General features: G+C 43.4%; 4 long non-coding RNA genes across 4 annotated transcripts; all 4 read right to left on the minus strand.

Moving 5' to 3' along the window:
- Nucleotides 1-858: 858 nt before the first annotated feature.
- Nucleotides 859-4,068, minus strand: LOC310666234. The gene is made up of 2 exons (XR_014505790.1): nt 3,636-4,068; nt 859-1,468 (listed from the first exon to the last, which is right to left on the minus strand). It is a non-coding gene; the product is annotated as an uncharacterized lncRNA (long non-coding RNA).
- Nucleotides 4,069-12,797: 8,729 nt separating this feature from the next.
- Nucleotides 12,798-15,253, minus strand: LOC310665923. The gene is made up of 2 exons (XR_014505716.1): nt 15,210-15,253; nt 12,798-13,908 (listed from the first exon to the last, which is right to left on the minus strand). It is a non-coding gene; the product is annotated as an uncharacterized lncRNA (long non-coding RNA).
- A 20,525-nt stretch (nt 15,254-35,778) lies between these two features.
- On the minus strand, nt 35,779-37,741 carry LOC310665945. Its single transcript, XR_014505727.1, has 2 exons — nt 37,501-37,741; nt 35,779-36,507 (listed from the first exon to the last, which is right to left on the minus strand). It is a non-coding gene; the product is annotated as an uncharacterized lncRNA (long non-coding RNA).
- Nucleotides 37,742-43,140: 5,399 nt separating this feature from the next.
- Nucleotides 43,141-44,835, minus strand: LOC310665915. The gene is made up of 2 exons (XR_014505712.1): nt 44,700-44,835; nt 43,141-43,739 (listed from the first exon to the last, which is right to left on the minus strand). It is a non-coding gene; the product is annotated as an uncharacterized lncRNA (long non-coding RNA).
- Nucleotides 44,836-72,089: the final 27,254 nt, after the last annotated feature.

The raw sequence follows: 72,089 nt of genomic DNA on the forward strand, positions 1-72,089 counted from the left end.
CATCAGAAGAGCTGCTGGATCAAGTTAGTGGACAGTCTCTAGACCAACATCATGTTCCCACAGCTGCCAACTAGGTGTCTCCATGGGAACGCCATAAGCTGGAGCTGAGCACAACACAATGCTCTCCACCCATGGTTACCAACAGCTGGTATTACAGATGTTAACAGCCTCTGACAATAGAGTTACAACAAACAAATCAGAGCTAGTAATATTGTGTTTTCAGGTTGTAAACCACTTTGTGATATGTTATAGAAAACTGTGGTTTGTAAATATTTAACTCTCTAAAATAAAATATATAGAACCATACTGGAAATGCTTGTTGAAGGACAGCATAAAATCTATTTTTAAAAGTGGATTATGTATTCTGTTGTTGAACTTGATTTTATATATATATAAACTACAGAGCCTAGAGCTTGCCGATCGGAAGGTCGGAGGTTCGAATCCCCACGACAGGGTGAGCTCCTGTTGTTTGGTCCCTGTTCCTGCCAACCTAGCAGTTTGAAAGCACATCAAAGTGCAAGTAGATAAATAGGTATCGCTCCGGCGGGAAGGTAAATGATGTTTCCGTGCGCTGCTCTGGTTCGCCAGAAGCGGCTTAGTCATGCTGGCCACATGACCCAGAAGCTGTATGCTGGCTCCCTCAGCCAATAAAGCGAGATGAGCGCTTTTGCTTCTTTAAAAATGAGCTGATGACTCTATGAAATCCACTTATCGTAGAGAATGAGGGCTCCAAGGTATCATGAAGCCAGATGTGGCTGTAGCTGTGTTGAAACTAAGTTGGTACAGTGCCTGGACAGGAATCAACAAAGGAGGCCCACACTTCAGTTCAACCATAGAAGGAAGAGAGGAGATAAGTGATTTTGGATGCAATTCAAATTTTAATATGAAAGCAAATAGGAATAACCCGGTCAGAAGTGCAAATACGATGTGAAACGAAGTACTGGATGCACACAATTCTCAACCTGTTGCTAAGATCAAGTTGTCAGCAGACAGTAAGAGCAGTACACAAGGATTTTAAATACAACTGCAATAGGCAAAACAGATATAGACCTAAGGGATAACATCAATGCACTGTGGATGTTCAACATTTCAGGTGGGAGTTGTGGAAGCTGATCTAGCTCTTCTTGTTTTCTCCATCGTTCTTCCTCGGATCTTTCACTTTGGTCTTGATTTAAAGCCAGCAGTTACCACTGTTACACGTGTTGCTTGGCAGGGCCTGGGTATAGAACGAGGACATGTTGGAACCACCACTGGCATACAGAGAAGATCTGCCGCCACCATATCCGTAAGCACATGGGTTGTACTGCTCGATGCGAAAAGCCTGGTCAGGGCAACAGAGAGCTGGCCCTGGGATGGTCAGGACAAAAGGTGGTGGCCGGATGGTCACTGTTGATGGGGGGCACTGGGCATAGCATTGATTATTCCATCCACCACGGCCAGCAGACATCTTTGAGGTTCAGAGGTGGACCTGAAAGAACATGGAGTCAGCATCATGCAGAGTTCCCAGTGGAGAGCACAAGTTTGATATTAACAATAGTTAAGAACTCAATAAGACGACAGAAGACCCTCTAGTTCCATACCTTGGGATATATATATCCATGGAGTCAATAGAGGGGTGTTTTTTTTCATTCTCCCCCTTCCATAGTAAAAAAACCCCAAAACATTTGCTGTCATTCAATGAAGCTGAACTGCAGAAGATTCAGTACAGAGAAAAAGGAAGTTCTCTGTCACACAACATATTGTTAGGCTGTGGAATCCATTTCCACAAGATGCAAGGATTGATCACCAACATTACAGGCTTTACAGGTGGTTTATATCCAGGCACATGCAAAACTGCCCTATACCAAATCAGACCAATGTTCCATCCAGCTTGGCTTTGTGCTCATTGACTGCCAGTGGCTCTCCAGGAGTTCAGACAGGGGTCTCTCCTACCCAGAGATACCAGGGACTGAAACAGAGACCTTCTGCAAGCATGGCAGATGTTCTCCCACTGAGCTATAGCCTTTCCCCCAAATCAACTGTGGATAAAGCTATCAAAGCCTACAATGGTTGTATACTACCTCATTTTCTCTAAGCTAAAGTCTCAAATACTGTGGTGTTTCCCCGTAGGGTAGTGATTCCATGGAGCTGAAGAGTTTAGGGAGTCTTGGTTTTGCTGGGTGAGACCATCAGAATAAGAACATGAGAACAGAAGAACAGAAGAACATAAGAAGAGCCTGCTGTATCATGATAATGTCGCATCTGGTCCATCATCCTGTTCTCACAGAGGCCACCCAGATGCCCCCATGGGAAGCCCTCAAGCAGCAACTGAGCACATACCACTCTTGCCTTCTGTGGTTTCCAGCAACAGATATTTAGAAGCATTACTGCCCCTGACATTTGAAACAGAACATGGTCATTGTGGCTTGTAGTCACTGACAGCCTTATCTGCCATGAATTTTAAAGCCATCTGGATGGGTGGCCAACATTGCTTCCTGTGGGTTAGAATACCATAACCACCTCTAGTTAAATTGGATATCAGCTGATTTTGAAAAGTCATCAACCTGAGACCTTGGAGAACACTGGGCTAAAGGAAGAGCTTCCCCAAGAGATAGCTGTCCAGCTTATGGGAGAGGAGGAAATGCAAAGCTAGGCTTACTCAGAGTAGGCCCATTGAAGTTAACAAACATGGCCAAGTTAGATTCATTAATTTCCATGGGTATGTAATGAGCTGGACTTCATTGAATAAAACCCTCTAACTCTAATGAGGGAGAAACTCTAGGTTCCATTACTGGCATAAGCAGAAGGGTAGTGGAAGGGTTCTTCCACTCTAGAGGTCTTCAAGCATACACTTATCAAGATCTGGATTTTCCTCATTGAGCAGAATGTTGGTCTTGAAAATCTACATGGCTTCCTCCAACTCTACAATTTAGATGAGCCAGTCTTCTGGCTCAATATAAGCAATTCCAATAACCAAATGAGAAAGCACAGAAGGTCCCAGGTCTAAATAGTGGTGGTATCAGTTTAAAGGACCTATCATAGAAAGAATAGGAAATACTTCAGCCTGACACCAGGAAACCTGACACATTTTAGGATGGATAGTCCAAGGGCCTGGTAGTTTCCTTTTGGTGGGACTCACAGCTTCATGGTAGAGCTATGTAGAAGGCAACAACTGCTACCACTACTGCTCCTGTTACTGCAAAGCTTGTGAGTTCCAGCAAAAAGGAAGTTATCATTCATTTGGACCATCTATCCCAATGATAAACTTCAATCAAGTATCTCATCTAAGAATATAAATCAGTGGTTAGGAGTCTGTAGTCCTCCAGAAGTTTCTGGATTGGTGCTCCCATCATCCTTGACCATTGTACCTGTTGGTGATGTTGGAGTGCTGGAGTCCATAGGTTCCTCACCTTTACTGTAAACCCCAGAGAAGTTTTCCCCACCAAAGTGCTCCATCCCAGCATAATGCAGACACACACACACTCAATTCAAGTGCACTTGCTTGAAAACCTCACATAGCAGTGCAATCTACCCTTGAAAATTAGCAACAACTGACATTCACCTGCATAACCTTTGTAAACCTAGAAAATGTGCATCTTAGAAAATTTGTACATTCAGAAAATGTGCCCGCTTTCCCAGAACCCAAGTGGACTTACCTAGTTCTCTAAGAAGCAGGAATGCAGAGAAGTGTTTGGAAGCAGCCTAGAGGATGGGCTTTTTATACTGTATCTCTGGTAGCCTGGAACATACTTAAGACTCCCCCTTTTTAAGGGGTGTATGATGACAAGTTGATAATTTGTCATAGGGAACTCCCCAGATTCCTGTAAAGAGTTGACACCCTTTCCTTAATAATCAGAATACTCACCTCACTGAATACTCACCTCACTGTTGTCATAGGGTTCTCCCAAACTCAGTATCAAAACATTACAAATCTTTCAACATACCGATTGCTGTAGGGACAGTGTGCCAAATCAGCATTTCCTCTTCACAAATTTGCTCTCCTAACTGGTACATCACAATAAACAAGTTGTAATGGGACATAGCTAATGTTAGTTGCAATCAGAATGGAGTCACTGCTGGTGCCCTCAAACTGGTAAGGTGCCCACTAAGTTAACCCACCATAAAAGACCCCTGAGAATTTGGGAGTCTGGAAAAAGTGTCAAATAAGGCAACAATAATGCAGCTTCCTGCGGGGACGTGGGTGGCGCTGTGGGTAAAACCTCAGCTCCTAGGACTTGCTGATCGCATAGTCGGCGGTTCGAATCCCCACAACGGGGTGCGCTCCCGTTGCTCGGTCCCAGCACCTGCCAACCTAGCAGTTCGAAAGCACCCCCGGGTGCAAGTAGATAAATAGGGACCGCTTACTAGCGGGAAAGTAAACGGCGTTTCTGTGTGCTGCGCTGGTGCTGGCTCGCCAGCTGCAGCTTCGTCACGCTGGCCATGTGACCCGGAAGTGTCTGCGGACAGCGCTGGCTCCCGGCCTCTAGAGTGAGATGAGCACACAACCATAGAGTCTGTCAAGACTGGCCCGTACGGGCAGGGGTACCTTTACCTTTACTTTAATGCAGCTTCCTATATTCCAGTGTTCCTAATTAAATAGTGTCTCACCCCCTTATAGACGTAACTGGCCACCCTACATTGCCAGGGATGGTATCTTGTAGATACCAACTCATCAGGAGGTCTATTTCATGCAGTGTTGGGATCAGGCCCTTGGATGCATTGCATATCAAGACAAGTGATGTCTCTTATTGCCTTATTGATGCCTGTTAGTGCAAAATCTGTCTCCCAACTTCTCTACACTTCAAACGCCTGGTACAACGGCTTATTTCCTAAGTTAGATGGGTTCCAGGCAAAGTTTTTCCCCAGTCCTTACTACAGGTTCCAAATTGTGTCCCAAATCCAATCTTATTTCTGGAAACAGGTGAATGCCCACTTTCCACCAAAGCTTGTTGGGCTGCCTTGAAATACTGGCTTAAGATCTCAGTATTTGGCTTGGGGAAGGGATTACTTGTACATCTAACCAATGAGGAGTTTATCAGTCTATGGCTGTCACCATCCCTTTTGTATCAACTGGGCTACAATACCACTCTTGTATCCCTGAGGTGAAGGCTTTGGGACATCTCACATAGCAACCTGCGATCCAGATCCAATGTAATCTATCGCCCGATTGCAGCTGGAATCCAATACGGGCACGACTTTCAGTTAGCCTCATATCTTAGGAATTTGTCCATACCCACCTATTGACATTTATTTACCAAAGCTAGATTAAATGCATTTCCATCAGAACTTCTAAATGGTAGACTGAGAGGCATCCCCCTATCAGAATAGGCTTTGTTTATGTTCTCAGGACGTCGATTGCATGAACCATATCCTACTGCATTGTGGCAAGTATGAGCAAGCAAGGGATCAAATGATCAAAGCCTTACTAGCAAATCTGAAGCCTTCCATATTAAATACCTTCTGGTGGATAGGTCAAATGGTATTGCACTGACTGTGGCGAAGTTTCTTACAGAGGTCACAAGAAACAAAGACCATCACGCTCTAGACATAACAAAATGACTACCTCGGTTTCTTTTGCCTGTTGTTTGGTTGTCTTAACTGTATCTTGTTTTGAAACTGTTTTGTGGGTCTATGGATGGCAATATATACATATATATATATGCAGGTTTTGGTGTCCTCGGGTGTCTTCCCGTGTAAAAGTTGGGGTGTCTAGGCGACGTTTCGACGAGGTCTCACTCGTCATCTTCAGGCTGGTGCTTTCGGCTTCTTGTTACTGGAACAGAGCAGGATCTCAGTGTTTGAGTTCCTATAAATACTGTTGAGGAGGTGTGGTGTATAGCCTCCAATGTTCTGGGCAGAGAGGAGGTTCCCAGGCTAGTGTGCCTTTTCTTCTTTTGTTCCTTAATTACTTGAGGGATATCTTGAGTGATTTCTTGAGTGATTTCCTGAATCCCACTTAGGTGGGTCATTAGGTGTGGATTAGTTGCTAAAGCCTTCGTGTCTTGAACTCTTGAACTTTGTGAAGAGTTTTTCTGAGAAGATGGCTGTACTGCACTTGGTTGTGCTCTGGCTTGGCTTCGTGTATAGGGGCGAGCTGTGGTTTTGTGGCCTGTGCCAGCCAAATCTGTGTAGGGATTGCAGGGGGGTGCAGCATCCGGAGGTGCCACCCTGGTTTGGCTACTGGATGGTGTCTGTAATTTATCTGTGGAGAGGGTCTGGGTTTGGGTCTGGTGTGGTTGATTGGTGATGGCGTTCTGTGTGCCTCTGGATCTGGTGTCAGATTTTGTGGGGAGGGCTAATTTCCAGATGTCTGGCAAGCGGGATGTGTCGTCACGCTTGTTCATGTTGTGAGGGTGTTTCTCTATCTCGATGGCTTCCATGATTATTCTCTTGTGGTGATGTTCCATGTTAAAGAGCAATTTGGAATCTGCAAAATTAATTTCGTGTCCTGTTTCTTTCATGTGTTGGAAAAGAGAGGAAGTTTTTTCTTCTTTTTTGACGGCATTCTTGTGTTCTGCGATACGTGCATTTATTCGTCTGTTTGTTTGTCCAATGTACGTGGCTGGGCAGACTTTGCAGGGTATTTCATAGACCCCTTGGTTTTCCAACTGAATTTTATCCTTGGGGTTTCTGAGGATATTGGCTATTTTTTGGTTGGTGCAAAAGGCTGTTTTGATATTGTGTTTATGGAGGATTTTGCTAATTTTATCTGTAGTGCCCTTGATATAAGGAAGGAGGGCTATGCCATTGTTTTCTTCTGTGTCTTGGTTTCCTCAGAAACCCCAAGGATAAAATTCAGTTGGAAAACCAAGGGGTCTATGAAATACCCTGCAAAGTCTGCCCAGCCACGTACATTGGACAAACAAACAGACGAATAAATGCACGTATCGCAGAACACAAGAATGCCGTCAAAAAAGAAGAAAAAACTTCCTCTCTTTTCCAACACATGAAAGAAACAGGACACGAAATTAATTTTGCAGATTCCAAATTGCTCTTTAACATGGAACATCACCACAAGAGAATAATCATGGAAGCCATCGAGATAGAGAAACACCCTCACAACATGAACAAGCGTGACGACACATCCCGCTTGCCAGACATCTGGAAATTAGCCCTCCCCACAAAATCTGACACCAGATCCAGAGGCACACAGAACGCCATCACCAATCAACCACACCAGACCCAAACCCAGACCCTCTCCACAGATAAATTACAGACACCATCCAGTAGCCAAACCAGGGTGGCACCTCCGGATGCTGCACCCCCCTGCAATCCCTACACAGATTTGGCTGGCACAGGCCACAAAACCACAGCTCGCCCCTATACACGAAGCCAAGCCAGAGCACAACCAAGTGCAGTACAGCCATCTTCTCAGAAAAACTCTTCACAAAGTTCAAGAGTTCAAGACACGAAGGCTTTAGCAACTAATCCACACCTAATGACCCACCTAAGTGGGATTCAGGAAATCACTCAAGAAATCACTCAAGATATCCCTCAAGTAATTAAGGAACAAAAGAAGAAAAGGCACACTAGCCTGGGAACCTCCTCTCTGCCCAGAACATTGGAGGCTATACACCACACCTCCTCAACAGTATTTATAGGAACTCAAACACTGAGATCCTGCTCTGTTCCAGTAACAAGAAGCCGAAAGCACCAGCCTGAAGATGACGAGTGAGACCTCGTCGAAACGTCGCCTAGACACCCCAACTTTTACACGGGAAGACACCCGAGGACACCAAAACCTGCATTCCTGTACCCGTGAAAATCTACGAAAGCATATATATATATATATATATATATATATATATATATATATATGCCTACTGAAGGCTTTCCTTTCCCAACAACCTTTTTATGGATTAAAAAAAAAGCTCTGATCTGATTCTATAATAAATTTGAAAATGTTTTTAGTAAAATGTTTTTATTATCAATTCCTTTGGGATGTTTCTAGCAAGTGAATCATAATTGATTTTTTCTTTGTATTGATTTCTCTTTCTCAGCTCATTTAAATGATGCTTTATTGAGCTTATTGTCATTTTGTATGGTGTATTTTTATGAAAACTGTGATCTATAAGGGTTGTATCCCATGCTGCTCTTCCTCAGAGTAGACCCAGTGAAATTGATGGACATAACTAGCTTAGGTCAATGGAACTTAGCTTCTGAGAACCCTAAAATTTAGGGCCTAGTTATTAGATCAAGTTGGGGACCCTCTGCTCTCCAGGTGTTACAGCTTCCATCAGCACCAGAAAGCATCGCCTGATGGCCAGGAATATAGGATTTGCAGTTCATCTATATTTGAAGGCCCAAGGGTTCCTCACACCTGTATTAGATAATAGAACATGCAGAGGTGATGCTCTGGGGGGTGCTCCTGGAGGGTTTATGGTCCATGTTTTCCTCCAGAAGACAAGCAAACACAACCCAGAACTGATTCTGCCCTAGGGGAGAAATGTACCTTCAGGGGAACTGGAAGTTTGTACCAGGCCATTTAAGGGAAACAGCAAAGGTAGGTCAGAAACTGCAGGCTATACTTTGGGTGATTGTTAGTAGATCAATGAATGACTGTGATTCCAATCAGTTTAACAAAAGCCAGATAAATTTGCAAGTGTATGTGTTTGTACGCCTGCTTTTTGGGAGGAAAGCAATGACAAACCTAGACAGCATTTTAAAAAGTAGAGACATCACCTTGCCAACAAAGGTCCGTATAGTAAAAGCTATGGTTTTCCCAGTAGTGATGTATGGAAGTGAAAGCTGGACCATAAAGAAGGCTGATCGCCAAAGAATTGATGCTTTTGAATTATGGTGCTGGAGGAAACTCTTGATAGTCCCATGGACTGCAAGAAGATCAAACGCATCCATTCTTAAGGAAATCAGCCCTGAGTGCTCACTGGAAGGACAGATTGTGAAGCTGAGACTCCAATACTTTGGCCACCTCATGAGAAGAGAAGACTCCCTGGAAAAGACCCTGATGCTGGGAAAGATGGAGGGCACAAGGAGAAGGGGACGACAGAGGACGAGATGGTTAGACAGTGTTCTCGAAGCTACAAACATGAGTCTGACCAAACTGCAGGTGGCAGTGGAAGACAGGAGTGCCTGGCGTGCTCTGGTCCATGGGGTCACGAAGAGTCGGACACGACTGAACTACTAAACAACAACAACATGTGTTTGTGGTAAATGCTAGGAGAAACTGCCTAATTGTTGAGATATGTTTGATGGTGGAGCAATCAGCCTCTGGGCAGCCTTTGGTTAGGGATGCTGTACTCGCGAGATCCCTGCATTGAACGAGGTGGTGGACGACTGGATACTCTTGAGAGTCTCTCTAAAGCACTATAATTGTAGAAGTTAGTTTTCTAGTATTCCTTTTCTAGACATCAGTACTACGAGCCTGGGAACACTGAAGTTTAGTTAAAAGAAGAAGAAGGGCTGTGAGAAAAGACTTCAGATACTGGCATTGATGTTGCATGATGCATCTTCAGGATGAGTTACTTCACAGGGCTCTGCCTCCCAGCTGAGTGTTTTCCATGTGGCAAGAACTTCAAATTACAGTAAGTAATTGCCTGTTCTGTTTATGAGTTTCTTGCAAACCTCAGAGCAATAGAGCACCCAAGTTACACCCTACAGGTTCTTTTCCTCATAGCACGCCAAAGCCACATTCTTATATGAGATATAATCTCACATTTCCTGGAATTTGCTCAATTGGGATCAGGAGAATCATTATCAAAATGATCACTGCATTGCTGTCTTTAAACCACCCAAAAACCAGGACTGATGGCCACAAGCTTGCCACATCTGGGTGTTTCCACTGAAACATGCTACTTCTGGTGAGCCATGGTAAACAAGAAAGCCAGAAGGTGCTACTTCAGAGGTAGCCAACAATGTCTTTCTTCTGAGAACCACATTTCCTTAAGGACGATCTGATAGTTTTCTCGTGGCTACCCTGAAATTCTAATTACGTTTCCGAGCACAATTCAAAGTGTTGGTGCTGACCTTTAAAGCCCTAAATGGCCTCGGTCCTGTATACCTGAAGGAGCATCTCCACCACCATCGTTCAGCCCGGACACTGAGATCCAGCACCGAGGGCCTTCTGGCGGTTCCCTCATTGCGAGAAGTGAGGTTACAGGGAACCAGACAGAAGGCCTTCTCGGTAGTGGCACCCGCCCTGTGGAATTATTTCTTTCTGTGAAATAAATAAGCAGCTATCTTCTTTTTAAAAGACATCTGAAGGCAGCCCTGTTTAGGGAAGTTTTTAATATTTAAGGCTGTATTGTTTTTAACACTTGATTGGAAGCCACCCAGAGTAGCTGGGGAAACTCAGCCAGATGGGCGGGGTATAAATAAATTATTATTATTATTATTATTATTATTATTATTATTATTATTATTAAATACAGAACAATAATGTTTTAATACTTGAAGAAATGAAAACCTCAAAGGTATTTATGTATGTGACTACAGCAACAATGATTCTGTACACTCAGTACTTAGCCAGCACTTAGCTGACACTCATGATGCACAGAGTTTCTTTAAAGTCACAAAGACCATCTATGGCCAATAAATCATGGTATACTCCCCCTATGCTCAACAGACGGTACCACACTTCTAAAAGATAAAAAACTATTGTGGTGTGCTGAAAAGAACAGTAACAGCGTCTCCTTAACTGCAACTCCCCCATAGCTGCTGAGGTCCTGTCACAAATTCTGCAAAACCAAGTGAGAGATGAGCTTGCAGTATCTCCAAATCTGGGAGAGTTGTGTATAGCTATTAAACAAATGAAAAACAACAAAGCCAGCAGACCTGATGGGATACCTACTGAAGTCTTAAAAGTGGGCAGAATTGAACTTACACAACAACTTCACAGGTTCATTGAAAAAATCTGGGAGAGGAGATCCCAGGAAACTTTAGGGATGCCAAAATTATCATTTTTTTTAAAAAAGGTGATAAAATAGATTGCAGAAACTATTGAGACATCTCTTTATCAGCTACTACCTGCAAAGTTATTGCAAGGGTCTTAGCAAACCATCTCCTAACAATATCTGAGGCTAATCTTCCTGAATCCCTAAATTGTTTGAGACCTTCTAGGACAGTGGACATGATTTTCACCACCCGAAAGCTTCAAGAAAAATGCAGAGAGCAAAACCAACCCCTGTATATCGTGTTTATTGACCTGACTAAGGCCTTTGACACTGTAAATGGTAATGCCCTGTGGACTGTCCTTCTGAAAATTGACTGCCCAGATAAATTTGTGAACATCCTGCAGCTCCTCCATGATAATATGACAGCAACAATCACAGATAACAATGGCTCTCAAAGTGAACCATTCATGGTGGGATCAGGTGTCAAAGAGGGGTTGTATTATCGCCCCAACTCTATTTATTATTTTCATTCTCATGATTCTACACATTGTCGAAGACAAATTCCCCATCGGAGTAGAAATCATATACCGGTATTTATTTCCTTGACATCTGATGGGAGGGTGTTCCACAGGGCGGAAGCCACTACCGTGAAGGCCCTCTGCCTGGTTCCCTGTAACTTCGCTTCATGCAGTGAGGGAACCACCAGAAGGCCCTCGGAGCTGGACTTCAGTGTCTGGGCTGAACAATGGAGGTGAAGATGCTCCTTCAGGTATACTGGGCTGAGGCAATTTAGGGCTTTAAAAGTCAGCACCAACACTTTGAATTGTTTTTGGTAACGTACTGGGAGACAATGTAGGTCTTTCAAGACTGGTGTTATGTGGTCTCGGCGGCCGCTCCCAGTCCCCAGTCTCGCTGCCTCATTCTGGATAATTTTTAACATTAAGGGTTAAGGAATGGTATTAATGACTTAGATGGACACATGACACCCTACTTTTAATAGCACATTATGAATGTTAATGTGCTGCAGAGCAACCAGCAGAAGGGAAACAACATTTTGATGGAGGAAACAAAGGGAAGAAACACTTTTAATTTATAAGTATGCCCTGTGACATTTTAGAACAGTATATCAAATATCATTCTAAGAATGTTAAACTGGTCGGTGTAGATCGAGCCATGGCCTTAATGGTTTGACCTTCACCGTGGTGCACATGCCTGACCTTCAGGGCAAGTTGACAAGGGAATGTTTATACTCAAAATGCTTTGGGAATTTTACCCCAAGGACCTCTAATGTTGCTTTCCCCTCCAGATTAAACCCATGAACAAAAAGCCACTTCAAGCAATGACTCCCTACAGTTTGAAGTAGGTGAAAAAAAGCAGTCCCATGCCAGTTCTGGGTTTTCTTCCAAATTCCACTTTTGGGGTGTTGACTTGTGGCAAATCTACCCTGACCCTAGAGTGGGAGCAAAATTATTCAGACAGTGCTTTCAAACTTTATATTCTTTGTGAACTAACTTCCACCAATGTATTTGATAGTTTTGAAACTTTTCTCTGTAATATTGTGATTTTAAGTGTTATACCACCTTGTGATATCTTCTACGAAGTTGCAATTTGTAAGCATTTTAATCACGAAAGTGAGATATATGGAATTATGCTAGGAATGGTTGTTGAAGGACAGCATAAAATCTATAAAATGAAGTGAACTGCATTGATGTTATATGTTCTAGTGTTTGAGTCGATTTAGTTTAGGTTCTTTGTTTTTGTTCTTTTTAAAAAATGAACAGGTACTTTGAAGACCATTTCTCATTTTGAATGAGGACCCCAAGGTACTATGATGGTAGATGCTGCTGCAACTGTGCTGAAGCTGAGTTGGTCAAGATCAGCTCAGTGCCTCAACAGGAGGCAATGAGAGAACCCTACCGAATTCCACACTTCAATTCAACCATACAAAAAAGAGAGAGGAGATCAATGTTTTTGGATGCAAATAGAAGTTTAATATGAAACCAGAGAGGTATGCATAGCCCAAAGAGAAGTGCAAACAGAATGCAGAAAGAAATACAATATGTTTCATAATACTTTGTTTCCATAAATTACAAGGCCGATAGAACATGGTGGAATAAGACTGCAAAACAGATGGTACCCAATGCATGTTCAGAAATGGGATAATTGGCAATCAGGGGTCCTTTTTGCTTTTCTTCTTTGCTCTTTTGAAAGGGAGGGATCCGCTTCATACAATTCACTAGGAAATTGAGAAAAGGATCCCGGGGAAGGTGTCGTATATATAACCCACTCTGGCTATCATTCCCAATTCAGAGTAAAAATTCAGAATGGATAATACTCCCTCAGTCCCCATCCCATAATATTACTTCCTCAGAATGACTTGAATGTGCAATTCCTATAGAAATGGCTTGGTGCACCCACAGTCCTAATTCTGGTGCTCAGATCAAGTGGCCTGCAGATGGTGAAGCATTATTCAAGGATTTTAAATTCAACCACCTGAGGCAAAACAGATATAATGCAGAGAATTAGAATGTAGGCTTAATCAGTGTGCGATAAGCATAAGGAAAGCTTGCATGCATCTTATTTCAAGAAGGGCTCAGATGCCACAGGTCACGCCTTGTGCCAATTGTGATGTTCAATATTTCAGGAGGGAGTGGTGGGAACTGGTCCACCTCTCCTGTTTTTCTCTTGCTTTGTTTTGGTTGCCGTCCTTCTTCCATGCATATTCTTCTTTGGCCTTGATTTAGAACTTGCAGGTGGTGTGGCTGCTATTGTGGCATGAGCTGCTTGTATTGTGGCTGGAGCTAGTGTGGCTGCTATTGTGGCAGCCTGAGCTGCTTGGCAGGGCATGACAGCCACCACTGGCATGCCCAGAAGATCTGCCCAGAGGGTATTTAACACATGGGTTGTGCTGATCAATGACAAGAGGCTCCTCAGGGCAGTAGAGCTCTGGCCCTGGGATGGTCAGGACAAAAGCTGGCGGCTGGATGGTCACTGTTGAAGGAGGACATTGGGCATGGCAAGAATCACGCCAGATACCAGAACGACGACCAGCAGACATCTTTGAGGTTTAGAGGTGGATCTGAAAGAAAATAAGAGTCAGCATTACGTCGAGCTTGAGGTGCTGGTTAAGAACCTTAGGAGAGCCTGCTGGATCATAGAATCATAGAGTTGGAAGAGACCACAAGGGCCATCGAGTCCAACCCCCTGCCAAGCAGGAAACACCATCAGAGCACTCCTGACATATGGTTGTCAAGCCTCTGCTTAAAGACCTCCAAAGAAGGAGACTCCACCACACTCCTTGGCAGCAAATTCCACTGTCGAACAGCTCTTACTGTCAGGAAGTTCTTCCTAATGTTTAGGTGGAATCTTCTTTCTTGTAGTTTGGATCCATTGCTCCGTGTCCGCTTCTCTGGAGCAGCAGGAAACAACCTTTCTCCCTCCTCTATGTGACATCCTTTTATATATTTGAACATGGCTATCATATCACCCCTTAACCTCCTCTTCAAACCAAAGGGCCATCTAGGGTAGAGGTTTATCGATTGAAGGTTTTATTCCTTCACAATTCTAGAACATGGGTCCATCTAGTGAAGCTTTCTAGTTGACTGGCTCAGTCTATTTAAATCCCATAGCCCCTTGATAAAGCACACATGTCATGAACATGAGGCCTCAGGTCCCAATAGGAGCTAAGGACCTAAGGCAGAAAGGCTGGGAAGGACGTCCACTGCACACCAGGAAATCTGATGCATTAGCATCCATAGTCCAATGACCTGACAGCTTCTTATACATGGTAGCCTCAGCTTCCTAATGGAGCTACATATGTAGAAGGCAATAGTTGCCATCCACACCTCCAGCCCAAAGGTTTTGAGTTCCACTGAAAAGGGAGCTAACTACCTTTGGGCTTTCAACCCCAATGTCAATCTCCAACAGAGTCTCATCTGTGCCTGCACTCCAGGACTACCTATCCCAACATCAAACTTCAGCAAAGTAACTCATTGATTTCAAGGGCTTCTTTTGAACCTGGAACTCAGTTACAGAACCTCTCAGGTGGGCACCATTGTCATCATAAGAGAACAAGGGAGGTGTTCAAGGTGAGTTCTGGCACCTCTTTTTCTAGAAAAATAGCACTGGCCGTGACCATAAATCAGTGGTGAGGAATCTATGGAGCTGCAGAGGTTACTGAATGGTGGCTCCTAACCAAGTCTAATGCATCCACATCCAAAGAAAGAGAAGCAATGCAAGTAAGTTAGCTTGAGAACCTCACACAAAGGAGCAAATCCCTGAGCCAACTTATCTATCCTGCAGATGGACACCTGTGTAACCTCTGCATATCTAAAAGATCCAGAAGCTGTGCCCATTGTCCCAGAACCCAAGTAGACTTACCTAGTTCTCTGAGAATCAGAAGCGAAGTGTTTGGAAGAAGCCTAACACATGGGCTTTTTATACTGCTTGGTAGCAGGAAGTTTATTTAAGACTTCCCTGTTTTTGTTTTGGGGGGTGGAATGGATATAATGAAGAGCTGACATATTGCTATAGGGAACACCACAGATTTTTTAATAGAGGTGACACCCTTTCCTTGATAATCTAATATTCATTTATGGTCACCGCTTTGGCATGTTATGTTTCACCCAAACTCAGTATTAAAGCACCACACATATTTTAACATAGGCCAATGTGACGATAATCAGCACTTGATCTTCACAAAGTTGTTATTGAAACTGGCACATCATGATCCGCACGTGGTTCCAGGACATAGCCAGTGTTTGTGGCAATCAGGATAGAGACATTGCTGGTACCCTGATACCACTAAATTTCTACTAAGGTCTCTCTTTGTGGAAGACCTCTGAGAAGATGGGGATCTGGAAGACTCAGGATAGACCAGGGGAAGGAAATAATATGGGGAAGTTACACTATTAGCACATCTTGAATTTTTCAGCTTTCAAATTCCAAAGATAAGGGGCCCTAAAAGTGTTGAGAATTCAAAAGATTCAGAAGGTAAAATTCCCCGTCCCTTTCTCCCTGGTTTCTTCCCCCAAATGGCAAAAAACAAACAAACAAACAAGTTAGGAGGTGTGCAAACTCTGAAGAAGAAGAAGAAGAAGAAGAGTTTGGATTTGATATCCCGCCTTTCACTCCCTTTAAGGAGTCTCAAAGCGGCTAACATTCTCCTTTCCCTTCCTCCCCCACAACAAACACTCTGTGAGGTGAGTGGGGCTGAGAGACTTCAGAGAAGTGTGACTGGCCCAAGGTCACCCAGCAGCTGCATGTGGAGGAGCGGAGACGCGAACCCGGTTCCCCAGGTTACAAGACTACCGCTCTCAACCACTACACCACTACACCACACTGGCTCACTGACTGAATCAACCAAGAATGTAATGAGGAAACCAAATAATTTGAAGTTTACCTTCTGAAAATGTCAAGTAATGCTAAACAAGTAAATAATAATAATAACATATAGCTGCAAGTACTTGGCAATCATTTTTTTATGATCTCTATGAAATCTTACGGGACGCACGTGGTGCTGTAGCGTAAACCACTGAGCCTCTTGGGCTTGCCTATCAGAAGGTTGGTGGTTCGAATCCCCGTGACAGGGTGAGCTCCTGTTGCTCTGTCCCAGCTCCTGCCAACCTAGAAGTTCGAAAGCACGTCAAGTGCAAGTAGACCGCTCCGGCGAGAAGGTAAACGGCGTTTATGTGTGCTGCCCTGGTTTCTCAAGCAGTGGCTTAGTAATGCTGGCCACATGACCCAGAAGCTGTACTCCGGCTTCCTCGGCCAATAAAACGAGATGAGAGCCGCAGCACCAAAGTCATTCGCGACTGGACTTAACTGTCAGGGGTACCTTTACCATTTTTTAATGAACTCTTACAGACTTTTTAATTACAAAACAGAATTAAATCATATTGATTCAACCAAAATATCTTTGAATTCTCAACTTTTTTAGCACCGCTTATCTTTGGAATTTGAAAGCTGAAAAATTCAAGATGTGCTAATAGTGTAACTTCCCCATATTATGTCCTCCCCCTTGTCTATCCTGATTCTTCCAGATCCCCATCTTCTCAGAGGTCTTCCACAAAGAGAGACCTTAGTAGAAACTTAGTGGTATCAGGGTACCAACAATGTCTCTATCCTGATTGCCACAAACACTGGCTATGTCCTGGAACCACGTGCTGATCATGATGTGCCAGTTTCAATAACAACTTTGTGAAGATCAAGTGCTGATTATCGTCACATTGGCCTATGTTAAAATATGTGTGGTGCTTTAATACTGAGTTTGGGTGAAACATAACATGCCAAAGCGGTGACCATAAATGAATATTAGATTATCAAGGAAAGGGTGTCACCTCTTTATTAAAAAATCTGTGGTGTTCCCTATGGCAATATGTCAGCTCTTCATTATATCCATTCCACCCCCCAAAAACAAAAACAGGGAAGTCTTAAATAAACTTCCTGCTACCAAACAGTATAAAAAGCCCATGCGATAGGCTTCTTCCAAACACTTCGCTTCTGATTCTCAGAGAACTAGGTAAGTCTACTTGGGTTCTGGGACAACGGGCACAGCTTCTGGATCTTCTAGATATGCAGAGGTTACACAGGAGTCCATCTGCAGGATAGATAAGTTGGCTCAGGGATTTGCTCCTTTGAGTGAGGTTCTCAAACTAACTTACTTGCATTGCTTCTCTTTCTTTGGATGTGGATGCATTATACTTGGTTAGGAGCCGCCATTCAGTAACCTCTGCAGCTCCATAGATTCCTCACCACTGATTTATGGGCACGGCCAGTGCTATTTTTCTAGAAAAAGAAGTGCCAGAACTCACCATGAACTCACCTCCCTTGTTCTCTTATGATGACAATGGTGCCCACCTGAGAGGTTCTGGAACTGAGTTCCTGGTGAAAAGAAGCCCTGGGAATCAATGAGATACTTTGCTGAAGTTTGATGTTGGGATAGGTAGTCCTGGAGTGCAGGCACAGATGAGACTCTGTTGGAGATTTACATTGGGGTTGAAAGCCCAAAGGTAGTTAGCTCCCTTTTCAGTGGAACTCAAAACCTTTGGGCTGGAGGTGTGGATGGCAACTGTTGCCTTCTACATACGGAGCTCCATCAGGAAGCTGAGGCTATCATGTATAAGAAGTTGCCAGGCCATTGGACTATGGATGCTAATGCATCAGATTTCCTGGTGACCAGTGGACATCCTTCCCAGCCTTTCTGCCTTAGGTCCTTAAAGCAGAACTTGCTCCTATTTGGACCTGAGGCCTCGTGTGCTTAACATGTGTGCCTTAACCTGGGGCTATGGGACTTAAATAGATTGAGCCAGGCAACTAGAAAGCTTCACTGGATGGACCCATGTTCTAGAATTGTGAAGGAATAAAACCTTCAATCGATAAACCTCTACCCTAGATGGCCCTTAGGTTTGATCCAGCAGGGCTCTCCTTAGGTTCTTAACCAGCACCTCAAGCTCTACAGAATGCTGACTCCTCTTATCTTCTTTCAGATCCACCTCTAAACCTCAAAGATGCCATCCGGTCGTCGTTCTGGTATCTGGCGCGATTCTTGCCATGCCCAATGTCCTCCTTCAACAGTGACCATCCAGCCCCCAGCTTTTGTCCTGACCATCCCAGGGCCAGAGCTCTACTGCCCTGAGCAGCCTCTTGTCATTGATCAGCACAACCCATGTGTTAAACCTCTGGCACAACCTCTGGGCACACCTTCTCGGCATGCCAGTGGTGGCTGCCATGCCCTGCCAAGCAGCTCAGGCAGCCACAGGAGCAGCTACAGTACCTGCAAGTTCTAAATCAAGGCCAAAGAAGGATATGCATGGAAGAAGGACGGCAACCAAAATAAAGCAAGAGAAAAACAGGAGAGGTGGACCAGTTCCCGCCACTCCCTCCTGAAATATTGAAGATCACAATTGGCACAAGGCGTGACCTGTGGCATCTGAGCCCTTCTTGAAATAAGATGCATGCAAGCTTTCCTTATGCTTATCGCATACTGATTATGCCTACCTTCTAATTCTCTGCATTATATCTGTTTTGCCTCAGGTGGTTGAATTTAAAATCCTTGAATAATGCTTCACCATCTGCAGGCCACTTGATCTGAGCACCAGAATTAGGACTGTGGGTGCATCCAGCCATTTTTACAAGGAATTGCACATTCAAGTCATTCTGGGGAAGAAGTATTATGGAATGGAGACTGAAGGAGTATTATCCATTCTGAATTTTTACTCTGAATTGGGAACTACAGCCAGAGTGGATTAGATATATGACACCTTCCCCCGGGATCGTTTCCTCAATTCCCCAGTGAATTGTATGAAGCAGATCCCTCCCTTTCAAAAAAGCAAAGAAGAAAAGCAAAAAGGACCCCTGATTGTCAATTATTCCATTTCTGAACATGCATTGGGTGCCATCTGGTTTCCAGTCTTATTCCACCATGTTCTATCAGCCTTGTATTTTATGGAAACAAAGTATTATGAAACATAATGTATTTCTTTCTGCATTCTGTTTGCACTTCTCTTTGGGCTATGCATACCTCTCTGGGTTCATATTAAACTTCTATTTGCATCCAAAAACATTGATCTCCTCTCTCTTTTTTCTATGGTTGAATTGAAGTGTGGAATTCGGTAGGGTTCTCTCATTGCCTCCTGTCAAGGCACTGAGCTGATCTTGACCAACTCAGCTTCAGCACAGTTGCAGCAGCATCTACCATCATGGTACCTTGGGGTCCTCATTCAAAATGAGAAATGGTCTTCAAAGTACCCTTGACTCAATCTGTTCACTTTTTTTAAAGAACAAAAACAAAGAAGCCAAACTAAATTGACTCAAACACCAGAACATATAACATCTATGCAGTTCACTTCATTTTATAGATTTTATGCTGTCCTTCAACAACCATTCCTAGCATAATTCATTCAAATTGCCCCCCCCTTATGTTTTTACGTTAATTTTTACTGGTGTTGGCTGCCCAGAGCCCGGCTCTGGCCGGGGAGAGTGGGGTATAAATAAAAAATATTATTATTATTATTACTATTATTATTATTATTATTATTAATTTCACTTTCTTAATTTAAATGCTTACAAATTGCACCTTCATATAAGACATCACAACACTTAAAAAGACGGTATTAAAGAGAAAAGTTTCAAACCTATCAAATACATTGGTGGAAGTTAGTTCACAAAGAATATAAAGTTTGAAACCACTGTCTGAATAATTTTGCTCCCACTCTAGGGCCGGAGTATATTTGCCACAAGTCAACACCCCAAAAGTGGAATTTGGAAGAAAACCCAGAACTGGCATGGGACTGCTTTTTTTCACCTACTTCAAACTGTACGGAGTCATTGCTTGAAGTGGCTTTTTGTTCATGGGTTTAATCTGGCCTCTAATCTGGGGAGGAAAGCAACATTAGAGGTCCTTGGGGTAAAATTCCCAAAGCATTTTGAGTATGAACATTCCCTTGTTAACTTACACTGAAGGACGGGCATGTGCACCACAGTGAAGGTCAAACCATTAAGGCCATGGCTTGATCTACACCGACCAGTTTAACATTCTTAGAACAATATTTGATATACTGTTCTAAAATGTCACAGGGCATACTTATAAGTTACAAGTGTTTCTTCCCTTTGTTTCCCCCATCAAAATGTTGTTTGCCTAGTGCTGGTTGCTGGTTGCTCTGCAGCGCATTAACATTCATAATGTGTTATTAAAAGTAGGGTGTCATGTGTCCATCTAAGTTATGAAAACCATTCCTTAACCCTTTCTTAATTTAAAAAATCATCCAGAATGTGGCAGCGAGACTGGGGATTGGGAGCGGCCACCAAGACCACATAATACCTGTCTTGAAAGACCTACATTGGGTCCCAGTACGTTTCTGAGAACAATTCAAAGTGTTGGTGCTGATCTTTTAAGCCCCAAATGGCCTCAGCTCAGTGCTGGGAGCCAGTGTAGGTCTTTCAGGACTGGTGTTATGTCGTCTCGGCAACCACTCCCAGTCACCATTCTAGCTGCCACATTCGGGATTAGTTGTAGTTTCCAGGTCACCTTCACCTTCTCCCCATGGAGAGCGCATTGCAGTAGTCCAAGCAGGAGATAACCAGAGCATGCACCACTTTGGTGAGTAGACCTCAAACCTTTGTGGTAGAGTGGGGGTGGCAGTTGTCTCCTTCTGCATAGCTCTACTAGGAAACTGACGCTTGTACAAAGAGGAAGTTTGCAAGTTGTTGAACTATGTACCTTAACATGTCAGGTTTGCTAGCGTCAGGCAAAGGTATTTCCCATACTTTCCATCTTGGGCCCTTTACAGAGACGTTGCCAGTGTTAGGAGCAGGGGCTTCCTGCTCACAACACAGGTTCTTTATTATTTGGTTATGGGTCTTACATTGATTGAGCCAGACAACTGGCCCAACTAGAATTGTAGAGTTCATCTACGCTGAATCTTCTGCTAATCAGATTCATTGTGTGGTCTCAGATTGTAGTATTATGGCAGGGGGGGAAGGAAGGAAGGAAGGAAGGAAGGAAGGAAGGAAGGAAGGAAGGAAGGAAGGAAGGAACTATTGAGTTCATAACCAGTATATGTCTTGAAGAACTTATCTTTATTGGAAACTCTGCATAATGCTGATTCCATCTTCCTTCAGAGCCACCTCTGAACCTCAAAGATGTCTGCTGGCCGTCGTTCTGGTATGTGGCAGGATCCTTGCTATGCCCAGTGTCCTCCTTCAACAGTGACCAGCCAGCCACCACCTTTTGTCCTGACCATCCCAGAGCCAGCTATCTGTTGCCCTGACCAGCCTTTGTGCATCAAGCAGTACAACCCATGTGCTTATGGATATGGCGGCGGCAGATCTTCTAGGTATGCCAGTGGTGGCTCCAACATGTCCGGATTCTACTCTCATGCCATGCCAAGCAGCTCATGCAGCTATGATAGTTGCAAGTTCTAAATCAAGTCCAAAGAAGGATATATATGGAAGAAGGGTGGTACAAACAAAAAGAAAGTAAGAGAAGGAAAGAAGAGCTGGACCGGTTCTCACCACTCCCACCTGAAATATTGAACACCCAGTATCAGAACCTGGACAAGTCATGACCTGTGGCACCTGAGCACTTCTTGAAATAAGATGCATGCAAGCTTTCCTTATGCTTATCGCATACTGATTATGCCTACATTCTAATTCTCAGCATCCTATCTGTTTTGGCTATTGTGGTTGAATTTAAAATCCTTGTATAATGTTTCACCATCTGCAGGCCACTTGATCTGAGCACCAGATTTAGAACTGTGGGTGCACCCAGCCATTTCTACAAGGAATTGCACATTCAAGTCATTCTGGGGAAGCAATATTATAGGATGGGGACTGATTGAAAGTTATCCATGCATTCCCTCAACGCATGGTAGTAAGAAGATCTTTCTCTGCTAAAAAAAGATAAAGAATGCCCCCATTTCTGTGAATGCTCCCATTTCTGAATATGCATTGTATAGCATTTGATTTGTGGTTTTCTTCCACCATGTTCTACCACCCTTGTGCTTCATGGAAGCAAGCTATTTTGGAACATGCTGTCTTTCATTCTGCATTCTAGTTCCACTTTTGATTTCACTATTTGTACCTCTTTGCTTTCATATTAAAATTTCAATTGCATCCCAAAACACCTATCTCCTCTCTTTCTTTTATGGCTGAATTGAAGTGTGGCACTGGGTGGAGTTATCTCATTGCTCCCTTTCCAGGCACTGAGGTGATCTTGAGTAGCTTAGCTTCAGCACAGCTACATCAGCATCTACCTTCATCATACCTTGGGATCTTCATTCTAATTGAGAAATGGCTCTCAAAGTACCTTTCAATCAATCCGTTCGCTTTTTCAAGAACGGAAACAAAGAACCTAAAATAAATAGAGTCAAACAACAAAGCAGATGACATTAATGCAAACTACTTTAGTTGGTAGATTTTATGCAGTCCTTTAAGATTTCTAGCACAGCCTGATATATTTATTTAATTAATTTGTTTAAATAGTAGCAAATTGTGTTTTGTATAAATACAACAGGTCAGGTTGGTTTGCAACATAAAAACACAATATGAAGGTAAAAACATTGAAAAAGTCAGTAGAAATTGGTTGGCAAAGAACCTCAAGTTAGAAAGGCCATCTGAGTACTACAGCTGTTCCAAACATTTTCGCAGAAGCTAGATGAAATTGCAAGAGTGTGTTTGTTTACGGTGAATGTTAGAAGAACATGTCTAATTGTTAAGAGCTGGAGCATTCCCGGTATCACCGCTGTTGTTTATTCTGGTCCTGGAAGTACATGCAAGAAATATAAGAGTAGATAAAGAGATCACATGGATAAAAAATGGAAAAAGTGAATTTAAATTGAAAGCATATGGTGATGATTTAGTAATTACAGTGGAGGATCTAAAAAATTCTCTTCCTAGAGTGATAGAAAAGATTCAAGAATTTGGGGAAGTGGCAGGATTTAAATTAAATAGAAAGAAAACTAAGTTATTAGTAAAAAAAAATGAAGGAAGAAGAGAAAAAAGAGTTGATGCAAAGTACTGAGATAGACGTTCATAAAAAAGTAAAATACTTAGGGATAGGGTTAACAGCAAAAAATATAAATGTCTACAAAGACAATTATGAAAAAGTGGGGTCTGAGATAAAAAGGAATTTAGAAATATGGAGTAGAATGAACTTTTCCCTACTAGGAAAAATAGCAGCGATAAAAATGAATGTATTACCAAAAATGCTCTTTCTTTTTCAGACAGTCTCAGTAATGGTGAAAGATGATTGCCTCAAAAAATGGCAGAAGGATATTTCTAAGTTTGTCGGGGGGAGGCAAAAGGCCAAGGATTAAACACAAGATACTTACAGATATAAAAGAAAGAGGCTGTTTTGCCCTCCCACACCTCAAATTGTATTACGAAGCTGCATGTTTTATGTGGATTAGGGACTGGATAAAACTGGAAAAGGAAAAAGCATTAGATCTGGAAGGTCTGATAACAGATTTGGATGGCATGCATACTTATGGTATGGGAAAAGGAAAGTGCACAAAGGATTTTACACTCATATAATCAGGAGATCACTAATGAGGGTGTGGGAGAGATATAAATATCCAATAGAAGCAAAAACAACCTGGTGGTTATCACCAATTGAAGCTTCATTACTCAAACCGCTTGGCAAAAAGGGGAAGTGGCCTACATATAGAGATTTGCTGAAGGATCAGGAAGGGAAATGAAAATTCAAAGATTACAAGGAAATTAAAGATCATTTTCAGAGTTGGTTGCACTATAGACAACTACATAAGATGTACAAGGAAGATAATAAAAAAGGATTTAGCTATACAACTTCCAAATTTCAAAAGGAAGTTATAGAAGAATAACGGAAGTTGTTGAAGAAAGCATATACCGTATTTTTCGCCCTATAGGACACACCGTCCCATAAGGCGCACCTAGTTTTTTGGGGGGGAAATAAAGGAAAAAAATTATTTCCCCCCCAGGCGCGGGGTTGGGGAAGCCCGAGCTTCCCCCGACCCCAGCCCCCAAACAGGCAGCTCTCTGCAAGCCGTGGGAGCCCAGTGCTGGCTCCCGCTGCTAGCGGAGAGGTCCGCGAAGCCTGGACGCGCTGAGCTCAGCGCGCGCAGGCTTCCGCATGCAGGCACCTCTCCGCCAGCAGCGGGAGCGCTCCCGCTGCTAGCGGAGAGGTCCGCGAAGCCTGGACGCGCTGAGCTCAGCGCGCGCAGGCTTCGGCATGCAGGCACCTCCCCGCCAGCAGCGGGAGCGCTCCCGCTGCTAGCGGAGAGGTCCGCGAAGCCTGGACGCGCTGAGCTCAGCGCGCGCAGGCTTCGGCATGCAGGCACCTCTCCGCCAGCAGCGGGAGCGCTCCCGCTGCTAGCGGAGAGGTCCGCGAAGCCTGCATTCACCCCATAGGACGCACCCAGATTTCCCCTTCATTTTTGGAGGGGAAAAAGTGCGTCCTATAGGGCGAAAAATACGGTAGTATTCTGCTAGAATGGGAAACAAAAGAGGAGGAGGTCAAATCGGTCAGATCAAATGGGCACAAGATAAAGGACACAATATACAATTCGAGGACTGGGTAAAATTGTGGAAAGTAAATTTGAAATTTACAGACTGTTCTCTTTTGAAAGAAAATTATATGAAAATGATGTATGATGGTATATCACACCAGTACAGATAGCAAAAATGTATAAAACTGGGTCAAACATATTTTGGAAATGTAAAGAAAAAGAAGTGACTTTTTATCATATGTGGTGGGAATGCAGAGAAGTTAAAAAAAAATGGGAAATGATATACAATGAACTGAAAAAAAATGTTTAAAATGACATTTGTAAAAAAAACAGAAGCAGTTTTGTTAGGGATTGTAGGACAAGATCTGCCAAGAAAAACAAAGAATATATTTATGTATGCCACAACAGCGGCAAGAGTCTTGATAGCACAAGGACGGAAGAATGAGGAAATCCCAACAAAAGAACAGTGGCAAGAGAAATTGATGAACTATGCAGAGTTAGCTAAATTGACATACAAACTGTGGGACAAGGACAACAGTGACTTTAAGGAAGAATGGGAGCTTTTTACAAGTTATCTAAAAAGACAACAAAATGAACTGGACTCGTTGGCAGGTTTTGAATAAACATACACAAATTTATTGGTTGATAACATGGTAGACAGATAATGTAAGGATACATATATAGCATGCAGAGAATAATAAGAGTAGAGAAATCAGAAAGAGGATCTGAGGGAATTCCCTAGTGGGAAGAGGGAGGGAGGGAGGGAGGGAAGGTGGGTAGGGAAAAAAGGGGGTAAATAATGTATGTGATTATATGGTTTGATAATTTGTTGAAATTGCTTAATAAAAATATGTAATAATAATAAAAAAGAGCTGGAACATTCAGCCTCTTGGCAGCCATCTTTCAAGAACGTTGTAGTTGCAGAATTCCTGCACTGAGCAAGTGGGTGGTGGATTGGATTATCTTGATGGCCCATCTTTACTCTAGACTAGAGTGTCACAGCTCACTGGAAGGACAGATCATGAAGCTGAGGCTCCAATACTTTGGCCACCTCATGAGAAGAGAAGACTCCCTTGAAAAGCCCCTGATGTTGGGAAAGATGGCGGGCACAAGGAGAAGGGGACGACAGAGGACGAGATGGTGGGACAGTGTTCTCGATGCGACCAGCATGAGTTTGACCAAACTGCGGGAGGCAGTGGGATACAGGAGTGCCTGGTGTTCTCTGGTCCAGGGGGTCACGAAGAGTCGGACACGACTAAATGACTAAACAACAACAGAGTGCCACAAGGCAGTTTTTCTGTTCTCCTTTTCTAGTCATCAGGACTAAGCAACAGGCAATACTGAAGTTTTGCTAAAACAGGAAGAGCTATGCAGAATGACTTCAAATGCTGGAATCAGGCATCGCATGATGCAGCCTTAGAAGGAGCGACTTCACAGGGACCTGCCTCCCAGCCGAGAGTTTTCCATGTGGGAAACACCTCAAATTACAGCAATTAATTGTCCATTCTTGTAACACGCACATGTTTCTCACAAACCTCAGGGTAGTAAGTCACACAAGTTACACCCTACAGCTTCCTTTCCTGACGAAACAATAAACCACATTCACATATATGACATATAATCTTGTATTTCCTTGGCTCAATTGGCACCAGAAAGATCATTATCAAAATGATCGCTACATCCTTCATTTCCCTCAAAGATCATCTGACCGGGTCCTCATGCTTTTGGTGGGTCCAGCCAGAGACAAGAAAAAGTGTCTTCAAAGAAAGGAAGGAAGGAAGGAAGGAAGGAAGGAAGGAAGGAAGGAAGGAAGAAAGAAAGAAAGAGTAATTTATGGGCTTTCAGCCTCATAAAACCCCTCTCTCTCCTCCCACCCTCCATATTTGCTATGGAGTCATCCCCCCCCCAACTTTCAGAATCAAATTTTAATGTCTTGAAGGGGTGGGAAGCCATGATATAGAAAGGAGAAGGATGTATAAAACTAAGTCCTATTTAGTATTGTTATTTGTTCATGGAAACAAATTTAGGTAAAGGTAAAGGGACCCCTGACCATTAGGTCCAGTCGTGACTGACTCTGGGGTTGCGGCACTCATCTCGCTTTATTGGCCGAGGGAGCTGGCGTTTGGCCGCAGACAGCTTCCGGGTCATGTGGCCAGCATGACTAAGCCGCTTCTGGCGAACCAGAGCAGCGCACGGAAACGCCGTTTACCTTCCCGCCGGAGTGGTACCTATTTATCTACTTGCACTTTGATGTGCTTTCGAACTGCTAGGTTGGCAGGAGCAGGGACCGAGCAACGGGAGCTCACTCCGTCACAGGGATTCGAACCGCTGACCTGCTGATTGGCAAGTCCTAGGCTCTGTGGTTTAACCCACAGCGCCGCCCACGTCCTGGAAACAAATTTATATACCATTAAATTATATTAATGTCTAAATGGTTTACAAAGATACAACACAACAAAATCAGTTGAAGCTATAAAATGAAGCATTAATTAAAATTGCTGCTGGATCATTATTATTATTAAGTGTCAGTTCAGATGTTCAGTAGAAAGGGGGCTTGTCTGAAAGAAAGTCCCAATTAGTCATGGCTATGGATTCAAATGGGTCTACTCTGAGGAGGACTTAGTTGTACACCCTCCCCTCAATATATTTCCTGATTTATTTATTTTTACACAGCTTTCTTTTAAACAGTACTGGAAACTTTTCATGACATCCCATATAAATCTAACTTGGCACTCCCCTTACATTCTCCAATGGGCTTTCAACAAGTATGCTACTGTGATCGGAAGGCGCATTTCAAAACAGGTGTCAAACATGACTTGCAATCGCTCACTGTGGAATGTATTTCTTTTATCTGTCCCGCTGCCAGTGGGGAATGCCAAAGTCAGTCATCCATAATTGCTGTCAAGTTTTGGCTTGACTTCTGTTGAAGTAATTTCATTGGAGACTTCCCACCCAGTCACAGCAAAAACAGCTTCAGCTGGATGAGAAATACCAACAAGTCATTATGAGGGTGGTTTTTGCTGAGGCTTCCTTCCTGAAGTGTTTTCCCCGTGCCTGTCTGCCTCATTGTATTTGTCCCATGTGGCTTATCTGTTACCTATTTCCATATTCTCCTCACAGAGTTACAATTCTAAGAGTTGACTGGGAAGAAGGGTTGATTGTTAAACCTCTCTGGAAATTGCAGCTGTGTTAGGAAAACAGTTGGTCTCCTAACCGGTCTCAGAACCCTTAACAAACTACTTTCCTCAGGATTGTTTGGGGGAAGCCACGACTGTTTAAAGTGGAATCACAACTGCATGCAAAAGATGTGTCTTTTAGGAGGAACCTGCACCTATCTGCTCTATAATGCTGATGAGTTTTCATGAGCCATTTTCATTTAGTTATGGACATTGCAAATATCTGGGAAAATGTGGAGAACTGAATTGAAGACAGGGAAAAATGAGAAACCGGGAGAATGTGAACCTGACAGATTTGGCCAACCCAACTGAAGTAGCCATATTGAAATTAATAGGCCTCGTTTAGGTATGTCCATTCATTTCTATTGGCCTGCTCTGAGCAGGAAGTACAGTGGTGCCCCGCAAGACGAATGCCTCACAAGACGGAAAACCCGCTAGACGAAAGGGTTTTCCGTTTTGGAGGTGCTTCACAGGACGAATTTGCTATGGGCTTGCTTTGCAAGACGAAAATGTCTTGCGATTCCTGGGGTTTTTTTTCACTCCCCACCCCCTTTTTCTAAGGCACTAAGCTGCTAATAGCCTTTTAGCAGCTAATCCACTAATCCCTTAAGCCTTTAATAGCCGCTAATAGCCGCTAAACCGCTAATAGCGCTAATCCGCTAATCTGCTAATGGGCTTGCTTCGCAAGACGAAAAAACCGCTAGACGAAGAGACTCACGGAACGGATTCTTTTCGTCTTGCGAGGCACCACTGTATTTTGGATACAATGCAATGCATTATGTGGGCTGTGATCTTACTGGCTTTCATTGCTCCAGGCTCCCAGAATCAATCCCCATATCTGTAGAATGGGATGCAGAAGGTCTTGAGTTCAATCCCTGGCATCTCCAGAGAGGTCTGAGAACATACGTCTGAATGAAATGCTGAGTTGTTGCCCATCAGTGTAAACAGCACTGAGCTAGGTGGACCAATGGTGTGATGTAGCGGAAGACCGATTCCTATGAACTCAGTATGAACCAGACCTTCATTCAGAACCATGCAGACTGGAATCCTATTTTTAAAAAAATAAAATAATTTTTTAATTAATTTTCTTTTCTCAAAACAAGTATCCAATATCATTGCTAAACATACATTTTCCAATTTCCCCCCTCCTTGTTGACTTCCCTCTCATTTATTACATCAGATGGTGCATTCTGCTGTTTATATACAATATTGTGATATCACATTGTTGTACTTCTTGTTCTCTGTAAATAAAATTGTGTTTATTTAAATCCTGCCAGCGAGACCATTTCTTTCAGTTGTTTCTGCAAATATATTGTAAAGGGTTCCCATTCTTTTTCAAAGTCACTATTGTTCTTTTCATGCAGTTTGTCCATTAACTTGGCTTAACTCTGCATAGTTCGTCAACTTTTCTAGCCCTTGTGTTTTTGGTGATACTTCTCAGGTCTTCCAATTTTGAGTTATTAATCGCTCATAATAGCTCAGATTGGAATCCTATAGCCATATTTCACTGCATCCATTCTGGCTTTAAAATTAGCCTTGAGCACCCTTTCACTCTGTGCTGCTCTTAGTTGAGTCGCTGGCCTGATATTTTAATTGAATGATTTCATTATCTCAATTGCTGGTGGCTTTAAATCAGTGTCTCACAACCTGAGGGTTGCGATCCACAAGTGGGTCACAGGCCTGTGCAAAGGGATCACTGGCTTTATAAGTAAACCCAAAATTGTTATTGCTTTTAATCATGCTGGCGTGATGAAATCACTTAACAGGTTTTTGTTTCATTGGCATGCTATAATGCTGTGCTGGCACTTCTAACTGAATGCCGAAAAAGCTCAAGTCTTATATGGCAACACTTCGGAGCAACTCTCTGGGTGCTGGTGACAGAGAAGAAATAAGGTTCAAAATTCACGTGACAATAAATTGATTGGTCAACATACCAAGTAAATTTGGACCTAGGGGTCACCATACCCAGAAGGTTGGGAGCCACTGGTTTAAATTCTTCTATTCCACACACACACACACACACACCTCAATTGTATTTATTGTGTTTTATTGGAATGTGGTAGCCTGGGACTTTTAGGGTTGTGTCCAAAGGTAGTCCTACTCAGAGTAGCCTCTGTAAAATTTATGGACACCAGTGATTTAGGCCATATCCACATCATACATTTAAAGCAGTGTGATTCCACTTTAAGCAGTCATGGTTTCCTCCAAAGGATTCTGGGAGCTGTAGTTTGTTAATGGTACTAAGAGGGGTTGGGAGACTCCCTATTCCACTCAGAGTTGCATAGTATTGTGTTTTGTTTTGTAAGTTGCCTTGGGGGAACCTGTGCCCTGGAAAGGTGACATAGAGATATTTAAAATAAAGAAATAAAGGAAATCCCAGAATGCTGCCTGGAGAAATTGCTGCCTCATCTACATCCCTCCCAGAAAACCTAGCCCCAAACATTCTCTATGGTCATGTCCTAACAAGCTGACAACATGGCGTTACCACATTGTCAACACCCCAAATTACCGTAATTAATTAGCTGCTTCTCCATAAGTATTAAATAGGCCTTCACCTGTCTCCAGAGCATATTATTATGCGCACATCGTTATAGCTGCAGATTTTTATCACCAGAGAGAGGCCGAAAGGCTGAATCACAGAAATCTGGGCTTCTGCTATGCCACTCCTTCCAAAGGCTGAGGAGAGAAGCTTGCCTTTTGGGAAAGCGACTGCAAATAAAAGAATATCTTTCTAGATCTCATGGTGGCTGGAAGTCACCTTGTCTAGGAACATATATATGGGACGGGCAAATGGGACACGATCTTTGGAAGGGAATATGAAACAGGGAGACTTTCTTTTTTAATGTTTAATGGAGAGATGGCACAAAATGTTTATTTTTTTAAAATGTTCAGTAGTGGGAGCAAACAAGCTAGTGTAGTGTAGCATTTAGAGTGTCAGACCTGGACCTGGGAAAGACCAGGGTTCAAATCTCTACTTGACCATGAAGCCCACTGGGTGACCTTGGGTCAGCTACTGCCTGCCACCCCAACCTACCTCACTGGCTTGTTGTGGGGATCAAATGGGGAGGGGTAGCATCAAATACACCACTTTGAGCTCCTTGGAGAAAAACTTGAAATAGAGATGCAATAAATAACACAACATAATGTAGTTCATGAAAATGAAATGTGATCCTAGACATTTAAATCTTGCATTGCATTGTTCATAAACAATCGGAATGCATAAGAAGGGCATCTGGAGCAGTGATGGCATTGTAGGGGTTGGTTCAGTGCTAGTTGCACTCAGAGTAGACCCATTGCCATTAATAGCTATGACTAACTTAGGTCCATTAATTTCATTGGGTCTACTGTGAGTATAATGTAGCTGGGTACGGCCCATTATACCAGTATACATAATGTTCCAGATCATAGCCAATCATTGTAATTATCTCACGGTATGTTCTTCAAAGTCTTGTTTTTCAAATATCCACAAAAGCACATAATGTTCAATGATTCTCAGGAAGTTTGGCTTCTTTTGCAGCCTGGTGCTTTCCAGATGTTTTGAATGACAAACTCCAGCCATCAATGAAAGTGCCACGTTGGCAGAGGCTGCCCTAGAAGAACATCTTTGCATCCCAGAGCTGTTTCACAATTATAGCAAGGAAGCACCAGGAAGTAAGGAAGCTAATTAGGGATGGGCTGAGCAGCTAATTCCATCCCATCCCATTTTTGCTGGTCCTCTCTGACCTTCTTGCATCCCACTCTGTCCTGTTAAAAGCATTTTAAACACATTTTGTGCCCCCTCTCCATTTTTTAATACAAAAGGATGGAGTGGTTTTGATTTATTTTATTTTTTTGGAACTCTTCATAAAAAAGGTGTACAACATGTGCCTGAAATGGACATATTTCATAAATTAATTGTGTAAAAACTTGTTAGGGTTTTATTGTTGTTTAAAAAATAGTTTGTCTATATGACAGTGTTTACATGACCATGATCAAAATAATTAATTAAGGGAAAAGACAATAGAAATTACAAATATGTGTGAACAAAAGGATTAGATAGCAAGAGCACTCTGTTGCGATGTTTCCTCTTACCAGGAGTTCACTGCAAAGCTGTGGGATTGGACTTATGGAATTTGCTGCCATGCTGCCCCAGTTACGTAAAATGTGTTGAATTGTAGATGGTTGAATGATCTTCATTGGGTCTGGCTCCCCCATCTGTTCCCTTGCAAGCTGTGCAGGGATATTCTGAAAGAGTTTAAGAGGTGTATGAGGTGAGGTGATGCAGTACCATCAGTGGACATTGGTAACCATTGCGAGCAGTAGGATGAAAGGCAGGGAGGTTGACAGTAGGTGGAGCCAGAGCTGAGGGCAGCTGGAGCCAAAGAATTATAGTTTTGTCCACATCCTCCTCCTCTTTGTTGAGTTTGACAAGAGGCAACACAAAGACTAAGGAGAAGAAGAATTTGGATTTGATATCCCGCTTTATCACTACCCGAAGAAGTCTCAAAGCGCCTAACATTCTCCTTTCCCTTCCTCCCCCACAACAAACACTTTGTGAGGTGAGTAAGGCTGAGAGACTTCAGAGAAGTGTGACTAGCCTAAGGTCACCCAGTAGCTGCATGTGGAGGAGCGGGGAAGCGAACCCGGTTCACCAGATTATGAGACTATCGCTCTTAACACCACACTGGCTCCCAGGAGGAGGAATCTGATTGATTACCCCCTGACTGGTTGTACTGAAGAAGGCAGGGCAGTTGAGAGGTGGCTACAGGCTGAGTGAGAGCTCTATTTCAGGTAATGTGTACAATCCTCTCATTAGGTAAGATTTGCAGAGACACCACACACACCCAAATAACATTGGAGGGTCTTATCAATCTACTTTTGATTCTTCAGTTGTTGGAGCCTGCTGACAAGAATTGTCTTTGAGTTTTGCCTTGACAGCCTACAGTTGTGAAAGGCACTGAAATTTTGGTGTGTCAACATCATGCAACTACTTACAACTTTCCATAGGCCATGGGACTCTTTGTCACACTTTGACACAATGCAATAACCTGCTATGAATTCCGAGTAGGTTTTTTTTAAAAAAAAAATGAGTTTCATTATCCATTATGTCGTAGATGAGGCAAAAAATATGCCTTAGATAACCACAAACTTCCCCTCGGGCAACCTGCCTGTGCTATTTTTCATTTGTATCTAATATCTCAAGCTGACCCACTAGGACGGTGCCTTCATGTCTCATGTGGCTGTAGGGTATGCTGTGAAGGGACGCAATGCTGTGAAGGGACCTTCCTGAAACTAAGCAGGTCTGGGTTTGATCAGTGCCGAAATGGGTGGCCATTCTCTCTCAACCAATGAAGAGGGATAGAACTGTGCATGTCACCTCAAGCTCTTTGAAGGAAAGGTGAGCTATACATGTAATTCATATCAAATCAGGGATGGGGAACCTGTGGCCCTCCAGATGTTGCTGAATGGCTACTCTTATCATCTCTGACTACTGAGCATGCTAGCTGGGGCTGATGGGAAATGGAGTCCAACACCCTCTGCAAGAAAATTGGCTCCACGTCCATGTTAGCATGTTCTCCTTCATGGAGAGCACGTGTTGCGGTGGGGGCCGACAGGACACTCCAAAGTTGTGGGGTGGGCTAATTGATCTTTGGCCACTGTTGTGATTGGGCTTAATGTTGCCATTTGTTGATTGACAGCCAGAAATGCTAAAACTCCCTGCATGAGGCGTAGAGCTTCCTCTTTTCGCTCTGTGCATCGGATTGCCCGTCCCCCCCCCCCTATATTTAGGGTTGTTCGCTTTGACCTTGCTATGCCTGTCATGGGGTCGTCTGCTTTTGGGGCAGGGGCTCGGTAGGAATTTTGTCCATCTGGCTGATTGGCTAGTGCCATTCGCCTACTGCGTAGCAAATCGTCACAACTTGTAAGGTTGTGGTTAGGCATTGGTTTATGGTTTGGTTGGTTGAGGGGCATGGATTGGCTGTGCCTGCCCCTCTAATGCTGCTGCTGCAAGGGATTCCGTTAAAGGAATACAGGGGCTCACTATTGCTTTTGTCCACCCTGTCAAGGGGCTCGGGCCATGCAAGAGCCCCTGGCTGCATTTGGGGAGGGCTGAGGGCAGGTTCCCTGCTCCGTCGCTACCCCCAAGTGTATTCCCCTTTTCTGACTTTCGCAGGTGTGTGGAATGTCAGTCTGTCCCCCATGGGGGGCAGATAGTTGCAACCAATGCCTAAGCAACCACTCACATTTTTGTATTTTAATAAAGTTGTGGCCAAAATTATGCCAAAAACCTTAAACAAAATTTCTGTGTGATGTGTGAGTTATTTCGGGTGGCCTGGGGACCTCGACACACAATTACCTCCCCATAAAGGCATTTAATAAGTGATCCCTGATAGGTTGGGATATGCCTGCTACTTTGGTTTTCATGATGAAAGAAAGGTAGGTCATAAATGTGATGGAATAAATAAATGCATCAAGCTACCATAAACATTGTGCATTAGCCCTAATGGCTGTCATTGACAGGAAATGTAGTCCAGACAATTTAGAGGGCACTAGTTTAGGGCTCCATTGATTTTCCGATATCATTCCAATAACAGCCTTATTATAACAATGCCAATTTTATCCAATTAATACTGGCTACCTCAAACTTGGCCCTCCAGATGTTTTTGGCCTACAACTCCCATGATCCCTAGCTAGCAGGACCAGTGGTCAGGGATGATGGGAATTGTAGTCTCAAGACATCTGGAGGGCCGAGGTTGAGGAAGCCTGAATTAATACAATTATTAAAAACAAAAAATTATACTGAATTATACATTTTAGTTAAAGTGGCCTCCTCGTGTGCTAGATTTGATGGCTTCCTCTTTGGTTTTTTATTTTATTTTCTGCATTCCAAAATCTTGGAGAAGAAAGCTTTAAGGGACTCTTATCTGGCCTATGGAAACGCTGGCCTAAATTATCTACCTCCAACTTATTTAAAAATTTAAAAAGAGTACAAAGCCCTACTGGCTATGAAAAAAAGGCAGTTTGAACAAAACTCCTGGTCCCTGTTACTGAACGCTTCACTAAATAATGATGTTAAACTCTTCTGGCATTATCTGTATTCTGTCAAATGTTATAGCCAAATAACCAGAAAAAGGTTATTTAGAGAGCCATTTAGGTGTTATCTTGTTTTGCCAATGCTGGCTCATAACACCACTTTTTCTTTTTTCTTCTTTGAGTAATTCCATAAAATTATATATCACTGCAAAGATAATTTAATGAAGAATGTAATGCAATAACTTTAATGAAGGATTATTTATTACAACATAAATAAGGAGGACATTTGTCAGTGTGTGATGTGATTGCTATCAAGTTGGCTGGGTTTTTTGTTTTGCTTTTTGTTCTTTCATTTAGTGAGCTTGTAAAGAGTAATAAAATTAAAGAAATGGCACAAAGAGTTGACTGGTCAACCAGAAAGGGGTGTAAGATAGTACTGTTAAGTGAACAAGGCTACAGCTATGAAGAAATTAGAAGATAATTTTATGGTATTACTCCTAAAAAGAGTGGTGTTATGAGCCATCAAACCTTGGAAATACACTTTCTCCACAGTTTTGGCTGCTAGTGTAGTAGATCTGAGAGGTCAGCACACATAACAAGCCACAGCTTCCAGATTCTTTTTGGGATGTCATTGCTGTTAAAGTGGTATGACAGTGCTTTCAATGTGTGCTGAAGTTGTGACCAGAGTCCAATGTGTGCTATAAAAGCCCTTCCTCCACCTGCACCCATCATTATGGTTGTTTTGCTAGCTGTGAATCGAAAGGAGCCGAGATGTTGTTGACATGCAATATTAATAATATTTTATTATGAACAAAGACAAGAAGGAGCACATTCTACAAAGGCACATTTGCAAAACAAACTGCATTCCTGGTGACAAACAGTTTTCCCCATGAAACCCTCTGACATCAAAATTAAAGGCTGTTAGCAAATGGCAGATCCCAGACAGCAAATAAGGATCAAATATTAGGTGAATATATTACATACTTCACGCAAAATGACCTGAGCACTGTTGACTTGTCGACATACACATAGAAGTAGACAGAAGTGCAACATCAGATAGGCATGTTGAGTGTCCTCATTTTAGGCCTTAAGATATATATATGGCTACTGTGAAAGATCAACCAATTGGTAAACAATGACATTTCTGGATCACTGGAACATATTCTTGCTTTGTTCTCATTCTAGCCGAGTGTGTTAATAGCGATAGCTGCTGTAGCTGTAGGTGCTGCTTGGCAGGGCCCGAGAGGAGAAGTTGGAGAAGTCGCTAGCATACAGAGCGCTGGCACCACCACCATAGCCACCTCCTCGGGCACAGGGGTTGTACTGCTCAATGGCTAGAGGCTGGTCTGGGCAGTAGATGGCAGGTCCTGGGATGGTCAGGACGAAAGGTGGTGGCTGGATAGTCACTGTAGATGCAGGACACTGGGCATAGCACTGGTCGTATCTACCACCACTGGACATTTTTGCAGGATTGGAGGGTAATCTGAAACAACAGGATTGGATCTAGAATTAAAGCAATGTATTAAGCCCTTTGCAGATTTCAGTGTCCTGTGGGCCAGATGAGGAGGCTTCACTGATTGCATCCAAGCTGTGAGTCAACAGTTCCCCACCCATATTACAAGAGTAGAAAGTAGGAGTAGAAAATGAGGTGTCCTCCAGCTGTTGCTGAAACACAACTCCCACCATCTTTGACTATTGCTCATGCTGGCTGGGGTGGATAGGAACTGGAGTCCAGCCACAACTAGATAGTCATATGGTAGAAAACACATGGTAGAAAACTGAGATAGTAGAGTAGAGCCACCACTTCAGCTGGAGATACAATTAGTGCATCATGGGTAAAGTTTGTAGAGCTTCTTTCTCCCTGTAGTGCTAGTCTTCTTCATATTGGGTGCTGTATAGCGGAACACTGAAAAAAATACGACCCCCGACTTGCACCCTGAAATGGTACTGTCCATTATTTGACCTTGTTGTCCTTACCTCATTCTGAAACCATAGCTCAAAACCCTCTAAAGTGGCTTGTGAATGAAATGGAAATAATGAAAGGCTGCTTCATAGGGGAAGAACATTTGATCCCCTACTCGCACCCTATGTTTTCAAACTCCTACTTGCCCAGCTCATTCCACAGCCATAGAGATGGTTCCTTCCAGATGTTTTGGACTCCAGTTCCAACTAGCCCTAGCCTCTATAGCTAATGGAGAGGGAATATGGCAGTTGGGTCTGCAACATCTGGAGGGAATATCTGTAAGAAACCCTTTGGGAAATCGGATTTGATTTTTCAGCTCAGCGCTCTCTTACAATCATATTACCTGCATCTCCATCAACACTTTACTAAGAAACAAAGGAGTCACATGCTCAACGTTCAACTTTTTTTGTATTTTTAACCATGCATGGATGCAAAACAAAGAAGTCCCTCTCCAATCATATGAAATGCCTCCATTCTTAAGATTCGTAGTGCTCCTCTACGATGCCCTCCCATAGAAAGCCCCTAGTACTCACCAGTTCGCACAGGGACAAGCAGAGGATTGATCTGATAGATTACCTAAAGGATGAGCTTTTTATACTGTTGGCTCCATAGCCTGGAGGAGCTGACACACACCCATAGAGAGTTTCCTAATCCGTTGTCATATGGAAGATGCCTCAACTGATTGTAGATAGTTACCCCTCCCTGTTGGTGATTACAGGTCGGCGAGTAAGGCGAGAAAAGAAGACCCTCCCAGGTAGTGACAGATTCTACTTGGGTCAATGTGGTGTGGTTGCTATATACGTTACGCCCTATAGATTGTTTAAATATTATGTCTCTATAGGGATAAATCAATGAACAATGTTTCCAGTTGACACACCAATGAAACACTTGCTGTTGGGTCATCGCGACAGCATGACATTCTGGTGCATAGTGGAATGAATGAATTGCCTCTTGCTCAGTCCTTTGCAGAGCAGATCGATGAAAATAAATCAAATTATGCTAGGCATGGTTATTGATTTCAGCGGGCCTACTCCTACTCTGGGGACGCGGGTGGCGCTGTGGGTTAAACCACAGAGCCTAGGACTTGCCGATCAGAAGGTCAGCAGTTTGAATCCCTGCAATGGGGTGAGCTCCTGTTGCTTGGTCCCAGCTTCTGCCCACCTAGAAGTTCGAAAGCACATCAAAGTGCAAGTAGATAAATAGGTACCACTCCGGCGGGAAGGTAAACGGCATTTCTGTGTGCTGCTCTTGTTCGCCAGAAGCGGCTTAGTCATGCTGGCCACATGACCCAGAAGCTGTATGCTGGCTCCTTCAGCCAATAAAGCGAGATGAGTGCCGCAACCCCAGAGTCGGCCACAACTGGACCTAATGGTCAGCGGTCCCTTTACTCCTACTCTGAGGACGTTTTTGGAGACAACCATCATATCATTTATTTCTCACCTTTTTCTCCAAGGTGCTTAAAGTGGCACAAATGGTTCTCTGCCTCCTTATTTAACCCCCACAACAACCCTGCGAGGTAGGTAAGGCTGAAAGGCTCAAGGAGAGTTTCATGGCTGAGTGACAATTTAAACATGGGTCTCACAGGTCCTTGTCAGACACTCTTAACCACTGTACTGCACTGGCGCTCAATTTTTCTGTATTTCCAGGTTTGCTTATTAACCCCCGAATACTGGAACAACATAGTGAGTCTTCAAGGCCTGTTTGAAATTAACAAGCAAGGGGCCTCCTCTAATCACAGCTGAGATGGACCTCCATAGGTTCTCTTGTGAGGTGCCCCCACAGATAAGACCCTATTCCATGTAACTGCCTATATGATTTAATTTACAGGTGGACATCCAAACAGTAGCTCTAAAGTAGATCTTATGGCAAACTTTTCTGAACTTGGTGCATACTTTATGCCAGTTGTATAATTTTATCTTATTTGCCCCCAAGACATTGGTACATATGGAGAATGGATGAATGGAGGTGGGGAAGTGAAATGATTTTTTGACACAGCATTAATTTTCATGGGCAGTGATGAAAAATCAAAGCCAACAAATTCCTTTTCCAGTGCAGGTGAAATTATTAGCAGGTCAGTGAATAGTTTTGGGTGGACTCAACACAATCATACCCTTTTGGAATCATACCCTTTTTGAAAGTCACAAAAGGAAATTGAGGGCAATGGAAATGGTGATTATTTTTCAAGCAGTGTTGATAAATATTTGGAAATGGAGATGTAAGCTCTGCTGAAAATGTTCACACAAAACTGTGAATAGTCTTGGCTTGGCTCTATGCAATAATGACTTTTAATTTTAAAAAAAGTTCAGACAAAATGTACACAGAATATATTGTGATCTTGTTTATATTTAACCTTGGCAGAAGACTAAAAAGAATGCAGAAATCTTTTTCTTCAGATAGATCAAAAGACTGCAGTCCATTAGATCATTGTTGTTACCCCACTCCCCTCACCCCTCAAAACACCCAGATCCATCTTGAAATGAAAGGTGGGGGTGATATTTGGAGAAATTATCCCTTTACCATACCCTTCCAAAATGTAGCAGAACAAGTTCCCATGTTTATTGGCAGCTTTCCTATGCAAGTTAGTTAAGCATCACTTTAGAAAGAATTAAGGATGCCGGATTATCTTCAAAAGGGAGGAAGATGGATTCAGGAAGATGGGTGATGCCCTAAAAGTGAATAGGAAAGAATTGGGACAATTGGGTTAGGTCATATTTGTGTGAGGTGGGGGGGGGGTAGACCTTTTTCTTCAGCCCATATGCAGGGATGAAGAAAGTGTTAGGTTATAGTTCCATTCCACCTTAAACGGGTACAGGCATGACTGTTGTGTGTCACACGCCTGTTTACTTCCTGCACAGATCTGCTGGGAACTTCCGTTTGTATATAGCTTTTGTGTTACTGCTGTTTTACTGGAGACGAAGGGAAGCAGACATGTTTTCCTCTGTTCCTGAACTATGCTGAATAAATTGCTGTACATTATGCTTACACATTTCTCTGTCCACCTCTTCTGCTGCGAGAAGATTTACACACTCTGCTGATAGATCGTGCAAGGGTCTCTAAACGTATCTGAGGCTCATGTCACTGATTGATGCTGTTTCCAAGGGAGACCGGTGATCGTCCAGCAGCCGGCCGGTGGCTGGAGCCAGCTGGGGGCCTGCCTGATGCCCCCGTCTCCCTGGCAGTATCCCAACACAAAGACCCTATGAACAGTTAGGACACTTCAACGGGGCACTTCAGTCAATAGCAGCAAGAACATGAGGAACCTTAGCATGGAGCTTCTGTGTGGGACATGTCAATAGGACCTGGAGCCAATGGCAGCCTTAAAAGTCCTGTCGAACCTCATACCTCTGAAGGCTGTTTTTCCTCTGAAACTCACCTTTTAACATTCCTCAGGTGAAAAGAGGGATATTTGTCACTGCAATGCGCTCTATGTGGGGTACCTTTGAAGGTGACCCGGAAACTACAACTAATCCAGAATGCGGCAGCTAGACTGGTGACTGGGAGCAGCCGCCAAGACCATATAACACTGGTCCTGAGAGACCTACATTGGCTCCCAGTACGTTTCCAAGCACAATTCAAAGTGTTGGTGCTGACCTTTAAAGCCCTAAATGGCCTCGGTCCAGTATACCTGAAGGAGCGTCTCCACCCCCATCGTTCTGCCCAGATACTGAGGTCCAGCTCTGAGGGCCTTCTGGCAGTTCCCTTGCTGCAAGAAGCCAAGTTACAGGGAACCAGGCAGAGGGCCTTCTTAGTAGTGGCACCCGCCCTGTGGAATGCCCTCCCATCAGATGTCAAAGAGAAAAACAACTACCAGACTTTTAGGAGACATCTGAAGGCAGCCCTGTTTAGGGAAGATTTTAATGATTAATAGGTTATTGTATTTTAATATTTTGTTGGAAGCCGCCCAGAGTGGCTGAGGAAACCCAGCCAGATGGGCAGGGTATAAATAATGAATTATTATTATTATTATTATTGTTGTTGTTGTTGTTGTTGTTATCACTTCCCCCTGCAACTGACCCTCCTCGACCCCCACATTTCTGTCCCCTGTACCATTTCATATTAGAAGAAGGGCAAGTGTCATAATCGCTACACCAATAGCACACGCACCCGCCACAGTCCTGGGAAAACTCATTAATCCTGATTTCATTTTATTCTTTGGTAGATTTATAAAAAAGAAAAAATACACGCTAATAAAGAAATTTTAGAAACGGACATATGTGGATGCGCAAAGCATTATTATTGTTATTATTTAAAAAAATAAAGATTTCTTGCTCCATTCTCCCTTTCTTCCCATCCAGAATGGCCCTGCCCTCTGCCTGCCCCTCAGAGCTGCCGCATCATGCAAGGCTGGACCTCAGTTATGGTAGACTCTCTTCCTCCTTACTTGCTCTCCAGCAGCAGCTGTGAGCTGCCCAAAGAGGAAGACCAGCAGCGGTGGCCATAGAGAAGCCACAGGGTGCTCCCTTGCGACGGCCACTATTACCGTCGCTCAAGACAAGCACCAGCTCATCCTCCTCCCTGAGCTCAGCTGCTGAGGCTCTGGCGGGGGAAATAGGGACATTCCTGGATCAAATCAGAAGCTGGTATGGCTTTTGTAATTCCAGGACTGTCCCTGGAAAATTGGGACACTTGGAGGGTATGCTTTTACTAGAATTTACAGCGTGGGGTTAGCTAGTCAGCAATCTGGGGATATGTAGGAACTGTTTTGCAGCATCTCATAGCTAGGTTGGTCATGGTTATTGTATTGTGGTCTTTCTTGGTGGTTATCATGGCCATTTGACCGACCATGTTTAGTGTGGTTAAGAATGAAGCAGAGGTTACCTTCTGAGGCTTCTTTATAGTGTTTGTCCAACCAACGTCTCACAACCATTTGATACAAGGGACTACAGAAGGGAAGCTACCCTTAGGAATGTGGGAAGCAAGCTTAAATCCTTGTCACAGCATAGGTCCATCTAACATGGAATCTATACTGACTGTCAGTGGCTCTCCAGGACTTCAGATAGGATCCTTTATCAGTCCTACCTGGTCACCTTCAGCATGCTAAGCAAGCAAACCACAACTGAGCTGTGGAATTTCTCAAATAAGAACATAGGAAGCTGTCTACACAGTTAAAGGTTGCAGCTTCAAAGGACCTTTCAAGAAGGAAATGCAGGGAAAGACGTTTGCTTGAGACCTTGGAGATCCTCTCATTGTCAGAGTAGAACATGGCACAGATCTAGTAGCCCTCCCAGCACTGAAGGACTACAACTCCCCTCATCCTTGACCATTGTCCTTGCTGGCTGGAGTTAAATGGACTTGGAATCCAAGAACATTGATGAATTGCAACTCACTGTCTGAGATTCTTCGTGGTGTGCAATATGTCTCTATGAATGGAAAGATGCATCTCTGCTCCATGTTCCAAGGGAAGGATATAGATCAGTGGTAGATAATTACAAATTACCACAAAGTACAATTCAGGGGATCCCCAGATAAGACTGGGATAAGACCTGGAGACCCTAAACTGTCAGAGTAGAACAAAGTCAAGGAACAAGTAGACCTACAGATATTGCTGTAATACATCTCTTCTCCTCCCCACCATTGACCTGTATTGGCTGAAGATGATGGGATCTGAAATCAAAGTACATTGTTGAACTACAGCTCCCATCATTCCTGACTATTGGTCATGCTGGCTGGGGCTGATGGGGGTTGTAGTTCAACAACATCTAGAGGGATGCTCAGATTCCACATCTGTGGTGTGTGGACTCAGCTCTTAATTCAAGGTTAGGGAAAACCAGTTGCTCTCCTGATGTTGCTATACTACAACTCTTCTGAAGCTTGACTATTGGCCATTCTGATTTTGACTGGTGGGACTTGGAATTCAAGAACATCAATGAACTAGAATTCATGATCAAGGATTCCTCACAGAGAGCACTGTGTCCTTATGTATAGAGAAATATATTTCCTTTCCATGTTTCACAGGCAGGACATAATTTCCTAGTAGGGCACCTGCTTTGCAAGTGAAATATCACAATATTCAATTCTAGGCATCTCTGAGTGGAACTGGGAAAGTGGTATAACGGTGCTTTCAATGGGTGGTGTGGCTGTGATGAGAGTCATTGCAACATAAAACCTTTTCTGCTGTTCACAACTATTACAACAACAACTTTACCAGGTATGAATTGAAATGAGCCAGTAAGTTGTTAAGATGCAATATTAATAATATTTTAATATGAACAAAGACAAGAAACAGCACATTCCACAAAGGCACTTTTGCAAAACAAAGGGCATTCCTGTACACAAACAGCTTTCCCCATGAAAATCTCCCAAGGCGAAATTAAAGTCTGATAGCAAATGTTGTATCCCAACAGGACTAGCTTAGCCCCCCTTTTCTAACTGCAAATAACAATTAGACACAGCGGAAGCTCAATTGTTTCGTAAACAATGACATTTCTGGATCTCTAGTACGTCTTCTGGTTTGTTCTTGTTCTCCCACAGTTGTTAATACCGATAGCTGCTGTAGCTGTAGTTGCTGCTTGGCAGGGCCCGAGTGTAGAAGTTGGAGAAGTCGTTGGCATACAGAGCGCTGGCACCACCACCATAGCCACCTCCATAGCCACCTCGGGCACAGGGGTTGTACTGCTCAATGGCTAGAGGCTGGTCTGGGCAGTAGAGTGCAGGCCCTGGGATGTTCAGGACGAAAGGTGGTGGCTGGATGGTCACTGTAGATGCAGGACACTGGGCATAGCACTGGTTGTATCCACCACCACTGGCCATTTTTGCAGGATTGGAGGGTAATCTGAAACCATAGGATTGGAACTAGAATTAAATCAAAGTTTTAAGTATCTGCATATTTCAATGTTTTGTAAGCAAAGTTTTTGAAGCCCCGGTATATTGTACCCTGGCAGTTCTGCAGCTCAAATATACAAGGGCTAGAACAGAGGTAGCGAGTGACATGACTTCTAGATGTTGTTGCATCACAACTCCCATCATCCTCAACTAATGGTCATATTAGGTGTGACAGATGAGAATGGAGTCCAACTACATCAGGAGGGTCACAAGGTGAAGACAATACTGAGCTACTGTAGATTGACCAATGGTGCAACTCAGTAGCTGTTCATCTATATGTTTATTTGTGTGAGCATCTATAGTATTTACTTTTTCATGCAGTTTCAACCTTCTGATAGAGCTACACATGCTGGAAAGATGAAATGGTAGAAGAGATTCACCACTTCACATGGAGGTACTAATTTTTACAGGAAATCTCCCTGCATACAGAACATTAGTGTATCAAGCAAAAAGTCTATAGATCTTCTTTCTTTTCTATCCTCATTCTACAGCCATAGACATAGATCCTCCAGATGTTCTGGACTCCAGTTCCAATCTGCCATAGTCACCATAGCCAATGCACAAGGAAGATGGCAGTTGGGTCCACAACATCTGGAGGGAACACCTGGAAGAAACCCTTTGAGAATTTGAGGAGAGTTTTTTATCTCATCAATGTCCTACTGTACCTTCACTGTAGCTTCTTCTCCACTAGGATTTCCTTTGAGTAAAGGAATCACAGAGGCCTCTGGTTCACATTTGGCTTTCTTGTTTCCTTAACCATGCATTCCTTAACCATGCATTCTACACTACCATGGGGTAGTTGCATAGGAAAACCTCAACAGTACCATAAGCAAATGAGATCCCCCCCAGTCTCAAGGTTCACAGAGTGCTTCTCTATGACAACCTCCCAAAGAAAACCCCTGGAACTCACCAGTTCTTGAAGGGAGAAATGTCTCAGAAGAGGATCAGTGTGAAAGACTCCCCAAAGGAGGAGCCTTTTATACTCTAGCTCTATAGCCTGGAGGAGATGAGACACCAATTTCCTAACCTATTGTCATATGAGGGACACCTCAATTATTGTAAACAGTTGCATTCCCTGTTAGTGATTACTAGCCAGCTAGTAATCGAGTTTGATGACCCTCCCACATAGGGAGAATTAGTTTCTCTCTCACTTAGCACAATATGCTTTGTATATATGTTACACCCCATGGATCCTTTTGATCTTACTGTTCTGATGGGATAGATAAAAAAAAAGACATCCAGTTGACATTCCAGTAAAAGCCATAGAGTTGGATCATTGGCAGTCTGGGATTCTGCTGCCTACCTCACCTCACCTCCCAAAGATCCTACTCATTGGAATGAATATGCATTGCAAACGTTACCAATCTGATTGAACTGACAGGTGAGCATCTCAAGAAGGCCATCAAAGCAGAACTTAATCTACAAAAACAATTCTCTATGAAATACATGGAGAAGATGGTCCATACATTATCCCAACTGTGTTCCACTGACTTCATTTGGTACAACATGACGGCACCCTTGTTCACAAGAAGCTGTTGGCCCTTCAGCCAGACTCAAAATAGTCAAACATGGGATGGATGGTTTGAGGGAGTATATGACATTGCCTTGTCTGAGCATTTAAGCCATGAAAGGAAGCTTCTGTGAGGAGTTATGAAATAAGACCATTTTGATGTTGCATGCTCTCTGTTCAGGTGCTTTAAAAATAGACACGGCACATTGCACAGGCTCCCAAAGAAACATACCTCTTGATGATGGGGCTATCTGATTGATATGTGACTCTTATATTCAAAATGTCATTTCATGGAATCTATTTTTATTGCCCTCAGCTCTCAACTGGGGGCAGCCAATCCAGCAGGCCAGTGGGAGAGATAGGAAGCAGAAGGCTCATTCCATCATTTTTTCTTGAGGCCCAGCTTATTCAGGCACCTCCTGTCCCTCAAGTGTGCCAGATGGTCAATACAGGAACAACCTGCTCTTCCCTCCCTCCCTCTACCCTTTCCCTTGTGTGTCTTCTTCTTCTTCTTCTTCTTCTTCTTCTTCTTCTTCTTCTTCTTCTTCTTCTTCTTCTAGATTGTAAGTCAGGTAGGGACCATCTTGTTTTGATTACATAGGTCAATCTGGAAGCTTTTTTGGCTGAAGAGCCAGGTAAAGGTAAAGGGACTCCTGACCATTAGGTCCAGTCGTGGCCAGCTCTGGGGTTGCGGCGCTCATCTCACTTTATTGGCTGAGGGAGCCGGCATACAGCTTCTGGGTCATGTGGCCAGCATGACTAAGCCGCTTCTGGCGAACCAGAGTAGCGCATGGAAACACCATTTACCTTCCTGCAGGAGTGGTACCTATTTATCTACTTGCACTTTGACGTGCTTTCAAACTGGTAGGTTGTTAGGAGCAGGGACCGAGCAATGGGAGCTCACCCCGTCGCGGGGATTCGAACCACCAACCTTCTGATCGGCAAGACCCAGGCTCTGTGGTTTAACCCACAGCGTCACCCACATCCCTTGAAGAGCCAGGTACTAATGCTCAAAATCAGGGTTTCCCAAACTTGGTTTTCCAGCTGTTTTTGCACTACAACTCCCATCATCCCTGCTCTACATGAATGAATGAAAATGATGCAAAGGTGTACTGAACCTTCTGTTGATTTTATTCCCACTGCAATGACAACTCCACCCCAATAGCATTCTTTGTTGCTTTATAGTATTTTTTCTTTTTTAAACTCAACATTTTGTTCTTTTTTTAAAAAAAGCACACACCAAATTTTGGAACAATAAGAGTGTCTCTCTGTGATTCTATTTAACTGATGATAAATGGTTGACGGATATAAAACAATACAGGAAATATTGGGCACAGCATAAATCTTTACCAGCAGTGGTTGAAAACAAAAACCTTTTACGTGATGCAGAAAACATTTGCAGCTAACCGGATAGTTTTGGTTGGGCTCGATGCAAGAGTTTTCTGGAGAGAGAGATTCAGAGAGTTATGTTTGATTTCCATTTTAATCCAAGGCTGCAGCCATGGGAGAAACAATACACTTTTGCGGTGTTAATGCTGTGAACCCCTACATCATAGGCCCAGATTGCATATATATATATGTAAATAAACCGTGTATCATAAAGACATCACAGTCTCCGCTGTGCCTCATTTCCAAAAGGAAACAGAAACCCTGAGTAAGCACCTGCAACCCCTGGAGTTTCTCACCACTTGAAGATTGAGATGTAGTGCAATCTGCTCAGCTCCACAGCCTGGAGGAAATGAGAAACAAGAACTAAGGATTTCCCAATCTGTTGTCTAATGGGAGACACCTTAGTTTGGTGTAAACAGTCACCTTCCCAGTTGCTGATTACTTATCAACTTGTAAGGGAGATGGGAATGACCCTCCCAGGTTGTGAGAATTCGTTTCTTCCCAGCTCAACACAATATGGTTTGTATATATGTTACACCCTATGAATCCTTTAGATTTTACAACTCTAGTTGATATTTTTCTTAGGTGTCCAAATAATAATAATAATAATAATAATAATAATAATAATAATAATAATTTATTATATGTACCTCACCCATCTGGCTGGGTTTCCCCAGCCACTCTGGGCGGCTTCCAACAAAATATTAAAATACCGTACAATAATCTTTTAATATTAAAAGCTTCACTAAATAGGGCTGTCTTCAGATGTCTTCTGAAACTCTGGTAGTTGTTTTTCTCTTTGACATCTGGTGGGAGGGTGTTCCACAGGGCGAGTGCGACTACTGAGAAGGCCCTCTGCCTGGTTCCCTGTAACTTGGCATCAGTAAGCCTTGGTGTGGGGTCACTGGCAATGTGGGTTTCTGCTGCAGAGTGGAATGTATACAATGGTACCTTGGGTTACAGACGCTTCAGGTTACAGACTCTTCAGGTTTCAGACTCCCCTAACCCAGAAATAGTACCTCAGGTTAAGAACTTTGCTTCAGGATGGGAACAGAAATTTCACAGTGGTGGTGCAGTGTCAGCTAAAGTGGTACCTCAGCTAAAGTGGTACCTCAGGTTAAGAACAGTTTCAGGTTATGAACGAACCTCCAGAATAAATTAAGTTCTTAACCCGAGGTACCACTGTACAGCATCTTCAACTAAGTCCTATTCAGAGTAGGCCTATTGGGAGGCATAGGATTATGTTAGCCATTGTCATGACCAATCTGATTGAAGTAATAGCTGGACATCTCAAGACGTCCATAAAAGTAGATATTAATATCCAAAATGGTTCCTTATGAAATACAGTCATACCTCATGTTCTGTCCACTTCAGGTTACGTGTTTTCGTGTTGCGTCCTGTGGCAACATGGAAGTACCGGAATGGGTTACTTCCGGGTTTCACCACTCACACATGTGCAAAAGCGCTAAATCGTACCCCATGCAGGCTCAGCGCTTCAGCTTGCGTCAGTTCCGTGTTACGGACGGGCCTCCAGAAGGAATCCCTTCCGTAACATGAGGTTCCACTGTACATAGATAAGATGGTCCATAAATTACCCAATCTGTATTCTACTGACTTCATTTGGTACGAAACATGGGCCCCTTTGTTTCACAAGGCGGTCTGTTGCTGGCAGCAGTCAAACCTGAAGTTGCCAGACATGGAAAGTCTGCATTGGTCCTTCTGGAGATAAATTGCTCGAGAGGGAGGGTGTAGGGCATTGCCTTGTCTGAGTAGATAGGCCATCATAGGTGGCTTCAAAGAGAAGTTATGAAATGAGTCCATTTTGATTTTCTTTAGTCTCCATTCATATGTGTCAGGGGTTCAGGAGCAGAGTCACAGGAGAGGGAGGAAACGGAGAGCGAGGGGGAGGAGTCTGAAGGAAATGTCAGCGACGACAGTAGTCCGAGGTCTCTGAGTCTCTCCAGTGACTCGGAGGATTCACAGAAAGGGGCCCCCATGGTCAGGGCAAGGGGAGTGCCCAGGGGGACACCTCGGGAAGAAGGGGCCGGAGGGGACTCAGAGAGTAGCAGCTGGAGATCCGGACCAGCGTCCCCCCCAGAGTGCAGTAGGGGGGAGGAGTCCAAGGCATCGGGATCAGGGAGCGCGCAGGCAGAGGGAGAACGTGAGGCAGGAGTGACCACGCCCTCGTCAGGGAGCGAGGAAACGGTCATCCGGAAAGTTAAACGCGCGCGAGCGCCAAGTTCAAATGTGCAGGAGGGCGGCAAGGTGGGCAGCCCGGGTAAGGAGCCAGGTCCTAAAGCCCGCCGAAGAGAGGGGGAGGAGTCAGAGGGGTCAAGCTCTGCGTCAGAAGAGTCCAGGAGGAATGAGACCCCGGGGGGTAGTAAGACCCAGAGGAAGAGAGAGAGAAGGAAGAGGTGGAGTAAGATTAGAGTCTTGAGCTGGTGCACAGGGGGCGGAGACCCAGACAGAGCTTCGCCGGTCTAAAGTCCAGACGTAGAGCTGGGACGCTGAGACTTGTAAATGGAGACTATTCTTCAATAAAGACTTTGATACTGTACTATCGGCTAGCGTTGGTCCTTGGTGAGCTGGGACCCGGAGCCAGCTCTGACAATATGCTTTATAAATAAAAATACTGTGCTGCATAGAACCTCTACCACATATGCCTCTATGTGCTTGGATTGATACCATACTATTATTTCTGAAATGTCCATGCATGGAATCTATTTTATTATGATATCTGCAAAAGTGTAATGACCCTTCAGTTAATTTTATTCCCACTGCAATGATATGTGACACACCACCATTATTCCATGTTGCTCTCATACACCTCCAGCTCAACTGGAGATGGTGTGTGCATCCATCCAAGAAGCAACAGCGTTATGTTCAACCTGACGCATCTTCTCACCAAGACAAAAGTGTAGTAGGTCTTTATCCAAGAGATGCTGTTTGCAGATGACACAGCCTTGACAGCACACTTTGAGGATGCTCTACAGAGACTCACAGACCATTTTGTACAAGCCTGCAGGGAGTTCAACCTTACCATTCACCTGACAAAGACCAACATCCTGGGTTGGGACGCTGCCAGCACTTGACACATCAGCATTGGTGATCACACACTTGAGGTGGGTTTCACCATAGCCAGCAGCCTCTCCATTGATGCTGAGCTGGACAAGCATATTGGCAAGGCAGCGGCAGCAATGGCTTACCTCTCTAAAAGGGTATGGGGGAAAGTGATGCTAAGCTCAAATACCAAGATGAAGGTCTACCAGGCTTGTGTGTTGACCACACTTACACTGCTTTATGGAAGTGAGTTGTGGGCAACTTACAACTGTCAGAAGAGGGGTGGTGGTGTGAAACCAGACTTTATATTTGGACTGATGAAAACGTTGTCGTTCGTTAGATGATTATTGTTGAACACCCTACCCTCCAAAAGAAAACCTCCACCCTGGTTCCTCTTAAAATGAAAGTCTGGGAGAATATTGTATTTGGAGGAATGATTGCCACCCCCACCAAAAAAAAGTTGCAGAACAAGCTTTAATGATTAATGGCAGCTTTACTAAGCAAGCCAGATAAGCATAACTCAAAGACAGATTAAGAATATTCCTCTCTTTTTTTTTAAGGGAGAAGGATAGATTGGTTAAGAGTTGATGGATGATACCTGGAAAGTGTACAGGGAACCAGGCAGAGGGCCTTCTCGGTAGTGGAACCCACCCTGTGGAACACCCTCCCACCAGATGTCAAAGGAAAAAACAACTACCAGACTTTTAGAAGACATCTGAAGGCAGCCCTGTTTAGGGAAGGTTTTAATATCTGAAGGACTATTGTATTTTAATATTGTGTTGGAAGCTGCCCAGAGTGGCTGGGGAAACCCAATCAGATGGGCGGGGTATAAATTTATTATTATTATTATTATTATTATTATTATTATTATTATTATTATTATTAACAGATAAGGGTGCCATCAATGTATGGTGTGGATGTGACTAGATTTGTTGCAGTATAAAAGCCCTTCCTCAACACGTACCCATCACAATGGTAAATTTACTAGCAGTGAATTGAAAGGACTCAAGACGTTGTTGAGATGCCATATTAATAACATTTTAATATGAGCAAAGGCAAGAAGTAACACATTCAAATCTTAAGGGGAGATTAGAAATTCAGACAGCATTACTGAACACAAACAGCTTTCCCCATGGAAATCTCCCAAAGTGAAGCTTAAAGTCCAATAGCAAATGGTATACCCCAACTGGACTATCTCAGCCCCGTTTTCTAACTGTAAATAACCATTAGGCATTGGGTGAATACATGGAAAACAATGTAAGCACCGTTGACTTGTCAACATACATGGAGAAGTAGGCATGAACATGACACAAAAGTGCAGTGTCAGAAAGCTTTGCGTTGCGGCTGAAGTGCAGAGCGTTTTGAGCATCCTCACTTGAAACCTTAAGCCACATGGCTACTATGGATGCTCAACCATTCAGCGAACGTTGACTGTTATGGATCAGTAGTTTGTCTTCTTGCTTCATCCTCATCTTCCCACGGTTATTAATACCGATAGCAGCTGTAGCTGTAGTTGCTGCATGGCAGGGCCCGAGAGTAGAGGTGGCAGAGGTTGGAGCCACCAGTAGCATACAGAGAATGGTTGGCACCACCGTAGCCGCCACCGCCACCAACACAGGGGTTGGACTGCTCAATGGCCAGAGGCTGGTCTGGGCAGTAGAGAGCAGGCCCTGGGATGTTCAGGATGAAAGGAGGTGGCTGGATGGTCACTGTTGATGCAGGACACTGGGCATAGCACTCATTATGTCCAGCAGCATTCCTATTGGCCATCTTTGCAGGACTGGAGGGTAATCTGAAAGCATAGGATTGGAACTATAATCAAACCATTGTCTTAAGTATTTGAAGATTTCATTGTCCCGTGGACAGGATGGAGAAGATCCAATGTCTGCATGTGGTGTGCAGGCTGTCAGTTGCCACCTCAACTATGTAAGGGCTAGAATACGGGTAGCCAATTTGGGGCCCTCCACATGCTGCTGAATCACAACTCCCATCATTCCTGACTATTAGTCTGCCTGCAGAGACTGGTGGGAATGGAGTCGAACTACACCTGGAGGATCACACCATCCCCATCCCTGGTGAAGAAAATGCTGAGATAGATGGAGTAAGGAGGTGACACAGTACTGTATATGGTAAGACCATATGTTTCAGCATGATAGCATCTCAAGCGATTACTCTTTCATTTAGCAGCAAGCATATAACATAGCTACACATAGTAGAAAGCTGAGGTGGTAGAATACACTCCTCACTTCTGTTGGAGGTACCATTTTTGTGGGAAAACTCTAAGCAAGCAGAACATTAGTACATCAAGGGAAAAGTTGCCCTTCTTTCTCCCTTTGGTTCTAATATTCCACATGCAAGAGGTTGCTGCTGTTGTTTTACACACAGGGGCATTTAATAGTTGCATGCCCTACTTGCACCCAGGAACAGTACTGCCAGTTCTTTCACCTTCCTATGTCCCTACCTCATCATACAGCCATAGACATGATTCCTTTCAGATGTTTTGGGCTCCGATTCCAATCAGCCCCAGTTGCCATAGCAAACGGACAGAGAAACAACAGTTGGGTCCACAGCATACAGAGGGAAGAAAACCTTTGAGAAATTGTAGGCAGTTTTCACCTTGGCTGTATCTTACATTCACCTTAGCTGCATCTTGACTAGTACTTCTTCTGAGTAAAGGAATAAACCTCAGCTTTGGGTTACTTTTTTGTATCATGAACCACCCATTCTACAGCTCCCATAATCCCAGAACAGCAGCAAAATGAAAAAATCCACCCTTAAGTCAATAAGATACCATCATTCTTAAGATTCTTATAAGATTCTATAATGCCCTTCCATAGAACCCCCCTGCAACTTACCAGTTCTTGAAGGGAGTTTTAGCAGATGGTTGATCTGAAAAACTCCCCAAAGGATGAGCTTTTTATATGCTCAGCTCCATAGCCTGGAGCAGAGGAGACACACTGACTATGAATTTCTTAATTTGTTTTCTTATGGGATATATTAATTTATTTTAAACAGCCACCCTCCCTGTTAGTGATTAGCAGTCGTAAGCAGGGGAATGACCTTCCCTGGCAGTGAGAATTAGTTTTTCCCCAGCTCAACACAATGTGGTTTGTGTATATATAAATATATAGGATCACCCTATGGGTCATTTAAATTTCATGACACTAATTGGATAAATAAATAAAACCTAGATGTCTGGTTAACATTCCAATGAAAGTATTTGTGTTGGGTCACTGGCAGTCTGGTATTCCGCTGCGTAGTGGTACATATACAACACTTCCAATTAAGTCTTAAAGTAGACCCATTGAAATAAATATAGCGTAGTCAGTGAGGGTAATCAAGGCCAATCTGACGGAATTTGTAGGTGTGTGTCTCAAGAGGACCTTCAAAATACCATAGACGAGGTTTTTTGACTCAAAAATCATGTCAAAAAACTGGGGTCGTCCTATACACATAAAGTGGTATGAGGGGACTGACTGCTCACTTTGCCAACCCCCAGCAATGGCCCCGTTGGGGTGACGGCATGCATGCCATTGCCCCTAAAAAAAAGCTCAGCAACCATGGGCAGTCTCCCCTCATTTTCTTTAAATTTAGTCCCCCATTAGTCCCCCCAAATTTAGTCTTATACATGGGGGCGTCTCATACACGGAAAAGTACGGTAGTTCTCCCTGTACAAAATGGATATCCACAAAATGCATACAAAAGTTGTTTTGTACGTTAGCTTAACACCATTCCATTGTCTTCTGGTTTATTTGGTTGCTGTGTGGGACACAAAGTATGGGTAAGAAGGAGAGTGGTTCTCCAAGCAGCTAATTAACTGATGGAAAATGTTTGGGGGAAAATAAAAACAAGAAATATTTGGCAGAGCATCAGGATTTACTGGCAGAGGTTTCTGTTTTGTTTTTTTAAAGGATTGTTGTAAACAAAGGCTGCTCCCATTACAGTTGGGAATATTCACAACTGACTGAATAGTTTTGAGTGGTTGCAACACAACCTTCAGCTTTTTTGGTAGGGGTGACATACGTCCAGAAATTTCCAGACACATGCAGGATTTGGCTATTGGAAACAGCATCTGGGTGGAAATCGCTTATATGTCCCGGAAAATCCAGACATATGACAACCCATGTCGGAAGTGTAGATTTTGGCGAATTTTCTTAAAAATTGCTGAAAAACTTTGGAAGAAGAAGAAGAAGAAGCAGCAGCTCAGCAACTTTACCTAAAGAAGCTCAACCATTTTTGTGTCCAGATTTTCACTTTTTGAAATATGGCAACCCTACTTTGGGCATGCAAATAATAGGTGACCATATGATGGTGCCACAAAGGGCAACTGAGGGCAATGGGAAGGGCCGTGAATATTCTATTTTCTAGCTAGAGTTGACCATTAGTTGAAAGTGGAGGTGTGTGTTTTCTTCCTAGCCAAGCTGAAAATATTCACACAAAACTGTGAATACAGCTTGGTTCTATGTAATGCTGGTCTGATGTGATTATACAGGTTTTTTTTTATTTTAGCAAAATTTTTATTTAAATTGTGTGCAGGAAATATTTTGACCTAGCTTATATTTGATTAGGGCAAAAGAAGACCCCCACAAAAAGCATATCCCCCCCCAGACTGATCAAGAGGTTGCAGTCCATTGCATGATAATTGTTGATTACTCTCTCCAATCCTTCAAGCCCCTCACCATGATTTCTCTTAAAATGAAAGTTGGGGAAAATAGAAGAAGAGTTTTGGACTTGATATCCCACCTTTCACTACCCTTTAAGGAGTCTCAAAGCATCTAACAATCTCCTTTTCCCTTCCTCCCCCACAACAAACACTCTGTGAGGTGAGTGGGGCTGAGAGACTTCAGAGAAGTGTGACTGGCCCAAGGTCACCCAGCAGCTGCATGTGGAGGAGCGGAGACGCGAACCCGGTTCCCCAGGTTACAAGACTACCGCTCTCAACCACTGCACTACACTGGCTCTCATTGTATTTGGAGGAATGATACCCCCCACCCTACCCCACCCCCCAAAAAATATATGTTGCAGAACAAACTTTAATGATTACTGGCAGGTTTGCTAAAGAAGGCAGATACAGTGGTACCTCGGGTTAAGAATGTAATTCGTTCTGGAGGTCCGTTCTTAACCTGAAATTTTTCTTAACCTGAGGTACCACTTTAGCTAATGGGGCCTCCTGCTGCCTCCATGCTGCCGCCACCATGCAATTTCTGTTCTCATCCTGAAGCAAGGTTCTTAACCCAAGGTACTATTTCTGGGTTAGCAGAGTCTGTAACTTCAAGCGTCTGTAACCTGAAGCGTCTGTAACCCGAGGTACCACTGTAAATATAATTCAGAGAAGGATTAAGGATATTTGATTATATTTAAAAAGGAGGAGGATGGATTGGCTAAGAGGCCCCTCAGTTAATGGATGATGTCCAAAATGTACAGGAAAGAATTAGACAAATTAAGTCAGGTCAGGTCAGGTTGGGTGTGTGAAAAAGTGCAGTCCTCACGGTTTGTCATGAATAGAACCTGGAAATGTATGCATGCAAGAAAGATGTTCTGCTACTGCATTGACCAATATACCATCTACCTCAGTGTTGTCTACTCTGACTATTAGTGGGTCAAGGCAAAGGATGGTATTTCCACATCACCTGCTGCCAGATTCCTTTGGACTTCAACCTGGGAGTCAACCAATTAAGCCATAACTCCCCTCCTGGAATTCATCCCTAGATGTGACATTATGATAGCAATGATCTCCACCAATAATCCTCACAGTTCTAAAACATGACAACCCTCCTGCATCACAGTGACATTCCCAAACACTATGGATATACACCTCTATGTCTGCAATTTACAACAAACACAGAGGCAGTCCATGGGTTGTCCCTTCTTATCTTGTGGTTCTCTGTAACCTCCCCCTCTGTGTTTGATGTTCTCACCAAGACCTCACAAGGAGAAGGTTGAGTTCAATCACAGACCAGGAAATGGTGCAACTAAATGGTGCAGCACCTTTGCCAAATGCCAAAAGCCAATCACAGGGATTAACTTGTGATTGCTCCATTTGTCCTGGTGGGAGAGGATACAGCTCATTGTTGAGTGAGTATTCACTGCTCATGTAGGAAGCTAAGTGTTTGATCTTGGTATCTCCAGGGGGATGTTATTAGAGGTTGTCAACTTCAATGATTCTACAGTTGAAGGTTTCACCTTAAAAAGATCTTTCAGGAAGGAAATGGTGGGGAAGACATTTGCCTGAGATCCTGGAGACCCTCTGATTGCCAAAGCAGGACATAATTGATGAAACAGTGGCCCTCTTGATGTTGCTGTGCTATGACTCCCCTCTTCCTTCACCATTGGCCTATATTGACTTGGGCTGATGGGATCTGGGGTCTAATAACTTCATGGAACTACATATTCCACCATCCCTGACTATTGGTCATACTGGCTAGGATTGATGGGAGTGCAGCTTCTTGAGGACTCCACAGGGTTCCCATCTGTTCCATATGGACTCAAACCCTAATACAAGTGTGTGAACTTGCGGTCCTCCTGATGTTGCTAAACTACAGTTTCCCATCTTTTCTGACCATTGTCTATGCTGGCTGGGGCTGGCTGGATTTGAAATCCAATAACACCTGGTTCTCTCCCCCCCCCCATCCATAGATGCTTTTACACGCTTTTAGAGGACAAGTAGCTGTGACACTATACCAAAGACATTATGTCAGCAGTTCTGATGTGTTCACCATGTATGGACTCCACCTTGGATAATCTAATGAGAGCGAGGTTTCAAGGACCCAACCCATCACTTAAACATATGTCATAACCTTGCATTCATTATATGGCTCCATGAAGCTGATGACTAATTTGCTTATTGATGAACACGGAGTCCTTGTTCAGAATGCAAGAAAGGCCTTTTAGCTACCAAAATATTGAGAATACTAGACTTCCTTAAGTGGAACATGGACTTATTTTGACCAGCTCATTTGACAGTCTTGTTTGACTTGACTCCATTCCACTTCTTCTGCATTCGTCATCATATCACCCTGGGGTGAAATATCTAAGGAGACAGTTTTGCCACTTCTGTGCTGAGTATGGAGCAGAAGTCTAATGATGACCGGTAACCCTAATGGATATATTCTGCCTCCCCTATTGGATATGGCACTTTGGATAAACACTGATCCACCTTGAGATGATATGGGCAGGCACCTTCACTACATTCCTTCTGGCAGTTTCTTAAAACATTTTTTGTTTTTTTAGGCAAGCATATCTGGTTACATAAGCTACTGTTTTGTTTTGTTTTGTTTAAAAAAACCCCTCTTTTTTACTTTTTTATCACTAAACAGTGAAAAGTACATTGTTGTAGTTGTGGGTGAGTGTGACAGCACAACCTTCCAGCACTTCTTGCCCACTGTCTCGGATTACGAATGTCCTCATCCTTACACCAGTTAAACTTTGTGGGTGAGCTACTCCAGGTCCTGCTATATACCCAACTGACCACTGTGGTCTGCATGAGAGGGCCTCTGCAGATATCATCTCATCCAGAGGTCCATTCAGCACAATGTAGGGATTGAGTCTTTAGCATGGTGGCAGCAAGACATGAGATGTCTTGCTGGTGTCCAACAAGCCTTTTATGCAGACTTAAAAAACAAAAAAAAGTAGGATGATTCTATATTGAATTTGAATTTGATATAATAACACACACACATTTGTTGTTGTGATGTTTCATTGGAAGCAGTTCATAAATGAAATTTACCCCAGCTAGTTTTTATTGATTTCTCTTTCAGCATCTCTATTGTCCTTTCAGCACCTACTGAAGACCTTCCTTTTTTCAATAAGCCTTTGAACTGAACATTTGTATGCCAGATTGCATCTATATTGGAACTGAAATGCTCCTTGGATACCCTCTATCCCCTGGTAACACCCAGGCTTGACTACTGCAATGCATCATATGTGGATCTGCATTTGAAGACTACCGATAAATTTTATTTAGTTCAGAAGATGGCTCATGGCTTGTGTACATCTCACAAGTTCTATAGCACCCACACTTGGCTTCTTATCTGTTTCCATAAAGGTAAAGGACCCCTGACAGTTAAGTCCAGTCGTGAAAGACTCTGGGGTTGCAGTGCTCATCTCGCTTTACTGGCTGAGTGAGCCAACATTTGTCCACAGACAGTTTTTCCAGGTCATGTGACCAGCATGACTAAGCCGCTTCTGGTAAACCAGGGCAGCCCATGGAAATGCTGTTTACCTTCCCGCCAGAGCAATACCTATTTATCTACTTGCACTTTTTGGCGTGCTTTCGAATGTCTAGGTTGGCAGGAGTTGGGACCGAGCAACGGGAGCTCACCCCATTGCAGGGATTCGAACCGCCAACCTTATGATCGGCAAGCCCTAGGCTCTGTGATTTAGACCACAGCGCCAGGTGTGTTTCCATACTTGTGTTTATTTGGTGATGTTCTGCCTCTGTACAAGGAGGTTCTAGAGAGACATCGTAGCTCTTAGTGTCCATTGACAGGCCTGTTGTTTATGAATTTGTCTATAAGAATGCAAGGGTGGAGGGGAAATTTGGTTCCAATCTGCGTGATGGGGATCCATTTAAGCACAGCTACTGCACCCACGGTGGCAAACCTTGGATGCTTTGAAAGGGTGTTGTTTCCTTTGAGCAATGGATGAGGGTGTTTTATAAACAGATGTGTCAATCAACATTGTAAGGTGCTGTGATTTTCATTGCATGGTTAGCATGCAATGATTGCACTTCATGTAAACACCTGAGCCTAGGAAATAGTAACCATCATATTCCAGACACTTGGAAGCACTTTCTAAAATTTAAGACAAACCATTATAATTAAAAATAAAATAAAATCTTGTGTTGCTCTGCTTTAACAAACAGCAATCAAGGAGAGCTCTTCAGACCTCCAGAAACTGCATTGTAGACAACCTCAAATTGTAAGGCTATCAGAGACCTACAAAGGCCTATTCAGAGGCCTGTGAAGCCTATCAAATGACACAAACAAGCACCAGAAAGAAGGTCTGCCATGAAGATGCATTTTTTTAAAATGAGAGTAAAAGAAAGAATACACACCTCTTAATTATTTTAAAATAAGAAAGAGGCAAACCCACTTCTTCCCTGTTGTGAATGGACATGGAGGAAAGTGACTCCTTTGTATCTGCTGCACAAAAAGCCATTGAACCTATTTGTCTGTAAAATTTCACAGGCTTAATTCATCCCAGAGCGGCTCCTGGGCCGATAAATTTTATCCACTTTGTCCAACAATACCCATTTTTAGATTCCCCATTACACTGAATGGGGAAATGCAAACCTTCGTTTTACATAGGGTGGCACAAAATCCGAATCATAGATCAAAGCAGAGAAAGCACAGAATGATGCAGCAACAGATTGGATAATAATAATAATAATAATAATAATAATAATAATAATAATAATAATACATGGATACAAGGCAAATCTTGGGGCCCATGCGCTGACTGTGCACACAGCAGGAAGATGACAAAGAGTAGAGCCAACTTAATTCCAGGTTTGCAGTTGCGGAAGCAGTGTGCAGCCTTTTTAAAACAAGGCAGAATGTGCCTTATGTTGAGTTTGTGAATAAGCAATACTCACAATCTGAGGAAGAACAAATTCCTGCCATTTCCAGTGTGCCCAGTGATGCAATTTTGTGCTGGCACCAGGACTAGGACATTCAGTGGAGTCACTGGTCCCAGGAAAGTGTATAAAAAGCTCCAACTTCAGGATGGTTGCTACCAGTTCCACTAATTCTTCTGCACCTTGCATCTGAAGCAACAAGGTAGGTCTCTATAAACCATGTATTCTGTTAGCATCAGAATATTCCATTTGGGGAAATGTCTTCCTGTTTCATTAATTCTTTTCCCTCTCGTTGCGTCTCTGCATTGGGTTAGCTAACTGTTGTATATGTTTCTTATCAAATTCCTTCTGCATCTTTTTTAAACTTTACAATATTCTGTCTTATCCTGTCATGTCCCTATTTTATTCTTGTCCAAGGTTAGCACAGCGATTTCACTCCCTCCCCAGTGGTACCTGGTACCCGTTAGGACCAGTGGGGCAGAGAGCAGGGATCCCAACAGTAGGTAGAACCTGAGCCAATGATAGGTGGATCCAGAAACCTTTTGCATTTAATGGACGATGTTAACGCAGCTCCATCCGTCTCATGGAACTACACTAAGTATAAGATTTCAATGTAACCCACATGTACCCTAGAAACACCTGAAACATTCATGCTTATAATTAATCTGTTCTTTTCAGAAGGATCTCTCCACCATCCAAAATGTATTTCGGAAGTCGGCAGTGTTATTTCAGGTACCCTGTGTCAAAAGTGATGATCCAAGCACCACGCTTCGTCATCACCATCCCAGGACCTTCCCTCTGCTGCCAGAATCAGCCACTGAAGATTGAACATCTCAATCCATGTGCCTTTGATGGGTTCAGTAGACGGTTGGGACCTTTGTCTGCTACTACAGGTTCCAGGTTTTCAAGCTTTAACTCCCAAGGTGCCCTGCCATGCCGCCCATTCAACTACTGGCGCTACTGAATCCAGATGAGCATACATGGAATCAGGAACTGTTGAGAAGAACCAAGATCCATGAGTGGACCACCTTGAAAACTAGTGAAGACCTACTGCGTGTTCTGAGTGTTGCAAAGAGTCCTGTGAAATTTAAAAGCGTGCATACAAATTTGTCATAAGATTAATGTGGTTTTCCAATACAGGGGTGGCTGACCCATAGTCCTTTGGATATTGGTGGCCTCCAAATCCCATGAGCCCCAGCCAGTATTGCCAAATGGCCTGGGACAATGGGAGTTGCAGTCCAGCAACATCCAAAGTGCCACAGGGTCCCCTGTCCCTCTACTAAATTCCACAAGTCGGCTTGCTTTATATATTCCGGTTTATAATGAGGCACAACTAACCAGCTTATTTTCATTTATGTCCTCCCAATCTGCTACCAGAGCAAGTATGAAATTCATTTATTTCTAATGCAGATTTCTCTCTCTCCCACCTTTGCATTGAGAAGGGACTTAAGACAGCCTCAAGGAACAAAATAAAATGGACACTGTAACATGCATTTCAAAGTGGTGTTCAGGAAATTCACACTGCGGACTGAAACTCATGGTTGCTGTTTATTTCTGATGTCTTTTAAATAAAACTTTTTTTCTGCATCCAATCATCTTGATATATTGTTTTGCATTATTATTATTATTATTATTATTATTATTATTATTATTATTGCTGTCTCTTTGGTGTACAAATAGGAGACTCCAACCCTTTCATGAAGATGAGTGTTTGTGTGGAACCTGTTGTACATGCTGTTGTACTTCAACCCCCTACACCTCTGCCCACTGTCCATATTGGCTGGGCTGCTGGGAATTGGAGTCCAACATTATCTGGAGGGCCAAGTTCCTGTTCCTGAAGTTGAAGGAACTTGGTTCAATCCCTGGCACTTCCACTTTAAAGGATCATGGGCCCTTAACATGAAAACCTGGGTATATTCCAATCATATACCTACCAAATGTCCTGGAAGTGACATCCCATTCTAATTTGAATTTTAAATTGTTGCAACTTTCATTGGGACCAGTGAGTGAAAGGTGGGTCATAGAATCATAGAGCTGTAGAGTCCGTGACAGATGGCCATCCAACCTCTGCTTTAAAACCTCCAAGGAGGAGAGTCCACCATCTCCTGAGGGAGTCTGTTCCACTCTGGTACAGCTCTTACCATTATAAAGTTATTCCTGTTGTTGGGTCAGAATCTCCTTTCTTGTAACTTGAAGCCAATGGTTTGGGTCCTATCCTCCTGAGCAGGAGAATGCAAGCTTGCTCCATCTTCAGTGTGGTTGCCCTTGAAATGTTTGAAAGATGACAATGAATTTCCTCTTAGTCTCTTCTTCACCAGGCTAAACACACCCAACTTAACCATTCCTCGTAAAGCTTGGGTTCCAGACCCTTGCTCATTTTGGTTGCCCTTCTCTGCGCACATTCTAGCTTATCAATATCCTTCTCGAATTGTGGCACCCAGAACTGCACCCAGGACTCCAGGTGTGGTCTGACCAAGGCAAAATAAAGCGGTACTATTACTTCCCTTGACCATGACACTACACTTCTGTTGCTGCAGCCTAGAACAGCATTAGTTTTGTCTTGTTTTTTTGTTTGTTTTTTGCTGCTGCTGCACTGTTGACTGGTGTTAAGCTTGTGGTCTACTAAGACACCTAGATCCTTTTCACATGTATTACTGGCAAGCAGGTGTCCCCCACCATCTTAGATTGGTGCAGCTGGTTCTTCCTGCCTAAGTGTAGAAGCTTGCACTATTCAAATTCATTTTGTTAATTTGGTCCCAGTTCTCCAATTTGTTTAAGTCACCTTGAATCCCGATTCTGTCTTCTGCATCATTAGCTACCCCTCCCAGTTTGGTGTCATCTGCAAATTTGATGAACATCCCCCCAATACCTTCATCCAAGTTGCTTATAAAGATGATGGTGATAATGATATCAGGAGATATCTGCACTAAAATGCCGGCAGCATCTTGAGAGGTCTTTATTTTAAAGGAATAAACAGAGACTAAGACTGGTAAAAATAAGAAATTGAGAGAAACCAAAATTGACAGGTTTGTCTATTCCAGTTTCAGGTGCTTTGTGTTTCGCTGGAAAAAATGAGATAGGGTATATTTTATTTGAACTGATAAATATACGGAAAGAAGAAGAAGAAAACACCTCCCTTCTTCCATGGAAATAGAAAGGAAATTCCATTCTGAGCAAACATTTAGTTGATGAAAGATGGCGAGGCCGCATCCCTGCACATTGCATACAGTCCTCCTAATTACACTATGATTTATCAATGCCTTGGCATGAGAATCAAAGCTCAGGTGACTGAAGTAGTTGTGCAATGCAAGGAAAATGAAAATCATAATGATCAGCTGTCAGGGACATGGAAACCCTGCTGTCACAAACCTTTGGACTCCACCCTTTGGCATACCAGCAGTTTGTGGCAGTTTATGCTCAGTGTCATCTGTCTCTTTCCATAACCTGCTGAGGTGAGCCGATCTCTGGGTGTGCTAGGTGGGAAGGGCGGGGTAGAGAACCAGGTCTCAGGAGGAAGAGAAGTGTGGGAGCCCTGACTCTCCAATAGGAAACCCACAAGCAGAAGAACAGCAGCTCTCCCCACTTGTGATTCCTAGCAACTGCTATCCAGAGGCATATTGCCTCCGATGATGGTTAGAGAATACAAACATAATGCCTAGTAAATCAGAGAGAGAAGAGAGTTTGGATTTGATATCCCGCTTTATCACTACCCTAAGGAGTCTCAAAGCGGCTAACAATCTCCTTTCCCTTCCTCCCCCACAACAAATACTCTGTGAGATGAGTGAGGCTGAGAGACTTCAGAGAAGTGTACTGGCTCAAGGTGCAGCTGCATGTGGAGGAGCAGGGAAGCGAACCCGGTTCACCAGATTACAAGTCCACCTCTCTTAACCACTACACCACGCTAGAGAGCCTTCAGACCATTCGCTCAGACTGTTCACTAGGACCAGTTTAATCTCTTACAATATTGTTTTAGAGCAGAACTTTCCAAACTGTGTGTCACAACACATTAGTGTGTTGGCTGCAGTGTTTAGGTGTGTCACGCAAATCCTCCCCACGCTCCTCCCGGGTCTGGAAGGGGATTAGTTTAGCCTCCAGTTTACTAGTAAAACTGAATTACTGTGTCACGAAATAATGCATGTCTTAAAAGTGTGTCACTGTGGTAAGAATTCACCTCTGCACCACCTTGTTTGTTACTCAGGTGAGGAACAACCACCTTTTGAATAAACCACAGAACCAAGGAAACTATTTTCAAGTCCAGCATCCAGATTTAGGGACCCAACATGAAAGGTTTGGAAAGCTCTGTTTTAGAGTAATGAGGTTAAAGTTCTTCAAATTGTAAGCAAGCCCCCATAGAGGCAGGGGCCATTCTTGGACCAAAGGCTCTTGAGTCTGAAGTAGTACATCTAGGGACGAGAGGGAAGTTCAATTCAAAACAGAATGGGATCTGAAACATTGCTGTCCTTTGAAATCCTCATGTATCTAAATTTTGCAATCCGGTTCTCCAGCCAAGCAAATGCACTTACCAGGGGAAGGTGTGCATATTAGTGAAAGTGACATGCAAAATTGCATATACATATGCAGATAGTAGGAGAAAATTATTTTTTTAAAAAAGTCGCTGATATAAGAATGTAAGAAGAGCCTTTCTGGGTCATCCCAATGGCCTATCTAATTCATTGACTGGTTCCAAAGGGACCACCTAGTGGTTACAAGGTAGACTGCCTCTGCAGCTGGAGGTTCCATAAGAACGTAAGAAGACCCTGCTGGAGCAGGAAAAGGCCCATTTAATCCAGCATCTTGTTCTCACAGTAGCCAACCAGATGCCTCTGGGAAACCTGCAAACAGAACCAGAGCGCAAGAGGACTCTCCCCTCTTGTGGTTTCCAGCAACTATTGTTCAGAATCACTGCTGCCTCCAACTGTGAATACCTTTCCCTTCCATGAATCTGTACAATCCTCTCTTAAAGCCATCTGAGTTGGAGGCTATGATATCCTCCTGCAGGGAGGAAATCCCATCAGATGTCAAAGAGATAAACAACTGCCTGACATTCAGAAGACATCTGAAGGCAGCCCTGTTCAGGGAAGTTTTTAATGTGTGACATTTTAGTGTATTTTTGGTCTTTGTTGGAAGCCGCCCAGAGTGGCTGGGAAAACCCAGCCAGATGGGTGGGGTACAAATTATAATAATATTATTATTCTGTAGTTTAACTACTTGCTGAATGAAGAAGTACTTTCTTTTTCTTGGTCCTGATCCTTCCAACGTTCATGGTGAATTTTCATGAGGACTTAAGAAAATAATAACCCTATGCTTACATAGCGATGTGGAAAACTGAGCTTAGAAGAGAAAGCAAAAAGAGAGAAACCGAGAAAGGCACATCCCATAGCACCAGGTTTCCTGCTGACAGTGTGGCTTGGCGCAGTTTCAAACCATTGCCCGAAGTTTTCCCAAGGAATGATTATTCATTTTCCATCCACCCACCTCCTCTCTTTCCACATCCTCTCAAACATAAGAGAGATTAAAAAGAAACTAGCTGGGGGTGTGTGTTGCTTTTGAATTACAAAGCCGGAGGATGACTCAAAATTGTGCGGTCTGACCAGCTCTGGTAACCAGATTTCAGATGCTTCTCACCTGTTGCTGAGAAAGGGCTGGTTTTAAACTTGATTTGATAGAACCAATGCCATAAACATTGGGAGGGTTAAATAAGGAAGAAGATTCATTGATTTTTGTTTTGTTTTGTTTTGGTATTAAGTTGAGAGGCGTAGGCACACCGTCAGCTAATTACTTCTCTGCTATTAATTAAATGCTGCTGGTTATTACGTTCTTCCTGATAGGTTAGGAAGACATCTGTCTGCTATACTGGGAGAAAACTAGAGTGCCTAAGTTAATTGCACAAGGGAGCTCTTGACAAACAGACACACCTGCAAACTGGAAACATGTCCCCTATTTCATGGATCCCTGAACAAGAAATGAGTTATTTATTATTTTATTTTATTGCATTGCATTTATATCCCACCATTCCTCTAAGGAGATCGGGGTGGAATACATCTTTATCCTCCCCAATTTTCTCCTCACAACAACCCTGTGAGGTAGGTTAGGCTGAGAAGGATAGGGACTGGCCTAAGGTCACATTCAGTGAGTTTCATGGCATAGCTGTCAACGCTTCCCCTTTTTTAAGGGAAATTCCCATATTCTGAATAGGATTCCTCACAAGAAAAGGGAAAAGTTGACAGCTGTGCACCAAGCGGGGATTTGAACCTTGGTCTCTCAGGTCTCAGTCCAGCACTCTAACCACTGCACCACACTGGCTCTCGCAGTACACACTCTGGAATTTGGCATTATTCTTCCCTTCAAGTGGTGCAGTGAATCAGTGCATCTGGCTGTTAACCAGAAGGTTGGTGGTTTCAGCCCACAAAGAGATGATTGTGGGCAGGATCCCTGCCTTACAGGTGGTTGGACTAGATCAGGTATAGGCAAACTCGGCCCTTCAGAAGTTATGGGATTACAACTCCCATCATCCCTGACCACTGGTCCTGTTAGCTAGGGATGATGGGAGTTATAGTCCCAAAACATCTGGATGGCTGAGTTTGCCTATGCCTGGACTAGATGGGGTCCCTTCCAATGCTACAATTCTATGCTTCATTGTGTATACTGCACTTTTAACATTTTCATGCTTGGGAATCAATCATTTTTAATTGTCCCCCCCCCCTTTATTTTTAAATTTCTTTTAGATCCTACCTTCCACTCCAAGGAGCTCAAGATGGCATACATTGTTATTTCCCCACCCCTCTCTCCATTTTATTATCACAGAAACCCAGGGAGGTAGGTAAAGGGGAAGGAGAAAGAACCCCTGGACTGTTAAGTCCAGTCATAGGCGACTATGGGGTTGCGGCGCTTGTTCTTGCTTTCAGGCTGAGGGAGCCAGTGTTTGTCCACAGACAGCTTTCCGGGTCGTGTGGCCAGCAGGACTAAACCGCTTCTGGTGCAATGGGACACTGTGATGGAAACCAGAGTGCACGGAAACGCTATTTACCTTCCCGCCGCAACGGTACCTATCTATCTACAGTGGTACTTTGGGTTAAGTACTTAATTCATTCCAGAGGTCAGTTCTTAATCTGAAACTGTTCTTAACCTGAAGCACCATTTTAGCTAATAGAGCCTCCTGCTGCTGCGCCACAGCCGGAGCACGATTTCTGTTCTCATCCTGAAGCAACGTTCTTAACCCGAGGTACTATTTCTGGGTTAGCGAAGTCTGTAACCTGAAGCGTATTTAACCTGAAGCGTATGTAACCCAAGGTACCACTGTACTTGCACTGGTGTGCTTTCGAACTGCTAGATTGGCAGGAACTGGGACAGAGCGACGGGAACTCACCCTGTTGTGGGGATTCAAACCGGCGACCTTCTGATCAACAAGCCCAAGAGGGTCAACTAGGCTGAAATAAAGTGACTGTGAAATAATGTTACACTGAGTGAGCTTCATGGCTGACTGAGGGTTTGAACCCCTGTCTTTAACCACTACACCCCCCCCTCCCGGGTCTGCCCAAGGAACCAAGAAAGGGTGTGCATTGCTCTATTTCATACTTTGTAATTTCTCCTCACAACTCTCCTGTGAGGCTGGTTAGGGCAGCAGGCCGTGACTGGCACAGGGCCACACCCAATGAGTTTCATGACAGTACTAATGGAGAGTCAAAATCTAGCAGGCCTGGTTTATTGTCGTTAAAAAAAATTGGCTTTTCAGATTATAGATAATAAAAGCCACAGACATATCCTCAAAGGCTATGAAGACAAATGAGACAGATATTTATAATTGCTGTTGAAAGCATCTGTTTCAGGAGCCGGAAGGAAGTTCTTAACCACATGGAAATGCACAGTTTAATTACCTTTTCTCTTCTTTAATGCCCATCAATTTGTCGCTTTACAGCAAGCGGGTGTTGAAATTTATCCCGTTGGGGAAGAAATTTGATGGGACAACAAAGCTGCCCTATCTTGCCACAGATAGGGGATCTTTTGTGGGCTTGGTTTATGAGCAGGTCCAGCCTGAGACATTTCTTTGCTCCCTGGGGCCAAGGGAAAGATGGGGAACAGTTGTAACCTGGCGTTAAAGCATCTGCTTTTCCTGCAGAATGTTCAGAAGTCATTCAGCTGCATCTCCAGGTTGGGTTTAGGCTGGACAAGACTCAGATGTGATTTGATAGGTAAATGTAAAGGGACCCCTGACCATTAGGTCCAGTCGTGGCCGACTCTGGGGTCACAGTGCTCATCTCGCTTTATTGCCCGAGGGAGCTGGTGTACAGCTTCTGGGTCATGTGGCCAGCATGACTAAGCCGCTTGTGGCAAACCAGAGCAGCGCACGGAAACGCCGTTTACCTTCCTGCTGGAGCGGTCCCTATTTATCTACTTGCACTTTGACGTGCTTTCGAATTGCTAGGTTGGCAGGAGCAGGGACCGAGCAATGGGAGCTCACTTCATCATAGGGATTCGAACTGCCAACCTTCCAATTGGCATGTCCTAGGCTCTGTGGTTTAACCCACAGCGCCACCCGGTTCTGCGATTTGATAGCCACCTTCAAATATCTGAAAGTCCTGTTGCAGTCAGATGCTCAGGGTGCAAATAATACAATTATTATTATTATTATTATTATTATTATTATTATTTCTTCTACTCCAGAGGGTAAGACCTAAAGTAATGTATTCGGCTTATAAGAAAGGAGAGTCCAGCTAACCATTAGGAAGAACTTTTATATGGTTAGTGGAATGGATAACTTCAAAAGGTGGTTGGAGGTTTCGAAACAGTGGTTGCAGGGCCATCTGTCAGGGATTCTTTAGCTTAGCCTTTGTCTAACTAAAGACGTTAAAGCGAAGATTATAGGATAATACACACAGTGACTTGCAATCTCGATCACACACAGTCTGTAGTCCACTGACAGTAGGAGTACAATATGGGCATGTCTTTAAGTTAACACCTAAGTTAACATCAAAAACCTGACAGTACCAAATTATTCAAGGTTATTCACCAAAGCCAGACTAAACGTCTTTCCTTCTGCATTGTTGGATGGCAGGTTGAGAGGAGCTCCCTACCAGGACAGACTTTGCTCGTGTGCTCAATACATCAATTCTATAAAACATATTTTGCTGCACTGTGCGAAATATGAGCAAGCCAGGGCTGAACTGATATTACCCTTGCTGGTACCTTTCCTGGGAAAATCAGAGACTCACCATGTCAGGCTCCTATTGGAAGACCGGACAAACACTAGAACATTAGCAGTGGTGAAGTTTTTATCGGTGGTTGCAAGAACCAATGATCCCTATCTTTAAGTCGGAACAAAACGCTTGTTTAACCTGGAGGTAGGCTGTCTGAATTGTGCATTGCTTTGTAACGATTTGTTGGGTCTCTGGACCATAATAAAGATTGAGTGATTGATTGACAACCTCAAAAGGTGGCAAACTCTCATTGGTTGGAGGTTTCGAAACAGAGGTTGCAGGGCCATCTGTCAGGGATTCTTTAGCTTCGATTGCTGCATTGCAAAGGGTTGGCCTGGATGACTCCTGGGTGCCTCTTCCAACTCTACAGTTCTATGAAGAGGCTACCTAATGTGCCCTTGAGGTGGAGAGGGAGTGACCTCCACTTTCACAACCAGCCAACATTTGATGCCTTTGCACATCGCCAGATTAACACCATTGTTAAATTTATTGCCTTGTTTAGGACCATTTGCTTTATCACCTTGGCCTACCCGCCTTTGAAGTAGAAGCTCCACCCTTGGGACTGGTCTCCCGTTCTGATGGCACAAGCTCAGGGGACACCCCTTTCATCAGAAGGAATCGCCCTTCGGGTCAACCTGATGTGACTCAGAGACTGCGTCAACATCACAATCTTCTCCTCTTGTGTCGGTATCAGTTGTTGATGCCCCGGATCTTAATCACTGCTCTGCTTTGAACCTCCGCAAAGCAATCTTGCCGCTTGCCTCTTTGAGCAATCCATTATCACCTCCTACCTTTCTGAGCTTTCTTTCTCTTTGATTTGCACAGAGGCCTCCCAGTCATTGGTGCATAGGTGTCAACTTACAGATTTGAAAATAAGGGGTCAGCAGCCTTGAAAATAAGGGATCGGCAGCCAAAATAAGGGGTTTTCCAGGCACAAGTATGTTCAACATCTGAGCCCCTCTGAGCCAGAGACAGAAAGCCCAGCCAGCAGCCAAATGAAGCCTCATCAATAAGGGACAGCAGCGGGACATGACCCTGGGATAAGGGACTGTCCCACCAAATAAGGGACACTTGACAGCTATGCATTGGTGCCTCCCCTGTGAATGCTGCAGGCTGCTTGAATGGGGTTGTGGCCAACACTCAAGGCAGACCCACTGAAATTAATGGATGTAATTTGGAAGACTCCTATTCCCCCTGCAGAGGGGCCTGTCAACTACAAACCCCAAAATGTTTTCACTGCAAAACAACTGCAACCACTGGGTTGGAGGTGATCCCAAATTTGGGGGTTCATAGTTAATGTTAAGTACGAACCCCATGTTTGATGTATCAATTGCTCAGTTTGTGGAGTGTTTCAAAACACAGGGTTTTCACTTCAGAAATCTGCCCCCCCAAAAAAACTACTGCAAAACTTTGGCACAGGATTGGAGAGGATCCAAAATTTGGGGGTTCATAGTTAACTATCCTCTCACAGAGCTATAGTTCCCATCAATCCCTCTTACCCACCTGCTGAAATTCTTTTGATTTTTGCTTTTTACCATGGATTGTCCCGCATGCTAATCCTATGCAGAGTAGACTCATTGAAGCTAATGAACAGGACTAAGATCCCACCTTACCCATAGAGGCTAGTGGTGCGGGGCACCAGGGCACTGAGTTCTGGATCACCTGAGGAGATTTCAGGATTGAGGTCTGGGTAGGACCGAACCCTGACAACAGTGAAAGGCAGGGCCAACAGGATCAAGGGATTAAGCAACGAGTAGCTCAGGGAAAAGTTCACTCATCCCCAGAGCACTTGGTGGAAAGCAAGTGGTCCTTTGCAGCTGCTACATCAGCCAAAACTCAACTTCCTTACACAGTGCTGCTCTCTGGTGGCCAAGAGATCCATAGCCATGCTATTTGTAGATCACCATGGAGAACTTCGTTGTTTAAAGAGGGGTGTGTTTAGGGATAGAGAAATCTCCCCATTTCTCATATTTCCAATATAAAGTTCATGTCTCCACATTTCCACATCAGTTCTTTTCAGTTCTTTTATTTCAAATATTCATGAAAATTCACCCACATTTTAGTGTGTGTTTCTCCTCATGTTTCTGTATGGAAATTCACCTACTAGCTGCTGAGAGCAGGGAGTTGAAACATAGGTGCTACTGAGGACTAGTTGCATGCCGTCTGCGAACAGAAAATTACCTTTAGATGCTTTTAGATTCTTTCTCGTTGTAATTGTTATTAGAATTTTTTAGCTGTTCCGGAATGTTTTTGTTTCATTTTGAAATTGCCTATCCATTTGCTAACCGGGGCTCCTTTGCGGGATGTAAATTCAACAAATAAAATGATATTCTTGCAAAATAATTTCACTTAATATAATGCATCTTTATATGCTATTTTCAAAAATATATGCATTTATAGGTACATTTTACCCTAGCATATGCATATTTGCACACATTACTTAAGAACCTTAGCACACAAGAAGAACCTCTTGGATCAGGCAAGTGGCCCGTGGGGGAAACCTGCAAGCACCAACACCTGTGTGCAAGAGCACTTTCTCCCCTCCTGTGTTTCCAGAAATTATTATTCAGAAACACTACTTCCCCAACTGTGACTAGTAGCCATCAATAGCCCTCATCCTCCATGGTTTTATTTAAACCTCTTTCAAAGTCACTCCTATATGAATTGGCCTCTAATTCAGAACCATGAGGACTAGAATCTTCATTTTTAACGGAAAGGGCATAGCTCAGTGATAGAGCTTTTTCTCTGCATGCAGAAGGTATCAGGTTCCACCTCTGGCATCTCCTGGTTGGGCTGGGAATACCATATTTTTTGCTCTATAAGACTCACTTTTTCCCTCCTAAAAAGTAAGGGGAAATGTGTGTGTGTCTTATGGAGTGAATGCAGGCTGTGCAGCTATCACAGAAGCCAGAACAGCAAGAGGGATTGCTACTTTCACTGCACAGCGATACCTCTTGCTGTTCTGGCTTCTGAGATTCAGAATATTTTTTTTCTTGTTTTCCTCCTCCAAAAAGTAGGTGCGTCTTGTGGTCTGGTGCATCTTATAGAGCGAAAAATACGGTATCCCCTGCCTGAAACTACAGAAAGCCTCTGCCTCTCTGTGTGAACTGAGCTAGATGGACCAGTGGTTTGACTCAATATAAGACAGCACCTAATATTCCTGTTCTGCATTGTTTCTGCATCATTTTCACATAGGAACTCCATCTAGGCTGAAAGAGAGAGAGAGAGAGAGATGCAATGACACTAGGAAACTGCAGAGGTTGATGAAATAGGAAGCTTTATTATAATAATTCAGAAGCAGAAGAAAGGAACCGTTCCACAATATGAAGTTTCAGGCGGCACCCAAATGCAAATCCAGACCTGGAAGTTACTTAAACGCAAGCATTACTAATAAGAAAATAAAAGAGAACAGCCAAAAGATGGGAAAACATATTGCAAGATCCTCATAGGTGTGCGATGGTTATCGTACCTCTTCAATTAACTGAGTAACGTGTGTGCTGGGTTTTTCTAAAGGAAATACAAACAAATGGAGCTTTCAGATCTGGTGGAACCTGAAGTCTCTCAAAAGCT

The sequence above is a fragment of the Podarcis tiliguerta genome (genome assembly GCF_965153285.1).
Source record: "Podarcis tiliguerta genome assembly, chromosome: 16".
Lineage (NCBI taxonomy): Eukaryota > Metazoa > Chordata > Lepidosauria > Squamata > Lacertidae > Podarcis > Podarcis tiliguerta.